We start from the raw sequence: 72,089 nt of genomic DNA, 5'->3' as shown, positions 1-72,089 counted from the left end.
TGACGAGGCCGCCCCTAGGCTTAATTGCTGTGTATCTCCATCACTTTGATTATGGGCTTCGATTTCCTTTGGATCCGTTCGTCTCCCGAGTGTTGGAGGAGTATAACATTTCTTTGGCGCAGTTGACGCCGAAGTCGATGCGTCATATCATTTCTTACCGCTGGACATGCGACTTTCTGGGTTATCCCCCGTCTCTCGAGGTTTTCAAGGAGATACATGAGCTCGGGAGGAATCAGAATGCCCAACATGGTTGGTGGACCATTACCAACAAGCGGCTTCGGAAGAGCGACTTGCAGTATCTGACTGCGTTCCCTTACGTGTCTTCGGTTCATACTGGAAGAAGCAATGGCTTCTAGTGCGGGTGCCCGTGGATCCGAAGCATCCCCATTATTATGCACCACCGAAATGGTTTGTCAGGGTGGATCCGGAGATGTCTAGGGTTGGCCCGGTCGATCTGGGAAATCCGGATCATGTTGCTCTGCTGGAGTGGTTCCGAGCGAAAACGACTAGGGAGCCTTTGCATTGGCTTCCTAACTTCCATTATATCACTCAGGAGGCTCTCCTCGCTGCTGCCGGTCTCAGTCGGATCTATGATAGGGGTGAGATTTCTTGTGCTGAGATCGTGCTTCAGCTGAGGTATTTGCCTCTCCTTGGCTTTGCCTGTATCTGACCCTCTCTCTTGTTTTGTTGTAGCGTACGGCGAGGCTGCTATTGACCCTCAGAAATTGGGGTACTCCTTGGAAGGCGAGGTTCTTGAGAGTTGCCCTCCTTACGATTTCAAGGCATCTAACCCTCGGCAGCCGAGGCTAGATAGCTACAAGTTCTCGGATCACGCCTTGGCCCATCTTGAAGACGTCCGAGCCGACCCTTGGTCTGCCGACCGCCCTGGAGAAGCCGTTCCAAGACAGACTATTCTGCCTGAGCTGGTAACTACTTCTGATCCGGTAACATTCTTGTTTTATCTTTTTGGGTATGAGGTGTTTACTGCAGGGGTAGAGATTCATCTCCTTCCTTTGGTTGCAGGGTCCCGAGGTGACAGTTACTGCTCCAGTTGTTTCGTCTTCCTCATCTCCTCCCTCTTTTACCCTTCCCGAGGTAAGCGTTGCTCTCTCTCCCTCTTCCTTCTTCTATTTCTTGTCTGCTTTCTCACTCCTATCTTTTCTAGGAGTCGTGGAGGTTAAAAAAGCGAAAATCTTCGGAGGAAGAAACTTCTCAGAAAGGGAAATCTGCTTTGGGGGAGAGGTCCCCAAAGAAGAAGAAGAAGAAGAAGTCTTCCAAGGTAACTCCCTGCCCCGAGGTTCTTGAGTTTTTGAGCCAACGGCCTTTTTTGACTAGGGAAAAGGTTCACCAGGTTGTTGCCTCGGACCCAAGCCTAGCTGAAGCAGGAGAGCGGTACCTTGCTCGGCAAGAGAAGGAGATGGTTCTCCCCGAGAATCTGCGTCTCTTCATTCCCCTCCCTGGACAAAGGTTGAAGAGCGTCGCTGTGCTGGTGACTAATGATCCTGTGGATCAGCCTTTGGCCAAGGAGACTGATGTTCCTTTGCCGCTGAAGCCCTTGACTCCAACGGAAGTGTTCGTTGAGGACATTACCCACGAGTTGGAGCAAGCCGAGGTGGACATCCATATGGTTCCCACTGAGGGTACTGCTTCTGAGGAAGCTGCTGCTGCTGAGATGGGAGAGGATCCTCAGACTCCACCTAGGGTAGTGGTGGAGATTTCTGATTCTGAGGCTGCGGAGAACCCAACTTCTGCCGCCGAAGGTGCCGAGCAGCCTTCGCCTCTCCAGCTTGCTGAAGGTGGACCCTCCAAAGGTCGTGGGGTTAAGCGGCCTCGTGAGACTTTGGGTTCGACTTCCACTTCTGTGTTGGAAGGGTTGGTCCATGACGACCCATGCGCGGACGTTCCTTTGAAGAGGATTCCGTCGGAAGTTCGGGAAACCATGGCTCGCTATGCTCGCCCTGCTGTGTTGGGTGAGGATCCTTTGGCTCATGTGGGCTCTTTTGTCGGTCACGAAGCTTCCCATGAGAACTTGCTCCGCGGGATCCCGTAGTTCCGCATTCCGGGGGAGGTGGCGAACCATCCGACAAAGATGGCTCAGTATCATCTGAATGAGGTAATGTGTGCGTGTTTTACTCTTCGTTTTTTATCTCTTTCTTTTCCTCGTTTCTCCTAACTTTGCCTTCTCCCAGTCTGCATATTGGAGCTCCTTTGCTGCCGCAGTGGTGTCACCTTCCGAGGCGATCCTCCGCGAAGGCTGATAGGGATGACGCTGCTAAGGAGCAACAAGCTCGGAGGATCGCCTCGGAAGGTGACACCACTGCGGCTGCTTCTCCGAATGTATCTCCTCAGGGACCTGTTGGTGAAGTCCTTTAGGAATTCGGGCAGTCGTCTTCTTCGGAGTCGGTTGGTTCCAGTTGAGGGCCTCCGAACTTATGCTGACTTTCCCCCCTTTTGCTTCGGTGCTGCGTCGTACTTTTCATAATTTTTTCTTTCTGTGTACTTCGGTGGGCCGATTTTAATCTGTTGATGGCTGTCGATTTAACTGTTCATTTTTATTTTCAATTTTTGAGGGTCCTCGGGTATGTGCCGAGTTGACTGATGTGCTTGTATTTTCCCCCCAAATATTGAATAAAAAATGATTGTTTGATAATTGACTGCTTCTCTATCTCTTCTGCTACTTCCGAAGTATCTAGTTCTTTTGTCCTTGAATCCGCATATTTATTAAGGCGCTTCTTTGTTTGTGAGTCAAATCCATAGATTTGTTAAGGGACTCGGTCTGCTCCTGAATCTACTTCGAGCTCTTTTGTAGCGTTGAAGATGTTTAGAGTCTGCTTTTGAGCTCTTCAGATCCGTGGATCTGTTGAGAGTCTGCTTTTGAGCTCTTTTAACGTTTGTAGACATGTTTTAGAGTCTGCTTCTGAGGTCTTCAGATCCGTGGATCTGTTGAGTCTGCTTTTGAGTTCTTTTAACGTTTGTAGACATGTTTAGAGTCTGCTTCTGAGCTCTTCAGATCCGTGGATCTGTTGAGTCTGCTTTTGAGCTCTTTTGATGTCTACTTCTGTTCTTCCGAATTCTTGTGGTTCGGAAACCTGGGCAAGAAACCGCAAGTCTGATTCAGTTATGAGTTTCGGGGATCCGTGGATCTGAGCCGAACTCTTTATAACTGTTCGAGACTTTTTTGCGAACGGAATGTCCCTCGGTACCGCGAATCCGAGGATTCTGGACGGTACCTTGCGAGTTGTTTCGAATTAGCTATTTCTTGGGCCTTTTGACCCCAGGAAATGGCTACTTCGGGTTGATTTTAGCTTCGGATTGATCAGATCCGAAGTTGCATGTATTCGTATAAAAACATAGTGATAGAAAAATAAAAAAGACATAGGGATATGTTTAATGAAACACATGGTGCCAGTGGCTTTCCTCTTCTCATTAAACGACTTACTTGGAATACAAAAGGAGGGATGAGATCATACAAAATATTTCTTGAGAACATCGGCATTCCAATGGTTCTTCAAGATGGTTTATCTAACTGTTTAAGCATAAAGGTGCCAGTCCTCTTTTCAGAGTGGATGATGTATGGTCCTTCCCATGTTGCCGAGAGTTTCCCGTGGATCTTTCCCTTCTGAACTGCAGCAGCATTTCTGAGCACTAGATCACCGACCTTTAGAGGTCTAGCATTGACTCTTCGGTTGTAGTGCTTGCTGACTCTTTGCTGATAGGCTGCGTTGAGAGTTCTGGCTTCGTCCCGAGCCTCATCTAGTAGATCCAAGGATTCGGACAGGAGTTGATTGTTGCTTTGCCCATGGATTCCATCATACTTGTTGTATGCTTGGACCCTTAGGCTTTCTGTTCCGATCTCTACAGGGATGACAGCTTCGGAACCGTAAAACAAGTGGAAGGGTGTTTGTCCTGTGGCTTCTTTCTCGGTGGTCCGAAGGGACCAGAGTGTCCCAGGGAGCTCCTCTAGCCATTTGCTTTTTTCGTTCTCAACTCTCTTCTTGAGTGCGTTGAGGATGAGTTTGTTTGTGGCTTCGGCTTGGCCATTGCTCTGAGGATGGCACACTGCTGAGTAGGCGAGGCGGATACCGAACTGTTCACACCATCTTGGCAGTGGTGTGTTGTCGAATTTCTTCCCATGGTCAAAGACCATTAGCCTCGGTATCCCGAACCTTGTGATGATATTTTGCCAAATGAACTTGCGGACCTGTTGCTCCGTGATGGATGAGACCGCCTCGGCCACAATCCACTTACTGAAGTAGTCGACCCCTACAATCAGCCACTTTTTCTGATTCACAGCCGAAGGGAATGGACCGATGATATCCAAACCCCATTGTGCAAATGGTAAGGGGTAGAGTGTTGCTTGCAGGGTTTGGGCTGGCTGGTGGATTGCAGGTGCGAACTTTTGGCATTTCTCACATTTCCTTGTCAGCGCCTTTGCTTCGGAGACCATGGTGGGCCACCAGAATCCGGCCCTTAGTGCCTTGTGTGCCAGTGCCCTGCCTCCGATGTGATTTCCACATATGCCGAGGTGGATTTCCCTTAGGATATAATCGGCATCGGTTGGGCCTACACATTTCAGCAGTGGGGCTGAGAATTACTTCCTCATGAGCTCTCCGTTGGCGTCAATGATGAACCACTGGTTGAACCTTTTCATCTTCCTTGCTTGCAGCTTGTCTTCGGGAAGTTCTCCCCTCTCTTTGTACGCAATGACTGCGTCCATCCAACTCGGTTCTGGACGCACATTGCACACTGTGGGGGGTGGCATGTCAATGCTTCTTTCTTGGTGTACTTCCACATGGACTGACCTGTTTAGGTTGGTGAGCGTTGAGCTTGCAAGTTTGGATAGTGCATCTGCTTGTGCGTTCTGACCTCGGGGGATGAGTATGACTTCGAAGGATCTTAACTTTGACGTTAAGGATTTGATTTTTGCTAGGTAAGCTGTCATGCTTGGCCATTTGGTCTCATACTCCCCTCGGATCTGGTTGGCTACGAGCTGAGAATCAGTCTTGAGACAAACATGTTCGGCTTCCAGAGATAAGCACAGCTCTATTCCTGCGATTGTGGCTGTTAGGTTATGATACATATGACAATTCATAAATCATGCGGAAAAACCATTAAGCCAGGAATACATATTATTTACACATAATCATTTAGCATAGTTTAGATGCATACTCTTTGTTGCGTGCCTTCCCTAGCTGCGCCCGAACCGAACAAGAACAAGTCTTTAGGACTCCAAGTGTCGTCCCTCCGTAGATAGTCCACAGCACGTCCGGATCCGCCTTAAGATTGACCAACTAGAATCGCCCTTAAGGTACTATTATTTTCGGCACTTTATAGGCAATTGTGTAATTGAATTTTGCACTCAAAAACTCAATTTGAATACTTGAATACTCGATGTAAATCTGTGACCCTAGGCACTTATTTATAGAGTTTATGGAAAGGAATTATAATCCTATTAGAATACAAATCTATTTAATTATAATCCTACTAGGACTCTAATTAAACAAACTTTATCTATTAGGATTAGATTTAATCATATTACGAATCCCGGTAGCCTTAGGATTCGAGTAGCACACACGAGTGGCGCACAAGCACCGCACACCCGCACGCAGGCCTTGCGGCCCACGCCGAGCGCACAGCGCAATGCCCACTGTCGCAGCCTTGTCCGCGTGCGCGCCCAAGCTTCGGCTGGGCCTGGCTTCTGCGCTGGGCCTGGTCGTATGCTTGGCGTGTGGTTGTTGCGCTTGGCTTGCTGGGCGATGGCCCGGCTTCGTGCTGGGCCTTCGTCTGGCAGGCCTCGTCCGATGCTAATTCGTACGATACGCTTCCGATTAAATTCTCGATTCCGGAATTCATTTCCGATACGAACAATATTTTATATTTCCGATTCCGGATTTAATTTTCGTTTCGAACAAATATTTAATATTTCCGTTTGCGAAATTATTTTCCGATTTCGATAATATTTCCGATTCTGACAATATTTCCGTTTCCGGCAATATTTCCGATTCCGGCAATATTTCCATTTCCAATAATATTTTCCGATACGTACCATGTTTCCGTTTCCGGCAACATCTACGACTTGGATAATATTTATATTTCCGATACGATCCATATTTCCGTTTCCGGCAATATCATCGTTTCCGGAGTATTCATTTCTTGCCTGTGACGATCTCAGCTCCCACTGAAACCAAGATCCGTCGATTCCGAATATCCATAGATGGAGTATTTAATACCATTAAATACTTGATCCGTTTACGTACTATTTGTGTGACCCTACGGGTTCAGTCAAGAGTAAGCTGTGGATTTAATATCAATAATTCCACTTGAACTGAAGCGGCCTCTAGCTAGGCATTCAGCTCACTTGATCTCACTGAATTATTAACTTGTTAATTAATACTGAACCGCATTTATTAGACTTAACATTGAATGCATACTTGGACCAAGGGCATTATTTCCTTCAGTCTCCCACTTGTCCTTAGGGACAAGTGTGCATTTCCTAATTCCTTTGTCGCTCGATGCTTGCTCTTGAACATAAGGTAAGAGTTGTCATCCTTATTATGTCCAGAGGTGTTCCTCGTTTCAGAGTTCAACTGATCAAATAAACAGATAATCATAGCCTATGATTCATCCGAGCACGGCCATGCATTTCACAGTTTCTAGCTCTCCGAGTGGCCTTGTACAACTTTTAAGCATCTCATCCCGATTTATGGGAGGACAATCCCAATCTTGCGATCTTGAGATTAGACTTCGTTTGATAGGTGATTACCTGAGCGTTGCCTTTATTGCCTCCTTTTACGGTGCGACGGTTGGTCAACGTCAAAGCAACCAGTTCTCAAACAAGTAATCTCAAATCACTCAGGTATTGAGGATTTAGTGTCTAATAATTTTAATGAAATTTACTTATGACAGATTTTCATCTCTTACAGTAAAGTTTCATAGGTCTTGTCCGATACTAGTCTTCCCAAAGTAAGTATCTATGCAAATGATTATGACATTGCCATGTCCACATAGTTCAAGAAACAGAACTACTAGTCATCTTGCATTCTAGTCGTCTAACGTTTTCTATGCGTCCAATTTTATAGAAAACTCCGACTAGGGACCATTTTCAACCTTTGACATTCAAGTTCACTTGATAGACATTTCTTAGTCACAGGACTGGTCTTGACAGTCTATCTTGAATATTTCGTCAAATTTGAAGGGACTCATCATTTAATACTAAACCAAGATTAAATGGAATATGAAAATACATTTCATATATGATAAATGTTCATCCCCAATGTTTTACAACCATGGGCCTCTAACCCATCTTTAAAACATTTCATGGAATTCAAAGCTATGCCTGATTTCCAGTGCTACAACGTGAGTGTTGCTTCTCACTTGTTGCATAGGTTTAGTTATCATGCTTTGCCTAATCTTAATATCCTTTTCATCGAATGTTCTTCGAGATATGATGATAAGATCTTTTCGAGTTTGTTTATTATGTAATCCAGTCTTTCTTACTTCGATGGTGGTTTTACTCATTTTGCAATGAAGAACCATCAAGTTAGCAGACGTTTTTCTTGCTTCAAGAGTGGTTCTACGCATTTTTCAATGAAGAACCATCAAGCCAGCAGATAGGTGATCTACCCAAGTTCAGTGAAGAACTTTAAACAACCCTGTTTTATTGCTTCTTAGGCAATAATTACTTTTACTTCAACTGTATAGGTTGCTAGTGATGCTTTGTTTGGATTTACCTATCCAAGCAGTTCATAGATATGTGGAAGACTCTCCAACTATATCTTAGAACATAGAAATTATTATTTTAATTTCCCACGCAACAACTCATGGTCTCCAACCCATGTTGCCATTTTTAAAAAACGATGCTCTATAGCTCGTCCTTATCAATGGTTAACTCCAAAGGGTCTTGCTTGATCCTTTGCCAGTGTTTATGCGTGTAGCATCAATATTTAGCATATCTTTATTTCCTTGAATCAAGAACTATTCCTATGTACCTTTTCAAGTACCATAAGTATTCTTGATCTCAATCTAGTTGATCTTTACTTAGATCAATAGAGATTGGTATATGTTCGTCATGGCTAAAGTCATACGATAGGTTTTTGGCGATCCTCATATCATATCATACATGATAAATTCTTTTGCAGAATAATTCCCAATTGAATTCTATTCATGTAACTTTAGCTTATCTAGTTTCAGTAGATACTAAATCCAGCTAAATTCTTTGACATATAATATAGGTTAAGAATCTTATTTAGATCCTTTGATGTTTAACTTAGTAAATGCTTATACATAGTTCAAACATCCTTTACTTTGATTTACTCACATGGGTCGAATATCTCCAATGGAGACTTTCGTGTTTGATTTAGTAAATGCCATTTACTTAATCCAAAACAATATCATAAGATCTTTGTAAATAGATCTTAATACCCAGTATGTACTAAGTTTCGCCATGGTCCATCATTGATGAATAATCTCAAATCTAAGTCATTAGCATTTGAATGTTATTTTACAATAGAGAGATATGTGTGTGATACACATAGGACCAATTAAGTTTTATGTACTCCCACTAAACTTCTTATATATCTATAAGAATCATGTACATTTTATGAAACTAAAATATTTATTAGCTTCACTAAAATATAATTCTAATTCCAAATTGCTTGCTTAAATCTGTACTTAGATTTCATAAGCTAGCATTCCTTTTCAAGCATTTATTTGGATCCACAAATTCTATGATATACCATGTACATAGTTTCTTCCAACATTTGATTGAGGAATACGTTTTGTCATCCAATTGCCATATGTACCAATATGCAGTCATTGCTTGATTTATAGACTTGAGCATTACGATTATGCATGAGGTTTCAACACAATCCACGCCGTGAATTTGCTTGTAACCTTTAGCAACTAATCTAGCTTTGTGTGTGAACACAATTCCATGTTTGATGGTTTTTATCCTTAAAACAAACTTGCAACCAATAGGTGTGAACTTATTCTTGCAAATCAACAAAATTTTAATTTTGTCATCAAAACATTGAGTATGTTTTATGGCCTCTAACCATTTAAAACATTTGGGTCTATATATGGCCTCTAACCATTTTAGGGAATCTGGGTTTTGTCATAGCTTTCCTACAGGTCACAAACTCATTAATCTACATGATAATAGTTTGACTGCAAGTTGTAGGTTTCTTCACTATCTAATAGAAGAATTGCATAGTTTCAGGGACCTGAACTCCATGTTTCTTCACTATAGAAGAATCTCATAGTTTCAGTGATTTGAACTCTATGCCTACTTGGGTATAGAACATCAAACAGTAGAATATCAATAGCCACTTGAAAGTCCTTTGAATATTCTGTTCTCCTTGAAGCACTTGTAAAGTCTTCTAAGAGAAGTCTATTCTTTAAAGCCACTTGTAAAGTCCTTACAGAATAAGTTCGGATTTTCTGAAGCACTTTGAAAAGCCTCCGAAATGTCCGTTTATGTTTGTTGTTCGCCTCGAAGACTTTCGAGGTCTATTTTCTCCCACTTGTCATTTTGGAAACGAATCTCCAAAAGGACATTATTTCGAGCAAACAAACATTATGTTCTCAAAAACTCGTGGTAGAAACAATACCCTTGTGTCTCATTTGAATAAATCATAATGAAACATATATCTAGACTTGGGCCTTAGTTTGTTTAATAACAAACACTAAGCTCCCACTGAGTTTAGCAACTCTTTAGATATATATAATTGAAAAGATATCCTGAAATTACTTTTCAATAGCTTTGACGAATTTGGTTTAGTTTGGTGGTAGTTGAGCATTTTGTTTTAGAAATTATAGGAAAAGTCTTTATGATTCATCATTGATCGAATCAAGTACTAATTGACTTCGATTATTCCAACTAAGATATGCCATATCTTATGGACCTAGATTGTGAAATTACAATACACAATCATTGATGATCATATTTGGTCTCAAGTAATCATCAACATGATCTAACCTAGATCTTTATGATTTCTTGCTAAGTGGATTTTATACTTCTGAATCTTTGAACTAGCCAAACAGATTCAACTTATATCACATTTGAGTAAATAAACCTATATTCACTCAAATCCATGTGAAATAATAAAGTCATAAAATATTTCTTTAGCTTTGAACTCTATTGTCTAGGCGTTCTAACAATAGTTCATATCTTTTGTTACTTTCAACAAGTAAGACTAGTTGTCTTAAAATGATCTAGAAATCAATCAACTTTCAAAAGTCCATCAAAATAGAGCTTTTGAATGTTAACTTGTTGATATGGTCTAAGCAACAATGCCAAAGATTAGTGGAACTCAAATTAAGGGGTTGATTTGAACCTAGTAAAGTTCTTTAAAGAGTTGTTTGTTTTAATCAAGCATATTGACTCAACCTGTAATTGACCATTTCATTCAAATAAACAAACAAACATTGTTTTTATTTTTCTTGAATGTGAGTCTTTCTGTGTTTGAAAACAGAAATTTAGGTATGTTGATTATGGAACAAAATAGCCATTTAGTTCCAGCCTTTGAAAGGACTTAAAACAAACTAGATGACCCTACAACTAATGTAGCATTGCCATGCTTCATTTCCCACTTGTAGGTCATTAGTGTATCCCAGCTTCCATTGTTTGAGTTATTACCGAAGTAAGAACCTCAAGCGGTATATGATACCAAGGAAGTTTGATTGCTAGGTCACTTCTCTTTAAACATAAACTTATAGGTAGAAACGGAATCGTAAATTCCTTTCATTTGTTCCTCGTTTTCCTATTTCTTGTACCCTTTCTTATAGTCTTAAGAATTGAATTCTTTAGTGTTGACTTTTATACTTTGTTAGACATGTTCAATGTCACCCCAACAAGTTTATTTCCATTTAATTTATGTTGAATATTCAGTTTCAACTAGATGATCTTACCAGAAGCTTCTAAAGTTCTCTAAGCATCGATCTATTCGAATGTCTAGGGACTAGACTCATTCGAGAATTAAATGGACAAAGATATTAGGTTGTTAACCATTGGTAAAGCTGAGCGTTTAAGCTCAATGCTTTATGATCTCAAAACTACAGTGTATTTTGAATTCACAAGCACCAATTGGTTTGCCATTCGATTTTGATATTCGAAAACAACCATAAAAGTCGCTAAAAGAAACGTACATTTTAAAATTGCTCACATCTCTCATTTCCGTGAATCGTTCTTGGATTCACTACCAATCGAGGAAATTTACTGTTACCTTTCTAAAAGGATTTACTGCAGTGCAAGATATTTAATTATAAACAATAATTAAAACATACATTGAAGCATGCAAAGTCTAAACATTTATCATGAGTAATAACTTGAAAATTAAAGCAATCATGCAATTTCAACAAGTTATTAGCATTTTATTCGAATTTATTGTTCCGGCAGGTGTGAATAAAATGATTCCAAGACCCTAAAACCATTGAAGAATTAAGCACAGTTTGTCGACTCAATTCTAAAACATTTTAGGTAAGCAAAAGCCTTTTGCTAATAGTCTAGAAACTACTCTTGGTTGATAGGTACGTCTAAGAACTTATTAGGTAAACCTATCGATTTTGCCACGACATAAAAGGACTCCTTACTTATATCGTTGAGTTTCACCAAAACTAACATGTACTCACAATTATTTGTGTACCTTGCCCCTTTAGGACCAATAAGTAACACCTCGCTGAGCGAAAACTATTACTAGATTGATGTAAAGGATATCCAAGCAAGTGTATATTTTGGCATGGCACCTTTTAACTCAATTTTTAAGTTTGGAACTTAAGGCTCTTACTATGTTGGTTAGATTTTAAGTGAACTAAAATCCTTAATCATGCAACATAATCAAGCTTTTGATCTCATGCATTTTAAGACATATTTAAAAGCAATAAATAACTTAAAACATGCATAAGATAAATGTGATCTAGTATGGCCCGACTTCATCTTGAAGCTTTAACTTCAAAGTCCGTCTTGAAAATCTCCGTGGGAGGCACCATTTTCTTCAAATAGGATAAGCTATAATTAAAACTAATTACAACTATTTGATGGCACGCAGACCATATTTGAATTAAAAAACAACTTTGGTACTTTAGACCAATTACATTCAAATTAATGGTACGCAGACCATATTTTCTATCCTATTTGGGCCATACTAGTCACTTCATAACCTGCAAAACAGTACATATACAATATATATACCATTCACCCATTCATTATCATGAATGGCCCACATAGCTGGTTAGTAAAACACATTATGCATCACGTAAACATTTGCAGCAATTAATCAAGGGCACCAATAATCTACCAATTATTCAGTCCTTATTAATTCTAATCAAGTTGTTTTAACCTTAAGGATTTGTAGACCTAATCAAGAGTTTATGACTAAAAGGGCTCCCACTTAAACCAATAAATTCATACGCTTTACTAATTTTAAACATAAAAATCTATTTCTAGTCTAACCGGAAACATACAAATTTAATTAAAATTTAAAGCTCATATAAATTTATAATTGAATCCAAAAAAGTTTAATTTAATTTCAGTCGTATTTAAATTAATGCATGATTTTAATTTTAGTAAAATAATTAGAATAAATAAAATTTATTATAATTACAATATTCAAAATTAAAATCCAAGAAAATAATTTAAATTATTAATTTTAAAATTAATTAAAATTACGTAAACTGAAAATTTCAAATTAAAATTTCAAAACGATCTAATCGTAACGCAACAACCCCACGCAACGTACGCCCATGGGTCACACGCACACAGCCATCGCTGGCCATGTGCGCGCAGCCCATGCGCTGCGTCGCATCGCTGCTGTTGCTCTCCTTCGCAAGACATCACGCGAGCTGGTGCTCGCTGCGCGCGCGCCAGCGCTCGATGCACGCGAGCCATCGCTCGCTGCGTTCGCTCGCCAGCGCTCGCTTCATGCGAGCCAGCGCTCGCTCGCCAGCGCTCGCTTTATGCGAGCCAGCGCTCGCTACGCGCGCTTGCCGGCGCTCGATCCTGCGAGCCATCGCTCGCTGCGCGAGGCATCGACGCTGGGCGTAGCACTCGTGGTACGCGAGCTTGCGCTCGCTGCGCGCGAGGCAGTGCGCGCTGTGGCGCAGCTCGCTTGCTGCCCACACGCGACTGCTATGCCTTGCTTTCGCCCTCGCCCATTCGTCCATTGCTCACAGCCCACGACACAAGGCAGGGCTGCTGCCTTGTGCTCGTGCACCATGGCCTTGCTCATTGCATTCGTGCCGCATGGGCGACGAGCTCCCTTGCTCGTCGTCACATGCCCGCACTATACAACACCCCTTAAGGGTAACACGTAGCGTCCATTGCTTTGTGCGTGCAAGTTATATGAGCGTATCGCATAAACTTTAAAAAATTTATATTTAAAATTAATGACAAATTAATAATTAATATTAATTTCATAATTTTAGGGCGAAAAATCAAAAATTTATTATCAATTGATTTCCGACTAACATGGATTCAAGTCTAGGTCATAAAAATTTTAAAATTTAACATAAATTTACAATTTTTATGGTGGTTTTTAATCATAGGTATCTAATTAAATTATAACTAATTATGAAAATCAAATTAATTCTAAATTATTCCAATTTTCAACAAATTAATCATAATTACAAATTAGATTGCATAATTAACAAGGCTAGGCATTCAAACTTGTTAAACATATACAGTAGGTCAATCAAAAATTCAAGATTTATCAACAAGAATCGCAAATATTTAATTTAACATCTTAAATTTACGAAATTTTGCATTCGAAAAACTAAAACCTCCGAAAAGTCATAGTTAGGCTTCGAATTTGAGAATTCTGGGTTCGGCAGAAAAATACTGTTTTTGTCAAAATTTAGAATGCCTTTTACATGCGGAATTGACACAAAAATCACTCGATTTGGATGAGTAACGAAGAAACTGCCGAAAAACTGCGTACGTATAATTAAATAAACGCAATTTGCAATTAATTAACAATTACGAAAATTAATCACCCCTTTTAATTCTTGCAAATTTGTAATATTTAACCATGTTCATGCAATTTAGATTATGAAAATAATAAGAGGCTCGTGATACCACTGTTAGGTTATGATACATATGACAATTCATAAATCATGCGGAAAAACCATTAAGCCAGGAATACATATTATTTACACATAATCATTTAGCATAGTTTAGATGCATACTCTTTGTTGCGTGCCTTCCCTAGCTGCGCCCGAACCGAACAAGAACAAGTCTTTAGGACTCCAAGTGTCGTCCCTCCGTAGATAGTCCACAGCACGTCCGGATCCGCCTTAAGATTGACCAACTAGAATCGCCCTTAAGGTACTATTATTTTCGGCACTTTATAGGCAATTGTGTAATTGAATTTTGCTCTCAAAAACTCACTTTGAATACTCGATGTAAATCTGTGACCCTAGGCACTTATTTATAGAGTTTATGGAAAGGAATTATAATCCTATTAGAATACAAATCTATTTAATTATAATCCTACTAGGACTCTAATTAAACGAACTTTATCTATTAGGATTAGATTTAATCATATTACGAATCCCGGTAGCCTTAGGATTCGAGTAGCACACACGAGTGGCGCACAAGCACCGCACACCCGCACGCAGGCCTTGCGGCCCACGCCGAGCGCACAGCGCAATGCCCACTGTCGCAGCCTTGTCCGCGTGCGCGCCCAAGCTTCGACTGGGCCTGACTTTTGCGCTGGGCCTGTTCGTATGCTTGGCGTGTGGTTGTTGCGCTTGGCTTGCTGGGCGATGGCCCGGCTTCGTGCTGGGCCTTCGTCTGGCAGGCCTCGTCCGATGCTAATTCGTACGATACGCTTCCGATTAAATTCTCGATTCCGGAATTCATTTCCGATACGAACAATATTTTATATTTCCGATTCCGGATTTAATTTTCGTTTCGAACAAATATTTAATATTTCCGTTTGCGGAATTATTTTCCGATTTCGATAATATTTCCGATTCTGACAATATTTCCGTTTCCGGCAATATTTCCGATTCCGGCAATATTTCCATTTCCAATAATATTTTCCGATACGTACCATGTTTCCGTTTCCGGCAACATCTACGACTTGGATAATATTTATATTTCCGATACGATCCATATTTCCGTTTCCGGCAATATCATCGTTTCCGGAGTATTCATTTCTTGCCTGTGACGATCTCAGCTCCCACTGAAACCAAGATCCGTCGATTCCGAATATCCATAGATGGAGTATTTAATGCCATTAAATACTTGATCCGTTTACGTACTATTTGTGTGACCCTACGGGTTCAGTCAAGAGTAAGATGTGGATTTAATATCATTAATTCTACTTGAACTGAAGCGGCCTCTAGCTAGGCATTCAGCTCACTTGATCTCACGGAATTATTAACTTGTTAATTAATACTGAACCGCATTTATTAGACTTAACATTGAATGCATACTTGGACCAAGGGCATTATTTCCTTCAGTGGCCTCGTATTCGGCCTCCTTGTTGGTTGCTTTGAAACCGAACTTTAGGGCGTACTCTATGCTCTTTCCCACTGGGGGTATCAGTACTACTCCGGCTCCCGAGCCGTTCACAGTGGAAGATCCGTCAGTGTAGACCTCCCATGTCCTTTTGGTGTCATCTAGCATTTCCTAATATGAGCATTCGGCCAAGAAGTCTGCGAGCGCTTGCGCTTTGATGGCTGTCCTTGGCTGATACTTGATCCCGAACTCAGATAGCTCGAAAGCCCATGCAGCCAATCTTCCCGATCTCTCTATTTTGTCTAGCACTTTCTCCAGTGGTTGGTCAGTTAGCACCACTATTTGATGGGAATCGAAATAGGGTCTCAGTTTCCGAGCTGCTACCACCACCGCGTATGCTACTTTCTCAATGAGCGGGTACCGAGTTTCGACGTCTGTCAAGGTTCGGCTCGTAAAATAGATTGGTTGTTGCTTCTTTTCCTCCTCCCGAGGAGCACTGCGCTTACGGTTCCGGGGCTGACTGCGACGTACAAGTACATAGTTTCCCCTTCTTTTGGCCTGGCTAGCGTCGGCAGTTGAGCTAAGTGAGCCCTGAGTTGCTGGAATGCGTCTCTTTGCTCTTGTTCCCATGTCAACTCGGGGTCCACTTTCCTCGGGACGCCTTTCTTTTTGATGGGTTCTGCTTCTCCTCCTGGGAGGGTCTTAGGTTTGAGAGCTTTGAAGAAGGATGCCCCTTTATCCGAAGCTTTCGATATGAATCTTGACAGTGCGGCTAACCTGCCTGTTAGCCTTTGCACGTCTCTTTTTGTCCTCGTCTCGGGCAAATCTAGCGCGGCCTGGACCTTGTCCAGGTTCGCGTCTATTCCCCTTTCGCTCACCATGAATCCGAGGAACTTCCCTGACTTTACCCCGAAGACACATTTCTTCGGGCTCCATTTCATGTTGTATTTCCTCAGGTTGGCGAAGGTCTCAGCCAAGTCTTTGATGTGATCTTCTTCTTTCACGCTTTTTACTATGGAATCGTCCACATAAACCTCGACGTTCCTTCCCTTTTGATCGGCGAAGACGTGATAAACTAGTCTTTGGTAGGTGGCTCCGGCATTTTTCAATCCGAAGGGCATCATTCTGTAGTTGAGCACTCCCGCGCTTGTGATGAAGGCGGTCTTCGCTCTATCGTCAGGGTGCATGAACACTTTGTGGTAACCTGAAAAGGCGTCCATGAAGCTCAGCAATGCATGACCACTGGTTGAGTCCACTAGCTGATCTATCCTCGGGAGGGGATAGCAATCTTTTGGGCAGGCTCGGTTCAGATCAGTGAAATCGACGCACATGCGCCATGAGCCATTCGCTTTCTTGACCATGACCACATTGGCCAACCACTTGGGGTATATGCATGGCTCGATGAAGCCTGCCTCTTGCAGTTTCTTTACTTCTTCGGCGATAGCTTTGTTTTTCTCCGAGGAGTAGTTTCTTTTCTTTTGTTTGATTGGACGAGCTTCGGGACTGACATCCAGCTTGTGACAGATCATCTTCGGATCTATCCCTGGCATGTCTTTGTGATCCCTCAGCAATTGGATCAACTCTATTCGAAGTCCCGAGCCTAGGCCTCTGCCTATTCGGATACTTCTGTCTGAATCATCCTCTAGGGGAATATCTTCCATTTCTTGGTCTAGTTCGGGGGACAGGGTCTCTGGTCGAGCATCAACCTCTGCGGGCTTTACCAGACTGCTCGGCTTTGCCTTTCTCCTCTTGGCCTCTTTTTCTCCACCTGGGGGAGGGATCTTCTCATCTTCGTCCTCAGGACTGTCTCCTAGCTTCGGCTTTCGGATGGCCGTGTGACAGGTTGATCTTGCCACCTCTTGGTCGCCTTTTATCCGCTCGGCGAAGCCTGCATCCGAGACGTACATCATCATCTGATGGTATGTGGATGGGACTGCTTGTATCTTGTGGATCATGGTTCGTCCCATGATGACGTTATACACTGAGTCGCAATCCATCACCAGGAATTCTTCTCGGACGTTTCTCGCCTTCAGGCCTTGGCCGATTGTGACGGGTAGGGTGATCTTTCCTCGGGGAATAGCTGTGGATCCATTGAATCCAATCAATGGGTAGCTGACCTTGGTCAGTGACTCTTCTCCCTCTTCGAGGATGAGCTGCTCGAAACAGTTCCTGAAGATGATATTGACGGCGCTTTCTCCATCGACTAGTACTCTGTGGACATTGTGGTTGTTGAGATCCATTTCGATCACCAACGGGTCGTCATGTTTGTACTGGGTCCCGAGGCAGTCGTCAGCAGTGAAGGTCATGTTCGTGGGGGTAGGCTGGTTCTCCCCAACATTGCTGAAGTTGACTCGGTGGGAGAGAGCTCTTAAGTGTTTCTTGCTGGCGTGGCCGGACCTCTGTCCTCCGAACACCACGAGAATTGGTTTCTTCTTTTGCCCCTCGGTCTCATGGACTCTTCTCTGGGCCTGCTCTTGTAGCTTTCCAGATGTTTCTTTCTCTTTTTCTTCCCTCTTCGTTCTACGGTCGAGCAAGTATTGCTTTAGGTAGCCTCGGCGAATGAGGTCCTCGATGTTGTCCTTCAGCGAGTTGCATTCCTCAGTGGTATGGCCGAAGTCATCGTGGAACTCACACCACTTGTTCTTGTTCCTACGGAGGGGGTTGGATCTGAGCTTGTCTGGTAGCTTCCACTTTTCATCATCTTTGTGGAGATTGAAAATTTATCTTCGGGGTATGGCGAGTGGAGTGTAGTTGGTGTATTTGGGTTGAAATTCACCCTTTTTCCCATCCTTCTTTGGGCTCGCCTCTCTCGCACCCACCTTCTCTTTCCCCTTTCTCGAGTTGCCCTCGGGCTTACTCTGATTTGCCTTGTTATCTTTCGGATCAGAGGATCCTCTTAGCCTTGCTGCGGCCTTGTTGAACTCTTCTGTTCTGATGAACGCATCTGCCATTTGGAGCACGTCCGCTATCTTGGAGGGGTTTTTCATTGTCAGTTTGTCTCAAAATTTTCCCTCCCGTAGCGCGTGCTTCAAGGCGAAGATTGCCACGCCTGGCTGCAGGTTCGGGATGTTGGTGGATTCTTTCATGAATCTGGCCATGAAGTCTCGCATGCTTTCGTCCCTTTCTTGCTGTATAGAAGTTAGCTCGGCAGTGGTTCGTTCTGGGCGATTGTTACTCACGAACTGCACACAGAACCTCTTCTTCAGCTTCTTCCAACTTTTGATCAATCCCTTCGGCAACGATCTGCACCATTCTCCCACAACTCCTGTCAGCGTGGTTGGGAAGTATTTGCACCAACAGGCTTCGGAGTAGGGACTTAGAAATATCTGTTGTTCATAGGAGATGACGTGATCCCTCGGATCCGTAATCCCGCTGTATGTCAAGTGTGCTGGCAGCCTCACTTTGGGGATCGTCTCCATGACAATGTCATCCGAGAATGGGGACGATGCTGGAGTCATGATCCTCTTTCCTAGCCTCGCCCTGATACCTTCTCTCTTCGAGTTCCCTCTAAGGGATTGCTCGGGGGCGTGTAGGGGGCTAGGAGTTCGTTCACTTCTCCTTCTCCTTCTCGACTGGCCACTGCCTTCGGGTTGTCTACTGGACCCACAGGGGCTACCCAGCCTATCATGAAATGAAGGTCGCAGTCTGCTATGGACCGAGCTTCGGATCCGAGTGCGATCACTTGCCCCGCTTTGGAGAGCTTGCGGTGTTGGAGACGGCGTTGCGAACCACTCTGGCTGCTGTGCAGCTCTCTGCTGCGTGTCCCACGTGCTCTCTCTCCACATTGTCATCAGGTGTGTTCCTGACATTGTGGAGAGATCTTGCTCGGGCCTCACATTGTCCTCGTCATTCGAGGGCATGTTCAGCAAGACCTGTCGCCTAGCTCTCCTCGCCTCTCGCCGTGCTGCTGCCTAGGCTTGTTCTTTCTCGCTTAAGAGGAAGTTCTGCATGATGGTCATGGCCGCAGCGAGCTCTTCTCGAGAAGGGAGTGGTCTGCTGGTTGTGGCGGTGGCCCTAGTTGGCTGCGATCTCGCCACTGAGTGCAGCTGTTCCCCTCCATCGGATTCCGAATCCGTTTGGACAAGGACATCTCCCACCCGGTTGTCATTGTTGGGAATTTCCATTTTTTACGTGAAAAGTGAAGTGTTTTTCGGAGCTTTCAAGTGTTCGTCCCCACAGACGACGCCAAATTGTTCCGGTGTTGAAGTGGATGAAACAATGGGCTTCGACGAAGGCCCTTTTTGTGTGTGTTGAAGATCTTGCTAGCTCGAATGTGTCGTGTCCAAGTCAACCTGCACAATAAACAAGTTACTAGCCTCGGGGGTGTTTCCGAGGAAAGCCCCTCCGATGCCTAAGTAAGAACAACGCTCGGATTCTAGAGAGAGAAGTTCTCTAGAAGAGTAGTCTTAAGGCGTGAAATGGACGTACCTTGGTATGTGAGCCATGACGGCTTATTTATAGTGTTTGTACAATAAATCCCCTTAGGTCATTTATTGCAAGTGGGCCTTGGGCCTTGATTGGTGGCTGAATAGCCTTTTGGAATGTAGTGCTTGTGGGTCTGACGCTGCTATATTGAGCCATTGGGCTTTGGACTTAGTGGCCCAATTGATAGTCAATTGGGAGCCCAAACAATGGCTAGTCAAAAGGGATGTGTTGTAGCTAGGGCTATGTTTCTAAGTTGGCTTCTATTGCTACTAGTTATACTGCCTTCGGTCTTTGTTGATGCAGCAAGGGCTCCGTCCGGCCCCAATCCTCAAACCCAACACAAGGAAATGGTCTTTTATCCTCAAGGTGCGTGATTTTTTTATTTTTTAAAAAGAATTTATAACCTAAGATTTTAAATATAAGGTTGAAAGAGATTTATCAAGTTAATATGGATATTGTTAAAATGTTAATCTAGAAAAATCTAAATCTAGAATGTATCATATAAAAATCGAGTAGTAAAATGTGAAGAAAAATATAGACAAAATAATGTCTAGAATTTACTTGAAAAATATCTAATTAAGTGTCTAGAAAAATCTAGTTAGTGAAGGAGATAGAAAATTCTAGAGAATGAACAACTATAAATAGGTTGTATTTGCATAAGTTTAGGGGTGAACCAATCAAGAGAGCTCCCACAAAAACATGAGTGAGGGTAGAAACAAGTGTTCTACCAAATTAATGATAAAATACAATTTTGTTACATAATTCGGGTCCATCAAAACTTCCGCGTGCGTCCTCAAATTTCAAATACGGTGTCTGACAATACCTATTATCAAATGAGAGATTCTACCTTAAAAAATCGTAGGAAATTGCACCTTAAAATGATATGGTATTATAGTCCTTAGCCTTATTAATTGATTAACTTTATTACTATGGCACAACATACATGTATTGTTTGAGAAGGTTATACTTTAACAGTTTGTGTGTCCATTCGATCTTGATTGAAATTAAAAAAAAGATGAGACAAACATTTTAGAATAGTACAGTTTTAAAGGTGGATATATCGTGATAGAGTTTAAAAAGTATTTCCTACATGTTATTATATTGCAAACATACTTTATTAATGATATGAATATTACATTTTGAAGCTGCAATGATTTAAATGTTTGTTTGAAGTTTAGCTAAACTGATCCAATAATAAATAGTTCACCGATTATTATGATGACCAAAATTATTAAGACTATGTTTAATATTAAAACAAGTATTAATTGGATCCGGGCGATACCACGGATGATTATGTGAATAATAAATTATTATTATTATACTCCCTCTGAATCTAAATGCTTTTCCTATTTCACTTTGGCACATTTGCCAATGCGTATTTTACATCGTTAATATCTTTATTAAGTGTTACTAAAAATTATAAAATTTTCATATTGTTAAAGTACTCATTGAGACGAATCAAATACGACCCGCGTGACTATGTTTTTTCTTATATATCGAACGTAATTAATAAAATTCTCTTCAATTGTGAATAGTGTCAAAAAGTGAAATAGGAAAAACATTTAAATTCGGAGGGAGTATTATTTAATGAAAGTATGTCTGAATTACTTTTACAATTTTTTTTTCTGTATTATATTAAAATTAATTTTGCAAAGATAACCTGTAACAGATTATAGATCAATTGAATAATCTCTATTACATAAGGGAAGAGGGGAGGGTTAATATCGTAATCACGCTTTTCGTGTCCCCAGCGTAAATGACTAAAATACCCTACGCAGTTTTACAGCTTTTTACACTTATAAACCTGCGCAAATTTTTGGCTATACCCGGGTACAGCCAAAGCTGGCTGTACCCCCATCCAAAACGATGTCGTTTTGTGTTGTTTAAAATGAACATTAATATACTGGTACAAAAATGAACATTTAATATTTCGAAAATGAACATTTATTTATTTATTTGGAATGAATATTTACTATTTTGGAAATGAACATTTATTTATTTATTTGGAAATAAACTACAAAAATGAACATTTACTATTTCGGAAATGAACATTTATTTATTTATTTGGAATGAACATTTACTATTTTGGAAATGAACATTTATTTATTTATTTATTTATTTATTGGGAAATAAACAATATAGACGCTTGTAAAAACATAAAAGACCAATGAAGTGAACAATTTCATTATGAACATTAACCATATATTTATTATGAACAAACAAATAAACAAGAAAGGACAAATAATTCAACAAAAAAGAACAAACAATATAAAAAAGAACATAAAATTCCAGAAAAAAGAACAGCCAATACTAAAATTATGAACAATTTTATGATGAATTTTAAAGTCAACATGAAAGAACAAACAATACAACAAGAAAGAAAAAATACTGGTACAAAAATGAACATTTACTATTTCGGAAATGAACATTTATTTATTTATTTGGAATGAACATTTACTATTTTGGAAATGAACATTTATTTATTTATTTGGAAATAAACTACAAAAATGAACATTTACTATTTAGGAAATGAACATTTACTATTTCGGAATTGAACATTTATTTATTTATTTGGAATGAACATTTACTATTTTGAAAATGAACATTTATTTATTTATTTGGAAATAAACAATATAGGCGCTTGTAAAAACATAAAAGACCAATGAAGTGAAAAATTTCATTATGAACATTAACCATATATTTATTGTGAACAAACAAATAAACAAGAAAAAATAAATAATTCAACAAAAAAGAACAAACAATATAAAAAAGAACATAAAATTCCAGAAAAAAGAACAAACAATACAACAATTATGAACAATTTTATGATGAATTTTAAAGCCAACATGAAAGAACAAACAATACAACAATAAGTTTGATGAATGAATTTAAAAAACAACAAGAAAAAACAAACAGTACAACAAGAAAGAACAAACAATACAAGAAGAAAGAGTAAAAGATTAATGAAGAGTTTAATTATGAACATTAACGTACCATATGATTATTATAAACAAACAAATAAACAAGAAAGAACAAACAATATAAAAAAGAACATAAAATTCAAAGAACAAACAATACAAAAAGAAAGAATAAAAGATTAATGAAGAGTTTAATTATGTACATTAACCATATGATTATTATAAACAAACAAATAAACAAGAAAGAACAAACAATATAAAAAAGAACATAAAATTCCAGAAGAAAGAACAAAAAATACGACAATTATGAAAATTTGATGATGAATTTAAAAAACAACATGAAAGAACAAACAGTACAACAAGAAAGAACAAACAGTACAATAAGAATGAACAAACAGTACAATAAAAAAGAACAAACAGTCGACAAGAATGAACAAACAATATGAGCGTGTCGTTTTTGGGGGGTACAGCCAGAGCTGGCTGTACCCGGGTACAGCAGTTAGCGATTGATAAACCTGTTTGACTGCAATAAACTAACGCCCAAATTCTTCTTCATGGGCCCATAAAATTTGCTTTGACATCAACCTAAAATCTTCTTTAAATCAGGAAAGAATATCTACTCATAAGGGAAGAAAATATCCTCCAAAATTTAGCAATTTAATTTTAATTACAAAATACCTAAAACTAAAGAGCAGTAAAGCAATAAACGTCTAAACCTCCGTAATTGACGGTTAGAAATTTAAGGCAGTTTCAAAATTTCAGTTTAGAAGTTGAAATCAACCCATCCCACATCGTAAAAGTGAGAGAAGAGGCCAACCCAGGTTGTATAAAAGACAAATGAATCATCAGTCTTTCTCACGCAGCCACGTAGTGAGCACAAAATTGATTGGCGTTGCCGCTGCTGTTGGCGGTGCTGGTGCTGTTGGTGCTGCTGTTTGCGGTGCTGGTGCTGCTACTGCGTTAGAGATTTGGCCTCCGGAAGTAAAGAAGAAATGGGGAAAGCACCGGCCGCTGCGAGGGAGGTCGCGGTGCCTCCGTGGGGAAAGTGGAGCAGCGAGGAGAGAGAGAGGGGGGGAGGAAAGGGTGAAAATTGAAACCTATAATTTTTAAAAACATTAGCATTTCTGAAATTTACTTGCATGTGTTAAGAATTTTGTCATATAAAAATTAACTTGTCGTACTCTTCTTACAAGATGTACGATCAAGTTCATTCATACATTTTTCTTCGTGAATCCTATAGATAGGGGAAAATATATTCTCTATCTTTCTAATAACGACATCATGCATACAAATAAGGGTGCATCTGATTTATATCTAGGGAGTAGTATGTAAGAAAATGTACCGTAAAAATATAAACAAGCGTATTGAGGCCCTGTTCTTCTGAACTTTGTTTGGATGAACTGAACTGAACTGAATGGAGCTGAACTGAACAGAATTGAATAGAACTGAATGAATAGTAAATAATAAATAATATATAATAAAGGATTTTTTGGTATTTACTACCTTAAAAATATACCACTTTTGTATTTACTACCTTATGAAAATTTTATTTTAAATTACTACCTTAAAGTTCCATTTTATTTGTAGTCACTACCATTTTACAGTTTTCTTATTTTAAAATTGAGATATCTCTTTCGTTTCTTAATCATTTTAAGTGATTCAAAGCTCATTCTTCTCATTTATATGTAAGGATTCCATAGGGATCTTACCTTTTAACATTTCGTAAAAGTTTAAACAAATTAAATATTATTTTTAAAATTTTAAAATGTTACGAATTATCAAACGATTTTTTTTGAAATGACGTTCTCAATGAAATCCCTATAGAAAAAGGAAAATAATGAACTTCGAATCACTTTAAACGATTAAGAAACGAAGGAGATATCTTAATTTTAAAATGAGAAAACTGTAAAGTGGTAGTAAACAAAAAGAATCTGGAAGTTTAAGGTAGTAATTTAAAATAAAAATTTCATAAGGTAGTAAATACAAAAGTGGTGTATTTTAAAGGTAGTAAATACCAAAATTTCCTATAATAAATGACAAATGATAAATGTTACTCCCTCCATTCCTAAATGATCTTCCTATTTGGTGTTTGGGGTGGAAAATAAGAAAATGGAATCTTTTAATGATTGGATGTAAGAGTAATGATTGGGTGTAAGAGAAAATAATAAATAAATGAAGAAAAGTAATAAAGCTAGAAATGAAGGAGAGAGAAGATATTTTTATTAAAGTAATAAAAATCATAAAAGTGGGGTTGGGTGGGTGAATAGAGAAATGTGAATGAATTAAATAAGGGAAGGTGGGGAAATTTATGGTAAAAAATCATGTCCAAAAATAGAAACAGGAAGATCAAATAGGAATGACATTTATAGAAACAGGAAGATCAAAAAGGAATGGAGGGAGTATATGATAAATGATAAATGATAAAAGAAATAAGAAATAAGAAATAATAAATAAGAAATAATAAATAACAAATAATAAATAACAAATAATAAAACAATGAATAATAAATAATGAATAATAAATAATAAATAATAAATAATAAATAATAAATAATAAATAATAATAATAAATAATAAATAATAAATAATAAATAATAAATAATAAATAATAAATAATAACTAATAAATAATAAGTAATAAGTAATAAGTAATAAATAATAAGTAATAAATAATAAGTAATAAATAATCAGTAATACGTAATAAGTAATAATAATAAATAATAAATAATAAATAATAAATAATAAATAATAAATAATAAATAATAAATAATAAATAATAAATAATAATAATAAATAATAATAATAAATAATAAATATAAATAATAAATAATAAATAATAAATAATAATAATAAATAATAATAATAAATAATAATAATAAATAATAAATAATAAATAATAAATAATAAATAATAAATAATAAATAATAAATAATAAATAATAAATAATAAATAATAAATAATAAATAATAAATAATATAATAATAAATAATAAATAATAAATAATAAATAATAATAATAAATAATAAATAATAAATAATAAATAATAAATAATAAATAATAAATAATAAATAATAAATAATAAATAATAAATAATAATAATAAATAATAAATAATAAATAATAAATAATAAATAATAAATAATAAATAATAAATAATAAATAATAAATAATAAATAATAAATAATAAATAATAAATAATAAATAATAAATAATAAATAATAAATAATAAATAATAAATAATAAATAATAAATAATAAATAATAAATAATAAATAATAATAATAAATAATAAATAATAAATAATAAATAATAAATAATAAATAATAAATAATAAATAATAAATAATAAATAATAAATAATAAATAATAAATAATAAATAATAAATAATAAATAATAAATAATAAATAATAAATAATAAATAATAAATAATAAATAATAAATAATAAATAATAAATAATAAATAATAAATAATAAATAATAAATAATAAATAATAAATAATAAATTTGTGTTGTACTTATGATGTTTATATATAAATATTTACATCGTTATTTTGCAATTTTTCTCGCGCATATGCCAATATTGTAGTAGTGATAATTTAGCAATATCAATAAGAATTATAATATTAATAGTAAAAATAATAATGTTAACATTTATAACCATACTCATAATAATAAATAATAACTACAATAATCATAATTATTTATTAATAACAATAATTACATATAATATTAATATAATAATAGTAATATTTAAGTAATAATAATGATAATAATAATTTATAATAATAGATATATATAACTACAAAGAAAGATGTATCCGTTCTTTTGAAGTAATAATTGTCAATTTTACTTATTGCAATATCAAGAATAAAAATAACTCCAAAGAAAGATGAATCCGTTCTTTTGAACTGACCTGAATTGAATTGAATGAAGCTTAACTGAACTGAACTGAATGGAACTGCAATAAAGTCCAAAAGAACAGGGCCTGAATCAAAGGGAATACCACATGCGGAAAGTGCTTATTCATAGATTTCTATGCGTATTTTGAAATTTGAAGTCCTTATTTATACATGGAGTCCATAATTTTTTTTTTGCCTAGGGCCCACTGAATGTCAGAACTGACACTACCAAATATTTATATTTTAATTAAATAGTTAAACATTATGTTTTGTTTAGTTCTACCTAAGTATTTTGAACCTGAATTGCTCATGAAATATTTAGTACGATGTATAATTGAATTCAAAGTTGTAATTTTGTGTTGAAGTTGAAAGACTAGCCTTTTACCCATAATGCTTGTGGAAAAACAATTAGCATAGCTTATGGATAGGGAGGTGCATGAGTTGATGACCCGACCTAGACCCAGTGGTGGAGCCACTAAGTAAAGCGAGGGGTCAATTGACCCCATTTGAATTTGCAAAATTGAAATTTTTATTGCAAATACTTAAATTTTTTTGAGTTTTTCCATAAAATTAACCATTTGAAACCCCCCGAAAATTTCAATTAATAATTTGAATTCACTAAATAATATTTCTACATTCTCCACTGCCTAGACCCTGTGAAGTATGAAGTATGAACCCATCCCAACTTTAGGGTAATTTTATTTGTTCATAAAACACTTTAGCTTGAAGAGAAGGAGATAGTCTCATGTTGTGATATAAAACATTGTGTTGGGAATTATGAGCCTATTGTTGAGGCCCAAGCCCAGGAAGAGTAACCTTCCCCTTTCTTAGCAGGCTCACACGCCCACTTACTCATCTTGTCAGGCCGCCCAATTTATTGAACAATTTAATCATATTTTTTGTTTAAACTATGATGTAAATTTTTTTTTAAAAATATCTTGATATAAAATTTTTGGAATGTCTTGATATTTTAATCATTTTTTTTGTTTAAACTATGCACAAGCGGGACACGTAAAATTGTTGCTAAATGGTTTTATTGAACAGTTTCTTTCTGGCGCAAAATAATGAGAAGGTTAAAAAAGATAATAGTAAGAAAACTTCTAAATTGGAACTACTTTAGAATAAAAACTAATTTGGCATAAATCAAAAGTGCTAAAACATCATAAACAAAACGTGATTATATATTATTTTGACACATCACATGAAATTAAAATTTATGTCTAAATAATTGATGGTAGTTTGGAATTACTTTCTAAAAATGGCTCTAATTTTTCTTAACATAACAACATTCACAAAATTGTCCACCATATACACAAAAAGAGAAGTCGAGAATGGGGCCTAATTTTCTTTGGCATGGAGCACTACAATCATTGGATTTATAAGTGCATGGAATGTTTAAAGAAATACAGCCCCCCGTCTCTTTTCCCGTCGCTTGTGTCGACACTTGTCCCATAACCGGAATTCCTGTATCGCATTAAAAAACATTTAAGAACAAATCAAAACAAAAGACCTATACGAGTATGTAGTATACGAAGTACATCATAAGGGGCAACGTACGAACGTGAACGGGGTGTGAAAAATTATATCATACGACATAGTTGTTTTTTTTTTAAAAGGATAGGTACACAGAAGTTAGGATAGTGATAGTCTTCTCGCAAGACTATAATATAGTACGACATAGTTAATTCAAAGACATACTAGTATAATATTTATTGTCGATTTTTAGACTTTCTTAGATTAGTGATGGATCATCCCAAATCCAAACCGACGTAAAAACATGCAATATACTCCATTTTCTTTTAATCATGAAGAGCACTCTAATCTCTCTTTTATGAAAAATCATTTCCATTTTCTTTTAATATGCATATATATACTTCGTATATGATAAATATTTTTCATTGAACACAAGTACTTGGTAAATTTTCGATAGAGAGAACGACGATACATACCAGCTGCATGGGTAAAGAGGATGAGAGACATGGCAAACAAAAGTGTGAAAGAAATCTTTGACGTGCGGATATTCTTAAATGTCATTTTTACTTTTTTTTTTCTTCTGCTTTTATCTTAAAATTTTGTTGATGTGATATATATTAAAATTAAAAGGTTTAATATTTATAATGTTTAGCTTACGGATATGCTAGGAAGAATATGGGATGTTAACATTTACTCTCTTCTAAACTTAGGCGGTTTTATGAAATTATTTCAATGGCTATACAAAATTTATAGCCATTATAATAGTTGTAAATCTTAGCCATTTAATATTTAGGAAAATCTGCTTGTTTGTCCATTTGTTTGACCATAATTAAAGTTGAATGGCAAAAACTTATTTTTGATAAACCTATTTTTTTTAATGTTGTGAAGTATATGTAGTATGTTTTAATACAAACTACATAATGGTGGGTTCTCTTTATTTGAAATTTTAGATTTTTTTAAAAATAAAGGAAAGGTACACGTATCTTTAGTATCCCTATTTTAGGGAAAGATCAATAGATATAGAGAAATACAAAATAAAATAAACTAAAAAAAAACAAACTACAGGAAATAAACTAAAGAAACCAAGCTTCTCGAGGAACCACCAACTGGGTCAAAGATCTAGTTTTCACGATAGACCACCAAGTCAAGAGAGATCGGTCAAACACCATTGAAATTGTATATGGCGAACGATTAATTATACGTAGTAATAGGGTTGAGTGGGGCATAAAGCGGTTATGGAGAGGACGGGGTTTGACTCGAGGTGGGTTGATCAGGTGATTCATTGTGTGTTGTCTATCTCTTTTTCGGGTTTGGTAGTACCGTTTATCTAAAAAGTTTACTTACATAGTAAAGAAACTTGAACTCGGCGATGCGGCAGGATGTGAGGTGTTTCCTCACACATAACAGGGCAACGGCGGTACCATTCAGTTAAAAAAAGTACAATTTCTTTAAAACGAGAGTACCCTTTCGTTTAAAAAAGTACAATTTATTTTTAAAAAAAGAGTATATTTCGTTAAAAAAAAGTACCATTTTTTAAAATACGTACTATTGTTCCATAGAATGGTGTTGTTATGTTTTTACAAAAACATCACAGCATGCCGTTTTTACTTCCTCATATAAACTTATGATGTTTTTGATGCATGTTTTTTTTGGAAATATTTTTTCTTTACTTACCCCAAAAAAAAAAGAATGGACAGTATATATACTGCGATTTGTACTAATGAGTTGTGCGACATAAGATATTACATATTCTTGTTTTTTTTAATGGACATAAGCTTAATTTACTTAAATAAAATTACATATTTGTGAACACCTCAAAATAAAACGAAGAGATAAACTAACGATGTGATTTAACATCTCTTATTTAACATGAGTTTTAATCTCATGACCAAGAGACCGACTTGTAGTAATAATCGGATTAATCGATAGATTGTAAGATGACCTTCCCGTACTTACCCTATTAAGTAAACATACATGTTGGATATATACTGTGGATGACAACTAATTTAGTTAGAAAAAATTTCATAGGGTGGTATCCAATATCTGAAATTAAATCTCATTTATACCATTTGTCACATTATTCCCCAATTTCTTTTAGTACTCCCTCCGTCCCTTTTTATTCTTTACATTTTCCGTTTTTAGTGTCTGACTTTAATCTTTACACTTTGAATATTTACTTTATATTATAACATAAAAGTTCCTAATATTGTGCCAAAAATCGTGCCAAATAATTATTTAAACCAATCAAATTCATTAGGCCTTTAAATCTCTAATACTTTCCCTTTGGAACATTAATTTTTTTACTCATTTACCCAAAATTTTGAATAAAAGTGAAAATATAAGTATTATAAAATATAATTTGTATTGTTTAAGTAAAAAATAAAACTTTGTTCACACTGTTTATCTGTTAAATCGCGCTCATGATACTAAACTTAAAAAATAAAAGGGAACGAAGTGAGTATTAGATACTCCCAGTAGTCACTAAAGGCGAAATGTTAGAGAGCGAAACAAGGCGAAATGTTGAGACCTCGCCGGAAGAGGCAGATCTCATACACCGATCGAACAAGAAGGTGAAACATTACTATGACATAGTGTCTGCAATGGAAACGGAAGAAGAGAGTGGAACACATGTTTCACCTACCCCGGAGGCACCCCAACAGAGGGATGGACATCGACGTTACGGCATGTCATACAGCAATGCCACAGGAGGTATTGGAATGAGTCCCCACGTAGGCTATGGCGGGAACGAATATATGGAAGACATCTCAGATGATGATCAGGGATTAGAAGGTGAAGACGAAGATCCCCTATGCCCAACAATTCAACTATCTAAAGAGGAGAAAGTGAGATTAAGGCAGCCATGGATGAATGCTTTAATTATCAAGTTGTTCGATAGGAGATTACAGTATGAAGACCTAATGAGGAGCTTGAAATATAAATGGTCTTTGAAGGGAGATATATCCTTAACAGATGTGGGATGCTCATACTATGTGGTACGGTTTACAAACATGGAGGATTACGCATTCGTCTTAACCCAAGGACCATGGGTGATCAGTGATAGCTACTTGACGATAAGAAAATGGGTGCCAAACTTTATTCCCGATGAAGAACCAATCAAGGTCGTAATTGCATGGGTTCGTATCCCGAACTTATCAGTCGAATACTTTGATCGTAATTTCTTAATGAAGATAGGGGAGAAGATAGGCAAGGTGATAAAGATAGATAAACATACGGAATCCATGAGTAGAGGACAGTACATTCGACTATGTGTCGAGGTCGATATTACTAAGCCTCTCCTTTCGAAGTTCAGATTAAATGGACGAGTTTGGATGATCCAGTATGAAGGACTACGTCAAATTTTCTTTAAGTGTGGAAAATTAGGACACAAGGAAGATAATTGTCCAAGGTTTGTTGCAACTCAGAACCAGGAGGAAGCAGTCAATGGCACGATTCGTGAACAGTCGAAAAGTTGTCAGGGGACTAAGAGTCCCGTTTCAAAATAACAGTATGGCTCATGGATGCTTGTTCAAATACCGCCACGGAAAAGTCCACAAAAATCCAAAACTAGTTCCAATAAGAAGACCAATGCCACCGTTGATCAACCACAACAGAACTCCAACGCCGGTAAGCCGGCAGACAGACATTGGAAGGAAAAAGTCCAGCCTAATAATCAGGGAACTAAAATCACGGGATCTCGATTTGAGGTACTAGGCCAATATATGGACAAAGACGCTAATATGGGTAACTTTGGAAAGGAGATCGTTCACATCGAAGATTTGGGGGCACAAAATTTGGTTACGATCAAGGAAAAGGAAGTTTTGAAAGATCCTAGCTTGGAGAGGAATATTACAGTCCAAGATATTGGTATGGAAATCCCTTTAATTAAGGAGGATAATACCAATCAAGTTATCCCCACAGTGGATTTAGGTGAGGACTCTTTTGTGTTGGATCACAACTTAACTAAGCAGGACTCGGTGAATACGGAAGACATAGACTTAACTAGTCATGAGACAGTTCGACTTGGCTCAAAGGATTCAGTTTCCTTCAAAGAAAGATGAGGGGTACGTAGTGGTGCTAGTAAGATTACAGCCACTCTAGGACAGGCTAAGAAGAGTTTTAGCCCTAGACCAAAACCTTTTAAGGAAAGCAACCAAACTCCCAAGAATAAAATCGTAGACGCTCGTTGTTTACCATCCCATAATTTAAACGCCCTAGGAAAGGAGAACTCTGCGCAGCGAACCCCTAATTTGATTTTGAACCCGACTTTTGGCTTCTCCCACCCACCCTCAAACCCAAAGTGAGGAAGTCGTCCACCATGAATTCTCTTCAACCACCTACCACGCTAGAGGTCCGAATCCCCCCGGAATGTACAACTTTTCTAGACTATCGAACGGAAGGACCGACAATGGGGTCAGTTCACCCGCTAATCCACAAGGTGGAACTCAACCTCACTTTTTTCCTTCCACCAGTTCATGTTCCGAAGGTTTTGATGTCAACAATTCAAGTACCTATGGAACTAGTTCACCCATTGAAGGCCTTGAGGGAGGCGTTTCAAAGCATTCTGCCTAATGTGCCCCTGCGCATTTATGATAAATACCCTAACTTTCCAATGTTTAATATTTCAATTACAATCATGTTATGGAATGTTCAAGGAGCAGCGAAGCCGGCAGTAGGAAATGGAAACAATACCTTGTTCTGGCTTCAACCATGGGCTACCAGTGTACCTCTCATTAAGAAGGTAACTCGCAGCCCACCTCCTGAGGTATTGAATATGAAGGTACAAGAGATGTGGGATGTGAATGTTGGCTGGAAGCTCGACTTATTTGCTGACCTATTACCTCATGAGTTACTGAAAGTAATTGAATCTTTTGAGTTGCAAGATGATCCAGAAGCAATTGGCAGGATTTATTGGGATGGAGAAGCGTCGGGAGGATTTACCATTAAATCTACACTACAATTAGTTCGAAATGATGACGAGGAAACAAACACAATCCCTTGGCAATATGTATGGAAACTTCAATTTCCCCAGAGAATTCGTTTCTTCCCATGGTTAATGCTCCAGAACAGGTTGATGTCTAACTCGAACAGGTTCATACGTGGTCTCACTGAAAACCCACGATGCAAAACTTGTGGAACCGTTGAAGAGAATATCGATCACATTTTTCGCCAATGTCCAGCTGCAATTAAAGTGTGAAAAAATTTCCTTGGTTCAATAACCACGAGATTTTTTCTAAACCTTTTCTTGAATGGGTAACCTACAACTTGAAAGAAAATAACCAAACTTGGGTGGAGGATTGGCATATTGTGTTTGCTACCACCTTATGGTGGGTGTGGAAATGGAGAAACCTGAGGTGCTTTAATGACAATGTTGATGTTCCCTTCGACCAATACGCGTTCCTCATGGCTAGAGTAGGAGAAATAAAGAGGGCTATGGTAAAGGAGGACTTATTACTGGGAAAAAGGAAGAGAGGAAGGGAGATGATCTTTGTGAGGTGGTTGACTCCAAGAATGGGCTGGGTAAAGCTTAATACAGACGGTGCTTCTAGAGGTAACCCAGGTAATGCTGGTTGTGGTGGACTGATTAGGGGCCCAGGGGGTGAATTACATGAAGTCTTTGCTGCTCGATGTGGGAGCTGCTCGTGCACAAGGGCTGAACTGCTGGGGGTTATGAGGGGACTTGCAGTAGCATGGAATGCTGGCCACAGGAGAGTCCAACTCTCTGTGGATTCAATGGTCGTTGTTCAATTGCGGATGGACACGACCATTCCGAATTCACCTTTCTTTCACATAATCAAGAAATGCAGAAGTATGATAAGAAGACATGGTTGGGAAGTGGCAATCCAACACTGTTATCGTGAAGCAAACAGGGCTGCAGATTGGCTCGCAAACTTTGGAGTTGATATGGAGCAGCGCTTTCACTACTTTGAGGCGATCCCCTCGGATCTTCGAAACGTTTTATTGGAGGATTTGAGTGGAATGACAATTGCAAGAATAGTCTCTGCTCTTGCAGCTTGAAGGCAGCAATCCTTAGTTTTTTGCTTTTATTTCCTTCTTGTACTGTTTTTATTTCCTGGTTTGTTTGTTGTTTAGGTGTGTTTTGTGCCCCTCTCTCTTCACCAAAAAAAAAGATACTCCCTCTATTTCTATTTGTTTACCACATTTACCATTTGTGTCCTTCCCCCAAAAAATTGTCCCTTTACAATAAATGTTCTTGAAACCACAACTTTAATTACTCTCACATAAAAATACCAAATACATTTGATCGTATCCACCACTTTTGTTTTTTCTCAATTCACTCACCCATTTTTAATAAAGCAAATTTATTTTATACTCCCTCCGTCCCAAAATATAGTGGCTGTTTTCCTAAAATGGTGTCCCTAAATGATGTGCCTATTTCTATTTTAAATCATTTATTTTTACCCATAATATCCTCATGCACTAATTGTAATTTCAATATTGTCCTAAAAAATCAGAATTTTTACTTTGAAAATTGCACTTTTTGACTTTTATTCAACCCATGTTCTTGATTTTTGTCTTTTTAAGGCCCATTTATTATGTGTACACATTTAATCTCTAATTTCTCTCTCTATAAAAGCCACCTTTTTTTATCATAAAAAAGGACTCTATAAAAGCCACCTAAATGTACTTTATCTTGGAAAGTACAAATAACTATTCTTTTATTACCAATGTTATCCTTTACCTTAATAACTGTGATTTTGGTCAAACGAGTACTATATTATGGGGCAGAAGGAGTAGGAAGTAGGACAAACAATAAAAGACAAAGGAGTATCTTTCATACATATCTTCCCAAATCAGCATAAGTTATACAACTACTGGTTGCCTTTTTTCTACTTCAACTATGAGTACCCACGTTGACATGCCATATACAAGTGATACAACTACTGGTTGCCTTTTTTCTTCTCTTTTTTATGATCGAAAATTTTCTAATTGGTCAATGGTCATTTAATTGTGTCTTCCGAGTGTGTCTTCCGAGGGTATATTATACGGAGTATAATATAATGGTATATTTGTCATATATGTGTAAGCGGTGGATCCAGGATGATATGATAGGGCGGGCCAACACTTTATTGATTTTTACAATAATATGATATCATTAAACTGCTATACTCTAAATTAAAGTAACTTTTTTATATAAAATCTTCACACAAAAATTACTCCGTAGATATCTTAGTTTTGCAGTTACTTAGTGACAAACATATATATTAGAAAACAATCACATAGAATAAATATGGCATGTATAAAAATTAAAAACTTGAATATTATTACTCATATAATAAAAAGGTTTTTTTTTTTTTAACCAAATACAAAGAATCACCGATCGATACTTTAAGGGAAAAAAATGGAAACAATTTGGTTATTTGAAGTAAGAATTTCAAAGGTAAAAACAAGGTCGTATTCAAAAGCAAAAAAATCGAGGAAATGGATCGCACCCCGCATATTGACAACTTATGAATATTTTCTTCATTGGCGTTGAACCATCGCAGCTACGCAGCATATAGTTATATTAATTCGGTAAAAAGGTATATAAAAGTTATAAACGTTTTCTGCTATGGGGCGGGCCAAGGCCCGGGTAGGCCCCCCCTTGGATCCGCATGGTGTTCTACACTTCTACCGGCATCAAAGCATACCGGTACAACTCCACTTAAGTTAAACTAACCTGCAGATATTTCGGTCATAAAAGGTAATTATTCCTTTTCGGTGCATTATGTGAGTCCTTAACGACATTATTATGGTGCCACGTGATCATCGATCGCCAAGAGGTCACTATCAGACAGATCACTATCCTATGAGGAGAAGTATACTCGACCGTATAATCTGGTTTGTCTATATAAAAAGGACCTCTTTTATTGCTATGAGGTACGAAACACTTAAACACTCAACTCAATTACTGCTTAGTTAACCCTAACTACATTCAATAATCTTATTTAAGCATCAGAGGGGGTATCATCGAATCACCCCCGAGGCTAGTTAGTCTATTCTATTGTGTAGATCCCAGTCGGCGATTACAATAGATTTCATAGTCCTACAGACAGCTGTTCCCACTCCACACCCGGAACAATTGGCGCTAGAAGGAGGGGATCTCATCCATCTTAACGGTTAAACAACTAACATGTATCTCTCAGCGAAAGACAACAGTAAAAAATCTAAAAAGAGTCAAGAAAAAGTAACAACTTCACAGTTAGTAGGAATTGCAAAACTCCAACCGGCATCTACCATTCCAACAATCCTCATACCAACGCAACCGATAATAAGTCTGATGATAAGGAACATCTTAGAAGTCGGCCCCAGAGGGGGTAACTGTGGAGGATGACTATGAAGAAGTTGAGAGGGAAATTCCTGTTAGGGAGCAACTCCACACACCTCTTGCGCAGACACTAACAGATCAGTTGTCACCCCTCTCGGCAATATTCACTGGCTAGCAGTTAAAAACACTATCAATTGTCATAGCGGCATTATTAGAGCTAACTCCTGCTCAAAACTCAGGCGAAGGGGTTAACGATGGCGAAACAAAACCTATAACACCCCATGCGCCGGTCAAAAATCATCTATCATCCCTCAATCAGGAAAATACAACACACAAAAAAAGCACCCCAACCCAATCGAAACAAAAGAGCTCGAAGCTGAGCAATAGTCATCCCCAATAGCCGAGCGTAGAGCTCCAATATTCCAAGTTTCCAGATGGCCAACAATCCAGGCAAAAGACTCTCCTTTGTGCAGGGAAATTCTGGAGGAAAGGATGGAAAAAATTAAAATGCCTACAGGCAAATATGAAGGCTCAACAGATCCAGAGGATCACTGCACCACCTTTGACCAACATATGATGCTTTACACAGATTCTGACGCCATGTGGTGTAAGGTGTTCCCATCTATTTTTCTCGGTGTGGCGGCTAGTTGGTACAAAGGGATAGAGGCCAATTCCATATACAGCTTCAGGCGGCTACAAGCGGCGTTCTTGGCACGCTTCGTGAGCAAGCAGAAACGAAAGAAGATGTCAGGGGAATTGTTGTCATTTGTCCAACGAGACAGAGAATTTCGGAGGGACTACCTCACCCATTTTAACAATGAATCGATTACCATCCTGAATTTACAACAAGAGGTGGCATTCTTGGCACTAATGAGAGGAATGCATGACTGCGAGTTCAAAAAATATCTCAGCAGAAAGTCATACACGAACCTGGGAGACGTTATGCATAAAGAGAACGAGTACATAAGGGGAGATGAGATGATGAGAATCTCAAACATCACCACCCCAGCCGGCAACAATTCAGGTTACATTTCAGGCTATAACAACAATCAGCAGCCGGCAAAAGGAAATAATCCGAGTAACAGTCAAGGAGGTAACAACAACTACAATCAAAATAATAACCAGGGAAGAGGTAATTTCAAGAAAGATACCGGAGGAAACAATAACCCCCAGGGAGGAAGAGCCCGAAAAGAAGAAGAGAGGTTCGCGGATTTTTTTGATAATTATACTCCGTTAAATACAGCGAGAACCACAATCTACAACATCAATGACAAAATGGATGGTTGGAAAAAGCCGCCACCAATGATGAGTAGGGAAAGAAATGTCAAAAAAAATTGTGACTTCCACAACGAACATGGTCATCACACAGAGGACTGCAGGGACCTCAAGGATAATATTGAGGACATGGTAAAAAAATGGTACTTCTTGCAATATAGAGCGAGGAAAGGAAACATCAATTATAATTCGGTTGGAAACAGCGGTGGAGGATCTTACCGACCACCTCAACAACAACATCAGCAACAATATCCTTAAATTAAACAAGTGCTAGAGAAGAACAGAAAGGCAATGGAAAAAAGCCAGTATTATTTGTCATCAGTGGTGGCCCTGTACATGGAGGGATAGTAAGCGGCGCCAGTAGATGTTTAGAGGAGCACCGGCACATGGTTAACTACCATAGCACACGAGTATGGCCAAAGCCGTCAAGCATGCCGACAATGACCTTTTTGGAGGCAGATTGCAGGGGCATCATCTTCCCACATGATAACCCATTGGCCTTGACTTTAGACATTGCAAACTCCGACGTAAATTGAGTGTTGATAGACGGAGGTAGCTCGGCAAATATTATATTATGGGAGGAATTCAAACAGTTGCACATACAAGAGGAGGAACTTACAAGAGTAAGTTATCCAGTGATCAGATTTTCAGAGTCCACAGTTTATCCAACGGGTAGCATTAGGCTACCGGTAAGAATTGGAGACAATTTTGAGGCACGTGATCTCATAGTAGATTTCTTGATCATCAAAGTACCGACATCATACAATGTGATCATCGGTCGTCCTTTCATACACGACGCGCAAGCAACAGTATCCACATACAACCTAATGATGATATACATGTCCAATCTAGAAAAACCGGCAAAGATAAGGGGGAGTCAGGAGGCAGCGAGATCATGCTATTTAACAGTGTTGAAAACACCAGGAAGAATGGTACCAAAAATAAACGTGACAAGGGAAACCAACGCAAAAAGAGGGAGAGCAGACTTCAACATGGAACACTTTGATGAAAGACCGATAATGAAGGAAATAATGCCCTTGGTCCAAGTATGCATTCTATGTTAAGTCTAATAAATGCGGTTCAGTATTAATTAACAAGTTAATAATTCAGTGAGATCAAGTGAGCTGAATGCCTAGCTAGAGGCCGCTTCAGTTCAAGTGGAATTAATGATATTAATCCACAGCTTACTCTTGACTGAACCCGTAGGGTCACACAAATAGTACGTAAACGGATTAAGTATTTAATGGCATTAAATACTCCATCTATGGATATTCGGAATCGACGGATCTTGGTTTCAGTGGGAGCTGAGATCGTCACAGGCAAGAAATGAATACTCCGGAAACGATGATATTGCCGGAAACGGAAATATGGATCGTATCGGAAATATAAATATTATCCAAGTCGTAGATGTTGCCGGAAACGGAAACATGGTACGTATCGGAAAATATTATCGGAAATGGAAATATTGCCGGAATCGGAAATATTGCCGGAAACGGAAATATTGTCGGAATCGGAAATATTATCGGAATCGGAAAATAATTCCGGAAACGGAAATATTAAATATTTTTTCGAAACGGAAAATTAATTCCGGAATCGGAAATATTAAATGTTGTTCGTATCGGAAATGAATTCCGGAATCGGGAATTTAATCGGAAGCGTATCGTACGAATTAGCATCGGACGAGGCCCGCTAGACGAAGGCCCAGCACGAAGCCAGGCCATCGCCTAGCGAGCCGCACGCAGCAAACGCACGCCTCGACCAGGTCCAGCGCAAGGCCAGGCCCAGCCAAGGGCGCGCGCGCACGCAGCACCGCACATGGGTTGTGCGGTTGTCGTGGGCCGCAAGGCCTGCGCGGGTGCACGGCTTGTACGATGCGTGTGCGGGAAATCCTAATTCTATTAGGATTCGTGCGAAGATTAAAATCCTAATCTTATTAGAATTGCTTTGTTATTTTGTAACGCCCCGACCTCTAAATCACTCATTAAAGCATAATTAGCAGCGGAATTAACCTAATTTGGTCGGGACATTACCTGCCTTAATTCTCTCTTGGAAATTACAAGGCAACATCATACATAAGCCATAAAAACCTCCAATCTAATATAATAATCCTTTATATTCCCAAAATATAAGTACATAAATTACTAAAAGTCTTTAATTAAACTATTAAAACATTAAGCATAAACTAGGTGAATAATATAATAGTGAAATCCTCGCCACTACTCGTTCCCATCGTTCCCAGCGGTACCTAAAACAGAAAACAAAATAACGGTGAGCCGAAGACTCAGTAACGAACTATTCTAGCAACGTAAATTCATTTCAATTCATTTTATTTAATAACACAGGGAGAATAGAATAATGTAAAACATTTTATAAAGTCCTTTATTTAATTCATTCATAACTTTTGGGTGCACATGCTAGTCGTGGCAAGTATGACATGGTGGAACGTCTTCCACGATGGACCGCTGTCCATAAACATGGGGCCTTGGCCCGAAAACATGAGAGCCTTGGCTCAATGGGCGGATGCCCCATGGGTACATGCATGACCGAGAATCGTAACCTGTGAACATATACTGCCAAACGGACTAGGAATTTCACTTTCATTTATCATGTTTCGTTTGATTTTACATTTTAGTCTTTTTACTTCAGTTGAAGTAACATAATTCCTTTGGATCATAAGATCAAACATCCTTTCTTTCATGGTTTCTTATAAACAGCATTTTATAAGAAATTCAATCAATCATCATAGCATTTTATAATCAATCATAAAATAAGGAATAATTCAAATTATATTATAATAAATTATTCAATAAAATCATACTTCATTTCCCGCAATTCATAAAACATGTCAAAACATTCATTTAATAAATCAATCATACATTGTAATTTCATAATCACATTTATAAGGGAATTGCGGGTACTAGCAATAGCCGTTACCTAACTCCGCGATTTCCTAGGGATTTTCCTTGGTTCGTTCGTCCTGAGCTCCGAGTTCAATTCTTTCAAAATATTAAATCATTGAATTAGTACTAAATCGATAAATAATTTAAAATCAATATTTTATAAATCATAACCTTTATAAATCAAGAATTTTATAAATAACGAATTTTAATATAAATATAATTTCATAACTTAATGAAAATATTATTAATTGAAATTTTAATCGAATATATATTTATTTCATAAATCGGTTTTCATGAAAATCTTATTTAAATTCTGTTTTTGTTAATTCAAGATAATAATTTATTTTAGTAAAATCCATATTTGATAATTAAACCTGAAAAATAATAACGATTTATTAGTAAATAATTATATCATAAAAAAAACAATATTAAAACATGAAAATTAATAGTTAGAGAATCTGAAATTTAATAGTTAGGAAATCTGAAATAGTAATTCAAAGTTTAACTCACCAAAGGCCCAAGCTAGAATAGCCCAACTCAAGTATGGATTTGATGTGAATAAAATTCAAGGTTTCAAGAAACCTGATTTTCGGTTCTTTTGGGAAAGGGAATAGAAACAGGGGAGGGGGCACGAAGAAGAGCAGGGGAGGAAAGAGAGGAGGAAGGAAGGGAAAGGTGGTCGGCTGGGCGGCTCGGTGTCGGATGCGACGGTGAGGTGGTGGTTGTGCGGTGGACGAACGACAAGAGAGAAGAGGTAGGGGTACGACAGAGCAGAGCACAGGGAAGAGGGGGGGGAAGAAGGTGGCCGACTGGGTGTCTGGCTGGGCGTCGCAGATGGGTTGCGACGGTGATGGCGGTGGTTTGGTGGCAGAGGAACGGCGAGGGAGACAGAAAATGGAGCACGAAGTGAGTGAAAACAGGGGAAATTCGGGTTTGTTTCTGGGTGGTTTTGGGCGGCGGCTTGCCGGAATTGAGGGCGGAGGTGGTTGACGAGATGGCGAGGGTGGCTGGAGGTGGTGGTGTGTGGTGTGGTGTTGGTGCGGGTGGTGCAGCGAAGAGAAAAGGGGAGAGGCAGGGGAGTGCGAAGCGGGGAAGCAGGGGACGGTGGTTGAGTACGGTGGTGTTTCTGGCTGGCCGAGTGGTGCTGGGGTGGTGGTCGAACAGTGGTGGGAATGGTGGTGGTCGGTGGCTGTTGTGGTGGTTAATGGTGGTTGCAGCACGGTGGTGCCGTGAAAGGAAGAAGGAGGGAAGCTTTGGTGGGTTGTTGGTTCGAAACAGAGAGGAGAATTAGAATTGAAAATTGGTTTTGATTTTGTGATGTTGAATTCCAATTGGTACTATGACTGATTTGTATAGTCAAGAAGATTGAATGGAAAGGAAAAGTCCTTGGTCTCCAAGGCAGGAATGTAGACAGAATTCAAGGAAAGGAGTGGAAACATACGTGGAGAGGGGGAAGAAGAAGAGAAATGGAATTTTTCTCTTTCAAGGGCATTTTTGTAATTTCACAAGATTAGGCTAAAATTCTGAAAAAAATTGGTTTCTATTTTTAGGAAATTAATTAGAATAGAGATGTTTAATTAAAACTAAGTTTCAAGATAATCTTTTATAAAAATATCGTTAACGAAAAATAAATTTAGTTTTTGAATAGAATAAGAACGTTTCGAAATTATTTAAAAATCCGAAATAATTAACGAAATAACTAAAATAAATAGCTTAAACTCGTAACTTTTTAAATTAAATCATGGAATCTGAAAAATAATAAATCGTGTAATAATATTAAAAATTCAAGTGAAGTAAACTTCGTTAATTAAAATAAAGTTCGAATTTAGGATTTAAAAACGGTTTTAAGCTAAATAAAAATAATTAAGCATAATTAATCGAGTTTTAAAAATTCGGGGTATTACATTTTTACCCCCTTAGAAAAAGTTTCGTCCTCGAAACTTGAAAATTAGATTTATAAAAATGATTGTTGAAAATTGAAAACGGTTGAATAAAGGTACGATGTTTTATTTTAAAACCAAGATCTCAAAATTTTATTTCAATCCCGACAATGTCTAGCCTCCATTCCGCCATCATCTCTTAGGATTCCGCTTCAACTCGAGACCTAGAATCAAAGAGTAAAGAATGCAAAAGGGGCAAAATTTATGTATTGATCCTTAATCGTCATTAAGGTCAATTACATTTCGCCATCGCCTTTCGTATCTCCACTTGATTTCATATAATAGGGTCGAGGAGCAAAGAACATAAAAGGGGCAAACTTGTTAGCATAGACTAGGTTCCCGTTTTACTTTGTGAGATCCTGTTTGAAAATATTTTCCACCAAAAATAGTAGTTTTTAATGCAAAATTGTAATTCTGTAAATGTGTGTATATATAATGAAAATAAATTTTTATCTATCAATTGCAATACTCAAATAGTTGTAAAAGTTATTTATTATAATAATAATCTCGTACTCTGAGCTCAGGAGAACTTCCATCGGAGACGACTTCCATGAATAACAATTAGATTACCAGTACAATCATGTTAGCCTAAACATAATCCATATCATAGAGACATAGTTCATAATTGAAAATTTCAAATTCAACATAAGCATAACATTATAACATTCATAACATTCATAATCATTTGATCTAACACACGAGCATGGTCGATTCGTAACACGTTTACATAAAACATCGCGACTTATATCATTCTTAGGCGACTATTGGGAGATATTGCGTTTTCGTTTGCTCTTGAGCTTCTTGCTGCAGGAATCTTGCCGTTGACTTTCTTTATTCGATTTGTTTTGATTCCGATCTCCGATCTTTCTTCTATGTTGAATAACTTCGTTAACTGCGTTCGTTGCAGGGGTTCGGGTCCAATCACGTGACTAGAATTATATCGTTAGACATACGACTTGGTTACTTATCCTTAGGTCGAAAAATCTCGTATTTTGCGGAGAATGCTAAGCCATCACACATGCCTTTATCATAAACAATCTAACTTCTAGAAAACTTAGTTCAGACTACTTGGTTTTACAGACATGTCATTTTGTCAATTTCTATTCTCAACTCCATTGCATTCCTTAATCATTCATAATTCTTTTCGAATTTCATTACATTCATTGATATCATCAACCTGATGGACAGAATCCTCGATAACTTATTTCAATGCTTTATATGCAAACTCAATTCCATGTCCTCACTATAAATCATACTTTTCCTCACAACATTTTGCAAAATCCTACATTCTCTAGTTCAACTTTTCTTTTATGGAGATAATCAAGCGTCCTTTCAGATAACTACAATCCCTATAAATGATGCGGAAAGGTAAACCAAGAATACCATCAACCTTATTGAAAGACTAGTTCTTGATAACTTCTTTTATAATTCTCATAACTTCATTTTGTAACCTCAATTTCATCTTTTCACCACAAATCATGTTTGGTTGCGCATAATATTCTTGCATAACTTTTAAAATTCTAGCTTAGCTTCCTTAACATATCCGAAAATACACTTAGGTACTTACAACCATAGAATAATCATTATAAAGGGTGCGGAATAGTAACTCAAAAATCAATTATACTCGCACGCTTTAAACCTTGAATAACCTTGATTTAATCGGTGACTCGCCACTTAAAATACAAACTTATGTACCCTATCGTTAAACCTTATCGACAGACTAATTCTTGATAGCTTATTTTGGTAAAATCCTCAAGATCTTATTCATGGATCAACTCAACTAGATCTCTTATCATAACTCATGTTGGGTTCATAACTTTTCTGTATAACTTCTTAGCTTCCTTACTCAATCATCTTCTAGATAATAGACTTTAGTACTTATAAACATCAAAATATTCATCGGAAAGGTAACCCAAGAATCACTTTTGTTCATAACTTTAACACTTTAAAATTCGAATAATCTTAACATAATTAGTGATCAACCACAACCTTATGCTTGTTTCGTACTCCTAACTTTTATACTATTCTTAAAGATTTCGCAACCATCAAAATTCCTCAAAACCATTCATATCAACAAAATCCTTGAGTTCGCACCGTGCTAAACTTAACTTCTTCAAAAATATAATGCTTAACTTTGACTAGTCTATCTAGGGTAGAAAACTCATAACATGACATGTGACGGTAAACATAAAATCAAGGGAAGTTCGATTCTAAAGCGAGAGAGAGAAAATCAAGATAATATCAGCGTTGGCGTCATCTTTGTCCTTTATCATGTAATCCCTTACGTATATTGACGGGCGTGATAGTTTTAGCATTGTTGTTGTTGTTTCGTTCATGATTGGTCGAGGTTGATGTTCCGGTATTCGTTGGAGGTGGTTTAGGACAATCTTTATCAAAATGATCTTTTCCTTGACATCGATAAGAAGTATTCGTTTTTCGCACGATATTCGCTTCCATTCGTTCGAGCATGTCGAAAGTCTCGAGTAGTTGATCCATATGATTGATCTAGTCTTTTAAATTCCATCGAATTGGCTTGCGATCATAGATTGGTGGATTCAAAGGTGAAAACTTCTTAAATAGTGACGCTTTTCCGTTCGCATTAGTGACTTTCTTTTTCCGAGAATCTTTGACCACTTTAGTTGACAACGTACTTGCAGTTCCTAACCGTTCCATCATCTCTTTGGGATCTTCCATAGATTAGTCGTCATAGAAATCATCATAGGAAACATCATTCTGGGAGACGTCATCGTGAATGTTGCGCTTTGATGTGAGCTTCGTTCGTGGTATCGTTGGTAAGTTCAATAATCGATATTTCGCATAACATATTTAATCAAGAAAACATCAATAACATAAGAAATGAATCCCTTTTATCCCGTGCGTTCCTACGCTCACACTCATTTCATTTTAACTTGACTTGATTTTAACATATTCTTTTTAACTTATTCCTTAAAACTCTTTGCTTAAAGCCTATTGAATTCTACTATGCGCAAAACCCGTAAGGTTTAGCACTTATGATCCAGAACCTTGGCTCTGAATACCAAACTGTAACGCCCCGACCTCTAAATCACTCATTAAAGCATAATTAGCAGCGGAATTAACCTAATTTGGTCGGGACATTACCTGCCTTAATTCTCTCTTGGAAATTACAAGGCAACATCATACATAAGCCATAAAAACCTCCAATCTAATATAATAATCCTTTATATTCCCAAAATATAAGTACATAAATTACTAAAAGTCTTTAATTAAACTATTAAAACATTAAGCATAAACTAGGTGAATAATATAATAGTGAAATCCTCGCCACTACTCGTTCCCATCGTTCCCAGCGGTACCTAAAACAGAAAACAAAATAGCGGTGAGCCGAAGACTCAGTAACGAACTATTCTAGCAACGTAAATTCATTTCAATTCATTTTATTTAATAACACAGGGAGAATAGAATAATGTAAAACATTTTATAAAGTCCTTTATTTAATTCATTCATAACTTTTGGGTGCACATGCTAGTCGTGGCAAGTATGACATGGTGGAACGTCTTCCACGATGGACCGCTGTCCATAAACATGAGAGCCTTGGCTCAATGGGCGGATGCCCCATGGGTACATGCATGACCGAGAATCGTAACCTGTGAACATATACTGCCAAACGGACTAGGAATTTCACTTTCATTTATCATGTTTCGTTTGATTTTACATTTTAGTCTTTTTACTTCAGTTGAAGTAACATAATTCCTTTGGATCATAAGATCAAACATCCTTTCTTTCATGGTTTCTTATAAACAGCATTTTATAAGAAATTCAATCAATCATCATAGCATTTTATAATCAATCATAAAATAAGGAATAATTCAAATTATATTATAATAAATTATTCAATAAAATCATACTTCATTTCCCGCAATTCATAAAACATGTCAAAACATTCATTTAATAAATCAATCATACATTGTAATTTCATAATCACATTTATAAGGGAATTGCGGGTACTAGCAATAGCCGTTACCTAACTCCGCGATTTCCTAGGGATTTTCCTTGGTTCGTTCGTCCTGAGCTCCGAGTTCAATTCTTTCAAAATATTAAATCATTGAATTAGTACTAAATCGATAAATAATTTAAAATCAATATTTTATAAATCATAACCTTTATAAATCAAGAATTTTATAAATAACGAATTTTAATATAAATATAATTTCATAACTTAATGAAAATATTATTAATTGAAATTTTAATCGAATATATATTTATTTCATAAATCGGTTTTCATGAAAATCTTATTTAAATTCTGTTTTTGTTAATTCAAGATAATAATTTATTTTAGTAAAATCCATATTTGATAATTAAACCTGAAAAATAATAACGATTTATTAGTAAATAATTATATCATAAAAAAAACAATATTAAAACATGAAAATTAATAGTTAGAGAATCTGAAATTTAATAGTTAGGAAATCTGAAATAGTAATTCAAAGTTTAACTCACCAAAGGCCCAAGTTAGAATAGCCCAACTCAAGTATGGATTTGATGTGAATAAAATTCAAGGTTTCAAGAAACCTGATTTTCGGTTCTTCTGGGAAAGGGAATAGAAACAGGGGAGGGGGCACGAAGAAGAGCAGGGGAGGAAAGAGAGGAGGAAGGAAGGGAAAGGTGGTCGGCTGGGCGGCTCGGTGTCGGATGCGACGGTGAGGGTGGTGGTTGTGCGGTGGACGAACGACAAGAGAGAAGAGGTAGGGGTACGACAGAGCAGAGCACAGGGAAGAGGGGGGGGGGGGAGAAGGTGGCCGACTAGGTGTCTGGCTGGGCGTCGCAGATGGGTTGCGACGGTGATGGCGGTGGTTTGGTGGCAGAGGAACGGCGAGGGAGACAGAAAATGGAGCACGAAGTGAGTGAAAACAGGGGAAATTCGGGTTTGTTTCTGGGTGGTTTTGGGCGGCGGCACGCCGGAATTGAGGGCGGAGGTGGTTGACGAGATGGCGAGGGTGGCTGGAGGTGGTGGTGTGTGGTGTGGTGTTGGTGCGGGTGGTGCAGCGAAGAGAAAAGGGGAGAGGCAGGGGAGTGCGAAGCGGGGAAGCAGGGGACGGTGGTTGAGTACGGTGGTGTTTCTGGCTGGCCGAGTGGTGCTGGGGTGGTGGTCGAACAGTGGTGGGAATGGTGGTGGTCGGTGGCTGTTGTGGTGGTTAATGGTGGTTGCAGCACGGTGGTGCCGTGAAAGGAAGAAGGAGGGAAGCTTTGGTGGGTTGTTGGTTCGAAACAGAGAGGAGAATTAGAATTGAAAATTGGTTTTGATTTTGTGATGTTGAATTCCAATTGGTACTATGACTGATTTGTATAGTCAAGAAGATTGAATGGAAAGGAAAAGTCCTTGGTCTCCAAGGCAGGAATGTAGACAGAATTCAAGGAAAGGAGTGGAAACATACGTGGAGAGGGGGAAGAAGAAGAGAAATGGAATTTTTCTCTTTCAAGGGCATTTTTGTAATTTCACAAGATTAGGCTAAAATTCTGAAAAAAATTGGTTTCTATTTTTAGGAAATTAATTAGAATAGAGATGTTTAATTAAAACTAAGTTTCAAGATAATCTTTTATAAAAATATCGTTAACGAAAAATAAATTTAGTTTTTGAATAGAATAAGAACGTTTCGAAATTATTTAAAAATCCGAAATAATTAACGAAATAACTAAAATAAATAGCTTAAACTCGTAACTTTTTAAATTAAATCATGGAATCTGAAAAATAATAAATCGTGTAATAATATTAAAAATTCAAGTGAAGTAAACTTCGTTAATTAAAATAAAGTTCGAATTTAGGATTTAAAAACGGTTTTAAGCTAAATAAAAATAATTAAGCATAATTAATCGAGTTTTAAAAATTCGGGGTATTACATATTTAGAGTCCTAATAAAGTTCTATTTAACAAATCCACATCCTAGTAGGATTACGATTCCTTTTCCATACCTCTATAAATAAGGGCTTAGGGTCATTATTTATACACAAGTTTTCAAGTATTCAAAGCTAGGATTTTTAAGCAGAAAAATCAGCCATAACTCTTGCCCATTTAGCCGAAAATAAGTAGTACCTTAAGGGCGATTCTAGTTGGTCAATCTTAAGGCGGATCCGGACGTGCTGTGGACTATCTACGGAGGGACGACACTTGGAGTCCTAAAGACTTGTTCTTGTTCGGTTCGGGCGCAGCTAGGGAAGGCACGCAACAAAGAGTATGCATCTAAACTATGCTAAATGATTATGTGTAAATAATATGCTTTCCTGGCTTTATGGTTTTTCCGCATGATTTATGAATTGTCATATGTATCATAACCTAACAGTGGTATCACGAGCCTCTTATTATTTTCATAATCTAAATTGCATAAACATGGTTAAATATTACAAATTTGCAAGAATTAAAAGGGGTGATTAATTTCCGTAATTGTTAATTAATTGCAAATTGCGTTTATTTAATTATACGTACGCAGTTTTTCGGCAGTTTCTTCGTTACTCATCCAAATCGAGTGATTTTTGTGTCAATTCCGCATGTAAAAGGCATTCTAAAATTTTGACAAAACAGTATTTTTCGGCCGAACCCAGAATTCTCAAATTCGAAGCCTAACTATGACTTTTCGGAGGTTTTAGTTTTTCGAATGCAAAATTTCGTAAATTTAAGATGTTAAATTAAATATTTGCGATTCTTGTTGATAAATCTTGAATTTTTGATTGACCTACTGTATATGTTTAACAAGTTTGAATGCCTAGCCTTGTTAATTATGCAATCTAATTTGTAATTATGATTAATTTGTTGAAAATTGAAATAATTTAGAATTAATTTGATTTTCATAATTAGTTATAATTTAATTAGATACCTATGATTAAAAACCACCATAAAAATTGTAAATTTATGTTAAATTTTAAATTTTTATGACCTAGACTTGAATCCATGTTAATCGAAAATCAATTGAATAATAAATTTTCGATTTTTCGCCCTAAAATTATAAAATTAATATTATTTATTAATTTGTCATTAATTTTGAATAAAAATTTTAAATTTTTATGCGATTCGCTCATATAACTTGCACGCACAAAGCAATGGACGCTACGTGTTACCCTTAAGGGGTGTTGTATAGTGCGGGCATGTGACGACGAGCAAGGGAGCTCGTCGCCCATGCGGTACGAAAGCAATGAGCAAGGCCATGGTGCACGAGCACAAGGCAGCAGCCCTGCCTTGCGCCGTGGGCTGTGTGCAATGGGCGAATGGGCGAGGGCGAGAGCAAGGCACGAGCAGTCGCGTGTGGGCAGCAAGCGAGCTGCGCCACAGTGCGCACTGCCTCGCGCAAGCAGCGGAGCCTCGCGCGCAGCGAGCGTAAGCTCGCGTGCCACGAGTGCTGCGCCAAGCATCGATCGCTCGCACGCAGCGAGCGCTATTGTGCGTGCGACGAGCGCTGCGCCCATCGATGGCGTGCGGGTGCTTGTTGTGCGTGCGACGAGCGCTGCGCCCAGCGATAGCGTGCGAGTGCTTGTTGTGCGTGCGACGAGCGCTGCGCCCAGCGATGGCGTGCGAGTGCTTGTTGCGACGTGCGACGAGCGCTGCGCCCAGCGATGGCAAGCAGTTTCTTGTTGCGACGTGCGAAGAGTGCTGCGCCCAGCGATGGGCTGCGGAAGCATGCTCGTGTGTCGAACGCTGGCGCGCGCAGCGAGCACCAGCTTGCGTGATGCCTTGCGATGGTGAGCAGCAGCAATGCGAGGCAGCGCATGGGCTGCGCGCACATGGCCAGCGATGGCTGTGTGCGTGTGGCCCATGGGCGTGCGTTGCGTGGGATTGTTCCGTTGCGATTAGATCGTTTTGAAATTTTAATTTGAAATTTTCAGTTTACGTAATTTTAATTAATTTTAAAATTGATAATTTAAATTATTTTCTTGAATTTTAATTTTGAATATTGTAATTATAATAAATTTTATTTATTCTAATTATTTTACTAAAATTAAAATCATGAATTAATTTAAATACGACTGAAATTAAATTAAACTTTTGGATTCAATTATAAATTTATATGAGCTTTAAATTTTAATTAAATTTGTATGTTTCCAGTTAGACGAGAAATACATTTTTATGTTTAAAATTAGTAAAGCATATGAATTTATTGTTTTAAGTGGGAGCCCCTTTTAGTCATAAACTCTTGATTAGGTCTACAAATCCTTAAGGTTAAAACAACTTGATTAGAATTAATAAGGACTGAATAATTTGTAGATTATTGGTGCCCTTGATTAATTGCTGCAAATGTTTATGTGATGCATAATGTGTTTTACTAACCAGCTATGTGGGCCATTCATGATAATGAATGGGTGAATGGTATATATTGTATATGTACTGTTTTGCAGGTTATGAAGTGACTAGTATGGCCCAAATAGGATAGAAAATATGGTCTGCGTACCATTAATTTGAATGTAATTGGTCTAAAGTACCAAAGTTGTTTTTCAATTCAAATATGGTCTGCGTACCATCAAATAGTTGTAATTAGTTTTAATTATAGCTTATCCTATTTGAAGAAAATGGTGCCTCCCACGGAGATTTTCAAGACGGACTTTGAAGTTAAAGCTTCAAGATGAAGTCGGGCCATACTAGATCACATTTATCTTATGCATGTTTTAAGTTATTTATTGCTTTTAAATATGTCTTAAAATACATGAGATCAAAAGCTTGATTATGTTGCATGATTAAGGATTTTAGTTCACTTAAAATCTAACCAACATAGTAAGAGCCTTAAGTTCCAAACTTAAAAATTGAGTTATAAGGTGCCATGCCAAAATATACACTTGCTTGGATATCCTTTACATCAATCTAGTAATAGTTTTCGCTCAGCGAGGTGTTACTTATTGGTCCTAAAGGGGCAAGGTACACAAATAATTGTGAGTACATGTTAGTTTTGGTGAAACTCAACGATATAAGTAAGGAGTCCTTTTATGTCGTGGCAAAATCGATAGGTTTACCTAATAAGTTCTTAGACGTACCTATCAACCAAGAATAGTTTCTAGACTATTAGCAAAAGGCTTTTGCTTACCTAAAATGTTTTAGAATTGAGTCGACAAACTGTGCTTAATTCTTCAATGGTTTTAGGGTCTTGGAATCATTTTATTCACACCTGCCGGAACACATAATTCGAATAAAATGCTAATGACTTGTTTAAATTGCATGATTGCTTTCATTTTCAAGTTATTATTCATGATAAATGTTTAGACTTTGCATGCTTCAATGAATGTTTTAATTATTGTTTATAATTAAATATCTTGCACTGCGGTAAATCCTTTTAGAAAGGTAACAGTAAATTTCCTCGATTGGTAGTGAATCCAAGAACGATTCACGGAAATGAGAGAAAATGAGCAATTTAAAATGTACGTTTCTTATATCGACTTTTATGGTTGTTTTCGAACATCAAAGTCGAATGGCAAACCAATTGGTGCTTGTGAATTCAAAATACACTGTAGTTTTGAGATCATAAAGCATTGAGTTTAATACGCTCAGCTTTACCAATGGTTAACAACCTAATATCTTTGTCCATTTAATTCTCGAATGAGTCTAGTCCCTAGACATTCGAATAGATCGATGCTTAGAGAACTTTAGAAGCTTCTGGTTAGATCATCTAGTTGAAACTTAATATTCAACATAAATTAAATGGTAAGAACCTTGTTGGGGTGACATTGGACATGTCTAAACAAAGTATAAAAGTCAACACTAAATAATTCTTAAGACTATAAGAAAGGGTACAAGAAATAGGAAAACGAGGAACAAATGAAAGGAATTTACGATTCCGTTTCTACCTATAAGTTTATGTTTAAAGAGAAGTGACCTAGCAATCAAACTTCCTTGGTATCATATACCGCTTGAGGTTCTTACTTCGGTAATAACTCAAACAATGGAAGCTAGGATACACTAATGACCTACAAGTGGGAAATGAAGCATGGCAATGCTACATTAATTGTAGGGTCATCTAGTTTGTTTTAAGTCCTTTCAAAGGCTGGAACTTAATGGCTATTTTGTTCCATAATCAACATACCTAAATTTCTGTTTTCAAACACAGAAAGACTCACATTCAAGAAAAACAAAAACAATGTTTGTTTGTTTATTTGAATGAAATGGTCAATTACAGGTCGAGTCAATATGCTTGATTAAAACAAACAACTCTTTAAAGAACTTTACTAGGTTCAAATCAACCCCTTGATTTGAGTTCCACTAATCTTTGGCATTGTTGCTTAGACCATATCAACAAGTTAACATTCATAAGCTCTATTTTGATGGACTTTTGAAAGTTGATTGATTTCTAGATCATTTTAAGACAACTAGTCTTACTTGTTGAAAGTAACAAAAGATATGAACTATTGTTAGAACGCCTAGACAATAGAGTTCAAAGCTAAAGAAATATTTTGTGACTTTATTATTTCACATGGATTTGAGTGAATATAGGTTTATTTACTCAAATGTGATATAAGTTGAATCTGTTTGGCTAGTTCAAAGATTCAGAAGTATAAAATCCACTTGGCAAGAAATCATAAAGATCTAGGTTAGATCATGTTGATGATTACTTGAGACCAAATATGATCATCAATGATTGTGTGTTGTAATTTCACAATCTAGGTCCATAAGATATGGCATATCTTAGTTGGAATAATCGAAGTCAATTAGTACTTGATTCGATCAATGATGGATCATAAAGACTTTTCCTATAATTTCTAAAACAAAATGCTCAACTACCACCAAACTAAACCAAATTCGTCAAAGCTATTGAAAAGTAATTTCAGAATAACTTTTCATAAAATATATCTAGAGAGTTGCAAAACTCAATGGGAGCTTAGTGTTTGTCATTCGACAAACTAAGGCTCAAGTATAGATATATGTTTCATTATGATTTATTCAAATGAAACACAAGGGTATTGTTTCTACCACGAATTTTTGAGAACATAATGTTTGTTTGCTCGAAATAATGTCCTTTTGGAGATTCGTTTCCAAAATGACAAGTGGGAGAAAATAGACCTCGAAAGTTTTCGAGGCGAACAACAAACATAAACGGACATTCCGGAGGCTTTTCGAAGTGCTTCAGAAAATCCGAACTTATTCTGTAAGGACTTTACAAGTGGCTTTAAAGAATAGACATCTCTTAGAAGACTTTACAAGTGCTTCAAGGAGAACAGAATATTCAAAGGACTTTCAAGTGGCTATTGATATTCTATTGTTTGATGTTCTATACCCAAGTAGGCATAGAGTTCAAGTCACTGAAACTATGAGATTCTTCTATTAGATAGTGAAGAAACATGGAGTTCAGGTCACTGAAGCTATGAAATTCTTATTATTAGATAGTAAAGAAACCTACAACTTGCGGTCAAACTATTAATGAGTTTGTGACCTGTAAGATAGCTATGACGAAACCCAGATTCCCTAAAATGGTTAGAGGCCATATATAGACTCAAATGTTTTAAATGGTTAGAGGCCATAAAACATACTCAATGTTTTGATGACAAAATTGAAATTTTGTTGATTTGCAAGAATAGTTTCACACCTATTGGTTGCAAGTTTGTTTTAAAGGATAAAAACCATCAAACATTGAATTATGTTCACACACAAAGCTAGATTAGTTGCTAAAAGTTACAAGCAAATTCACGGTGTGGATTGTGTTGAAACCTCATGCATAATCGTAATGCTCAAGTCTATATTCAAGCAATGATTGCATATTGGTACATATAGCAATTGGATGACAAAACGTATTCCTCAATCAAATGTTGGAATATAATATGTACATGGTATGTCATAGAATTTGTGGATCCAAATAAATGCTTGAAAAGGAAAGCTAGCTTATAAAATCTAAGTACAGATTTAAGCAAGCAATTGGGAATTGGAACTGTATTTTAAGTGAAGCTAATAAGTATTTTAGTTTCATAAAATATACATGATTCTTATAGATATATAAGAAGTTTAGTGGGAGTACATAAAAACTTAATTGGTCCTATGTGTATCATACACATATCTCTCTATTGTAAAATAACATTCAAATGCTAATGACTTAGATTTGAGATTATTCATCAATGATGGACCATGGCGAAACTTAGTACATACTGGGTATTAAGATCTATTTACAAAGATCTTATGATATTGTTTTGGATTAAGTAATGGCATTTACTAAATCAAACACGAAAGACTCCATTGGAGATATTCGACCCATGTGAATAAATCTAAGTAAAGGATGTTTGAACTATGTATAAGCATTTACTAAGTTAAACATCAAAGAGTCTAAATGAGATTCTTAACCTATATTATATGTCAAAGAATTTAGCTGAATTTAGTATCTACTGAAACTAGATAAGCTAAAGTTACATGAATATAATTCAATTGGGAATTATTCTGCAAAAGAATTTATCATGTATGATATAATATGAGGATCGCCAAAAACGTATCGTATGACTTTAGGCATGACGAACATATACCAATCTCTATTGATCTAAGTGAAGATCAATTAGATTGAGATCAAGAACACTTATGGTACTTGAAAAGGTACATAGGAATAGTTCTTGATTCAAGGAAATAAAGATATGCTAAATATTGATGCTACACGCATAAACACTGGCAAAGGATCAAGCAAGACCCTTTGGAGTTAACCATTGACAAGGACGAGCTAAAGAGCATCGTGTTTTGAAATGGCAACATGAATTGAAGACCATGAGTTGTTGCGTGGGAAATTAAAATAATAATTTCTATGTTCTAAGATATAGTTGGAGAGTCTTCCACATATCTGTGAACTGCTTGGATAAGTAGATCCAAACAAAGCATCACTAGCAACCTTTACAGTTGAAGTAAAAGTAATTATTGCCTAAGAAGCAATAAAATAGAGTTGTTTATATGAGTTCTTCATTGAACTTGGGAAGATCACATGTCTGTTCACTTAATGGTTCTTCATTGCAAAATGCGTAGAACCACTAATGTAGCAAGAAAGACTAGATCACAAAATAAACATACTCAAAAGTTCTTATCATCATATCTCGAAGAACATTCGATGAAAAGGATGTTAAGATTGGCAAAGCGTGATAACTAAACCTATGCAATAAGTGAGAAGCAACACTCACGTTGTAGCACTGGAAATCAAGCATAGCTTTGAGTTCCATGAACTGTTTTAAAGATGGGTTTGAGGCCCATGGTTGTAAAACATTAGGGGTTGAACATTTATCATATATGAAATGTATTTTCATATTCCATTTAATCTTGGTTTAGTATTAAATGATGAGTCCCTTCAATTTGACGATATATTCAAGATAGACTGTCAGGACCAGTCCTGTGACTAAGAAATGTCTATCAAGTGAACTTGAATGTCAAAGGTTGAAAATGGTCCCTAGTCGGAGTTTTCTATAAAATTGGACGCATAGAAAACGTTAGACGATTAGAATGCAAGATGACTAGTAGTTCTGTTTCTTGAACTATGTGGACATGGCAATGTCATAATCATTTGCATAGATACTTACTTTGGGAAGACTAGTATCGGACAAGACCTATGAAACTTTACTGTAAGAGATGAAAATCTGTCATAAGTAAATTTCATTAAAATTATTAGACACTAAATCCTCAATACCTGAGTGATTTGAGATTACTTGTTTGAGAACTGGTTGCTTTGACGTTGACCAACCGTCGCACCGTAAAAGGAGGCTATAAAGGCAACGCTCAGGTAATCACCTATCAAACGAAGTCTAATCTCAAGATCGCAAGATTGGGATTGTCCTCCCATAAATCGGGATGAGATGCTTAAAAGTTGTACAAGGCCACTCGGAGAGCTAGAAACTGTGAAATGCATGGCCGTGCTCGGATGAATCATAGGCTATGATTATCTGTTTATTTGATCAGTTGAACTCTGAAACCGAGGAACACCTCTGGACATAATAAGGATGACAACTCTTACCTTATGTTCAAGAGCAAGCATCAAGCGACAAAGGAATTAGGAAATGCACACTTGTCCCTAAGGACAAGTGGGAGACTGAAGGAAATAATGCCCTTGGTCCAAGTATACATTCTATGTTAAGTCTAATAAATGCGGTTCAATATTAATTAACAAGTTAATAATTCAGTGAGATCAAGTGAGCTGAATGCCTAGCTAGAGGCCGCTTCAATTCAAGTGGAATTAATGATATTAATCCACAGCTTACTCTTGACTGAACCCGTAGGGTCACACAAATAGTACGTAAACGGATCAAGTATTTAATGGCATTAAATACTCCATCTATGGATATTCGGAATCGACGGATCTTGGTTTCAGTGGGAGCTGAGATCGTCACAGGCAAGAAATGAATACTCCGGAAACGATGATATTGCCGGAAACGGAAATATGGATCGTATCGGAAATATAAATATTATCCAAGTCGTAGATGTTGCCGGAAACGGAAACATGGTACGTATCGGAAAATATTATCGGAAATGGAAATATTGCCGGAATCGGAAATATTGCCGGAAACGGAAATATTGTCAGAATCGGAAATATTATCGGAATCGGAAAATAATTCCGGAAACGGAAATATTAAATATTTGTTCGAAACGGAAAATTAATTCCGGAATCGGAAATATTAAATGTTGTTCGTATCGGAAATGAATTCCGGAATCGGGAATTTAATCGGAAGCGTATCGTACGAATTAGCATCGGACGAGGCCCGCTAGACGAACGCCCAGCACGAAGCCAGGCCATCACCCAGCGAGCCGCACGCAGAAAACGCACGCCTCGACCAGGCCCAGCGCAAGGCCAGGCCCAGCCAAGGGCGCGCGCGCACGCAGCACCGCACATGGGCTGTGCCCTTGTCGTGGGCCGCAAGGCCTGCGCGGGTGCACGGCTTGTACGATGCGTGTGCGGGAAATCCTAATTCTATTAGGATTCGTGCGAAGATTAAAATCCTAATCTTATTAGAATTGCTTTGTTATTTAGAGTCCTAATAAAGTTCTATTTAACAAATCCACATCCTAGTAGGATTACGATTCCTTTTCCATACCTCTATAAATAAGGGCCTAGGGTTATTATTTATACACAAGTTTTCAAGTATTCAAAGCTAGGATTTTTAAGCAGAAAAATCAGCCATAACTCTTGCCCATTTAGCCGAAAATAAGTAGTACCTTAAGGGCGATTCTAGTTGGTCAATCTTAAGGCGGATCCGGACGTGCTGTGGACTATCTACGGAGGGACGACACTTGGAGTCCTAAAGACTTGTTCTTGTTCGGTTCGGGCGCAGCTAGGGAAGGCACGCAACAAAGAGTATGCATCTAAACTATGCTAAATGATTATGTGTAAATAATATGCTTTCCTGGCTTTATGGTTTTTCCGCATGATTTATGAATTGTCATATGTATCATAATCTAACAGATAACAACACCAAGACCGTCACCAAACGATCTAACCGAGGAAATTGAGTAAGAATTGAGCCGACAAGAAAGAACAGTCGTCATAGGCACAGAAATGGAGGCAGATATGAAGATCAACCTCATAGGCTTGCTGATGTCTTTGCCTTCTAGGCGGATGAGATGCCGGGAATCGACCCTAACTTCATTGTTCATTGCTTGAACGCGGACAAAAATGTAAGGCATGTAAGGCAGAAAAAAAAGAAACTTATCGGCGGAGAAAATGGAGGCAATCAAGGAGGAGGTTGACAAGCTTCTGGCGGCAGGTTTTATCGAACCATGTGATTATCCAAAATGGCTAGCAAACGTAATCACGGTAAAAAAGCCAAATGGTTCATGGAGAATGCGTGTTGATTTCACAAACCTCTGGGCCCAAAAGATTTCTACCCTTTGCCACGAATCGACAGACTAGTTGACTCAACCAGTGGGCATGCACTGCTAAGCTTTTTAGACGCTTTCTCGGGATATCATCAGGTTAGTTTGCATAAGTCAGACAGGAAAAAAGTAGCTTTCATCACAGATGCAGGGGTGTTCTGCTACAAAAAGAAATGTCGTTTGGGCTAAAGAATGCAGGAGCGACATATCAGAGACTGGTCGACAAAGTGTTTGCTGACCAAAAAGGAAGGAATGTAGAGGTCTGTGTCAATGACTCAATTGTGAAAAGTCGTCAAGAAAAGGATCATGTCGATGATTTTAGAGAGACATTTAAGACATTGAGAAAATATAGAATGAAGTTGAACCCCAAGAAGTGTGTCTTCGGGGTAAGATCGGGAAAAGTTTTGGGTTTCTTAGTCATCGAAAGGGGCATAGACGCGGATCCGGAGAAAGTAGATGCAATCATTAGTCTGCCACAATCCAAAAACATAAAATATATTCAGCGACTGACTGGAAGAATGGCAGCCTTGAACAGGTTCATAAGCAAGTTGGCTGACAAGCAAATGCCATTCTTCACAACGTTGAGATAGAACAAAAAGTTTAACTAGGGGCCAACAAGAGGCTTTCGAACCACTAAAGGATCATCTAAAAAAGCTATCGAAAATTGCAAGGCCAGAGGAGGGTAAGAAGTTACAATTGTATATTTCAACATCACCAAAAACGGTAGCAGCAGTATTCGTAGCTGAAGTAGAAGGCAAGTCACAACATCCGGTGTATTTTTTCAGTCATGTGCTAAATGGACCAGAAATGAGATATCCGCTTATTGAGAAACTGACATATGCGGTCTTGGTCTCGGCTAGAAAATTGAGGCCATACTTTGACGCACATTCAACCGAAGTATTAACCAATTTCCCTCTAGAAAAAAAATCCATAAGTTGGATACATCAGGAAGGCTGCTAAGATTGGCAATAGCGCTGTCAGAATTCGATCTGGAATTTAGACCGAGAGCAGCCATAAAAGCGCAAGTGTTAGCGGACTTTATAGTTGAAGCCTCGTATAAAGAGGAGGAAGCACAAGCTAAAACATGGGAGGTATCAGTAGATGGGTCAGCAACACAGACTGGTAGTGGAGACGGAATAATCATAACATCCCCAGGGGAAACATCTTCGAATATGCTATAAAGTTCACATTTGCAGCATCTAACAACGAGGCAGAATACGAGGCGACAATTGCTGGCATCCAAATGTGTATAGTCGCCGACGCCAAAAGGGTAACACTGAAAACACATTCGTAGTTAGTGGCTAGTCTGTATAAAGGAGAATATGAAGCAAAAGAGCCATCAATGAGAAAATACTTGAATAAGCTGAAAGAGGTGGCAACACAGCCAGAAATGTTTTACATCAACCTGGTACCTAGAGCAGAAAATACGTTGGCAGACGCACTAGCCAAGTTGGCGAGTTCCAATATTGCCAACTTGAAGCGAACAATCATTATAGAAGTCATGAAGAAGTGGAGTACAGAGTGGAAGATACAGGAAGTCATGATCATAACAAGACAAGTAGAATAGTTTGACAATATTCATGCATACCACCAAACAGGGGCGTTACCTACTCATTTGGCAGAATCCAAAAAAATTAAAAGACACACAGTGTGGTACCTCATTTTGTGGGGGGGGGGGGGGGGGGGGAAGGCTATATAAAAAATCCTTCAGCCTGCCTTTCCTAAGATGCCTAACGGCATACATGTCTACAAGGATGATAGAAGAAATGCACGAGGGAACTTGTGGAAATCATGGCGGCGGAAAATCTCTAGCTCTGATCTGGCAGAGACAGGGCTATTACTGGCCAACAATGTTAGAAGACGCCCCAAAATATGTCAAGAAGTGTGAAAAATGCCAAAAAAATTTGCAGTTATCAACTTGCCGACAAATGACTTGATGCCAATCCTAAACCCGAACCTATTTGCGGGGATTGGATATTGTGGGCACTTTCCCAATGGCAACAGGGGCGCAAATTTTTGATCTTAGCATTCGACTACTTCACAAAATGGATTGAAGCAGTACCGGTAGCAAGGATAACGGCAAACCAGGTGAAAAAAATCATATGGCGGAGTATAATAACAAGGTTTGGCTTACCACAAGCAATAGTTTTTTTTATCATGGAGCGCAATTCGATTGCACATCAATATAATGTTTCCTCGGCCTATACAGAGTAAAGTTCGCATATTCTTCAGTTAGCCACCCTCAGAGCAATGGGCAGGCATAAGCAGCTAACAAACAAATCCTGGCTGCATTAGAGGACTGTAAAGGAAAATGGGCAAATCTGTGGTGCAATAGAACAACGGTAAAAGAGGCAACCGGTGAAATCCCATTCAAATTGAGTTTCGGCTCCGAAGTTGTTATACCGGCAGAAATGGCCCTTCCTACTCTACGTATCCACCATTACGATAAGGCATCGAATGATCAACTCTTGCGACGTAAAAATCTAATGTCAGAAATGCGGCTAAAGGCAGAAATCTGGTATGCGACATATAAGAGTAGAATAAGCAAAGCATACAACAAGAGGGTGAAGCATCGACCCTTGGCAATAGGTGATTTGGTGTTGCGCAGAACAACGACAACAGGAAAGGGGAATGCTCAAGGAAAGCTGACAGAAAATTGGGAGGGGCCATACCAGATATGGGAAGAAATGGTTCCTGGATCATACAGACTAATGAAGATGGATTGCACCACCCTAAAGAATTCCTAGAATGCTAGAAAACTCAGAAAGTATTACATATGATACAACAACATCTAGTGATATGTATTTAGGCCGATAGATACAAAGCTTTTTGTTTCGGAAACAAAGTACGCGCATGACTGCCAAAAACTAAAAAAAAAGTTGAAATGAAATGAAAAAAGCACCATGAGAAAAATATCAACTCCCATAAAAAAGGTAATGTATGGATGTGATCAGTAGCTTTGAAGAAAATAAATGTCGTTAAGTGATTGCGAAGCGTAGCAGTCCATAAGAAAGTTGATGTGATCAATAGCCTTGAAGAAAATAAATGTCGGTAAGGGCACTTCATTGTGAAGCGTAGCATTCAACGAAATGTATGGATGTGATAAGTAGTCGTGAAGAAAATAAATGCCGTCAAGGGAACTTCATGGAGAAGCGTAGCAGTCTATCAGAAACTTGATGTGATCAGTAGCCTTGAAGAAAATAAATGTCGTTAAGGGCACTTCGTTGTGAAGCTTAACATTCAACGAAATGTATGGATGCGATCAGTATCCGTGAAGAAAATAAATATCGTTAAGGGCACTTCATGGTGAAGCGTAGCAGTCCATAAGAAAGTTGATGAGATCAGTAGCCTTGAAGAAAATAAATGTCCTTAAGGGCACTTCATTGTGAAGCGTAGCATTCAACGAAATGTATGGATATGATCAGTACCCTTGAAGAAAATAAATGCCGTCAAGGGCACTTCATGGTGAAGCGTAGCAGTCCATAAGAAAGTTCATGTGATAAATAGATTTGAAGAAAATAAATATCGTTAAGGGCACTTCATTGTGAAGCGTAACATTAAACGAAATGTATGGATGCGATCAGTAGCCGTGAAAAAAACAAATGTCGTTGTAGGGGGTTTTTTCGTACTTTCTCGTAGTGCATTTCCACAACGAGGGCGGCTTTTAGATACCTTTGTATTTTGTATTTTGTAGGAGTCGCCACCAAATATTTTTTAGGGTCCCGTTTGGAAAGACCAAAAAGTGACTCGATTAGGATAAGGCATTGAATCTTAGAAACGGATGGATGAGAAACGGGCAAGGCAACGAGATGCTTATTCCGCGAGCTTTAGAAATAATTCAAATGCGTGGCACAACATTTTCGAAAATACCCTAGTTTAGACTATGTGGGTTTGAATTTAGAACAAATAGAATTTCTACTTTGTATCATGGTCACTTTGCTTTAAAGTTAATTTAAGGGAACCTAATATCGGTTTGTCCAAGGAATTATCTTCGTTAAGCGTGATGTAACCTTGTATTTTGTATTTAGCATGTGAGGTGATGAAAGAAATAAACAAGTAGAGCAACATCGCAATAGCAAACGGGTGCAAAGTTAGTAAAGTACAAGACCACCTAGAAATGGACTAGGTGGTGAAACCACATTGCCTAGAAGGACTAGGCAAGTAAAGTTGCGTAATTGAAAGTGCGGAATTGAAATTGCATAATTGAAAGTGCGGAATTGAAATTGCATAATTGAAAGTGCGTAATTGAAAGGCATTATTGAAATTGCAATATTGAAATGCGATATTGAACTTGAACATTAGCACATGAGATCCGAACGCCAAACGACTCCTTAAGAATAAGTGCGTGCGACACGGATTCAAAGCAAAAATCTCTACTTTAGGTCAAGTTGCTCGACCTAAAGTGTCTTGGATTTTAAATATAGAAATATTGAACTTGAAATATAGAACTTGAAGTGTTGAACTTGAAATGTTTAAACTTGAAATGTTGAACTTGTATATTGAAAAATGGAGTCTTGAATCCCAAAGATTGGACCTTTTAATATTGAAAAGGCTTCATCTTTAATTACTCCATATTTTAAAATGATCCTAGTTTAGGGAAGTGATTACAAACAATCCTAAACATCATTGAATCTTGAAATTTGTAAACTTGAACTTGTATATTGAAAAATGGAGTCTTGAATCTCAAAGCTTGGACCTTTAAACATTAGAAAGGCCTTACCTTCGATTACTCCATATTTTGAAGATGATTCTAGTTTAAGGAAGTGATTATAAACAACCTTAAACATCATTGAATCTTGAAATTTTGAAAATTGAATCACATAAAGTGAGGATTTTGCAAAAGTTTATGATTGTTGTAAGTGACACTTTTAATAATAAAAGTGTCAACTTTACTAATCATTTTTAAATAGAAATCATGAAAACATGTAATATGGAGTAACATTTTTTTTTTAAAAATGCATTTTGTCCTTCGCTACTTTAATTGTCTGTTCCTTGCTATTTACTATATAACCAATAATTGAGGTGTGTGAGTTACCATCGAATTTTATTTTCTTGGGCCCCTAAAAATCTAAGGACACGTGAGGGAGGTCATAATGGACCTCTTTATAGCCGACCCTGGTATAACCGATATATCACACGATCTAACCGATATAACCGCTTGCATCCTAATGTATTATCTATACTATATATTAAAATGAGTTTATAAGTAAGTGTACGTGACACGTGACACGCGCTGCTTATAAGTCGTTCGCTCCATGTAATCTTCATATACATAAATAAATGTCAAACATGGATTTCCTAAGGTTTGAACCCTTAACCTTGAGTTTAAAGAATAAAACTTTTACCATTAAGTTATTAGGTGTTTCATGTTATCATTGCAAAAAAAAAATTATATACAAATAAATATGAGTATTATTAATGTAGTAACCCGAGGTATTATCCAGACCCAAAAGCTAGTTAGTATTTAAAAGTTGTGCATTGAACATCGGTACCGGTTAATGAAATGGATGAAGTATGGAGTAATAGAGATGAAAGATGCTCATTAGCCAATTTATCCAAGAGTAATTTACTTACACATGGCAAGTAGGTCCTTCTATCTTCATCAATTATTATTTCTTCCCTACTTGTAAATAACTAAAGTATAATGAAAGAATCAAACACCTCCAACTTGCCAACAAGAATAATGAAAGAATCAAACAATCTCCTATATATTGGGTAAGATTCGATAGGAAAATAACTCATCAAATTCATTTGATAAAGAGTAAAAAGAAGAAAAGATCGAGTAACACTAAATAAAATATGGCTCATAAGGGATGTGTTGTAGCTAGGGCTATGCTTCTAATGCTACTACTTGTGCTATCTTCCATCTTTGTTGATGCAAGGCATCCTCCAACTTCGTCCACGCCCGTTGTCCGTTCACCATATCCACTAGCGGGTCACAAAGACATGGGCTACCATCCCCAAGGTGAAATTCTTAATTAGATATGTCATATTCGAGCATATTCATAAATACATAGTAATATGCGTACGTAGTTCAAATAACTATATTATCATATTGATATGATCTATATTATAAAAAAATTCAGATATAAGATAGATTGGTTTACAATTTAATAATTTATGACAAAAAGACGTAACTTAATAGTCTTTGTTTTTTAGAGGGGAGCTTAATAGTCTATTTACATGTTCATATTTACAATTTTTTTATGGCATGTTCATATTTACATTAATTTATGTAGTACATAAAAAGTTGTGTAAAAAACAATAAAAAAAGGTTAATAGTTCCTTCAATAACAGTCCATTTTCTTGCGGATTGCTTGGCAGAAAAGATAATCTTTTATTTTTCTATGTTGTTTTGGTTTTTGTCGTTTGACTCCTCCGTTTTTTTCCTCATTCACTAGGATTCTAGGATAAGTTAGGTTGACTATCCCCGAGGATCTAACCTGATTTCTTTCCATTTAATATTTTTTTTTTAATAATAGTTCATTTTCCACATGATATCGTTCCTATTAAAGCCCATGGCCCACAGTTACTAATAACTCTCGGCTCATATGATGCAGTAAAAACGGCTCCAAACGGCCCGCTATCCAGCCCACGAACTTAACTCAAGGAAATGGAGTAGCCGTGATCTGTTGCCCTCAAGGAGTCAAGGTGCGTGATTTACATATACTCCGTAGTTCCGAATATCGTAACTTATCCTCTTTATTTTGACAGCTATAACTTATCCAATACATTAAAAACTTTTATATAGGACGGTACATAAAAGGCTGTGTTGATATCATATAAGTTAAGCCATAAAACCAATTAGTTAAGTGTTGATACCAATTAATTAAGCATTAAAACTAATTAGTTAACCATTGTAATCAATTAGTTAAACAATTAAACCGATTAGTTAAGCAATTAAAGTGGTTTTTTCGATAAGACGGGTCTCACAGAAAAGTTGTAGCCCATACATAATGTCATACTACTTCCGATTCATAATGATCTATACAAATACTCCATCCGTCTCTTTTTGTTTTTTACGTTTTCCTTTTTTGGTATTTCAAAATGTTTTTTACATTTCCTTTTATGTTATCACATAAATGACTTAGTAGTCTATCAAAATTTGTGTCAAATTATTATTTTAGCCGATTAAATTCATTGGGTCATTTAATATCTCACACTTTTCCATTGGGACATTAATTTTTTTCATTTTTCAATATCAGAATTTTGATAAAAGTGAAAACATTATAAATAAACGTACTTTATCTTTGTTTAAATAAAAAAAATTGAGAAATCTCGATGCAAATTAATTAATCGTTAAAACGCGTGAAAAATATCAAACGTAAAAAACAAAAAAAGAAGGAGGGAGTACTATTTACATAAATATTAAGACAAAAAAGTAAATTGTGCAAAAAAGTTGATGGATATAATAAATTATGGATAAGTATGTGAGCGAGTGTCAAAAAGGATGGGTGTAGGAAAAAAGATGAATAAAGTAATAGAAAGTGAGTGAAAACTTATAAATATTGCGAGGTAAAAGGGGTAGATAGTAAAATTTTATGTCAAAAATTGTATAAATCACAATTTATAAAATATTATGACACATAATAAAACGGAAAAATAGAGGTAATAGAGTTATGTAACTCAATATTAATTTTACGAGGATTGTTGGTTATGCAGGCCCTTATCAGATCCGGAGGTGTGTGTTGTGGCGATGGATGCACCTGCTTCATAAACCTTCTAAGCTGCTGGAGTGCTGGAAGATTTGTAATAACATCCATCTTACGAATTAAATTCGCTGTAATTTTCCCTTAATTAATTAGAATAAAGAAAAGTAATTTACCTATGTCGGATCTATGGTTCCCGTAGGTTCATGAATGTTTTCTTAGCATTTGTATTTTCTTGTTACCTTTTAATCGAATTATGTTTTGTTCGTATTTTGAACTCAAATTGCTCGTGGATCAGAAAAACGGACTTATTTGATCCGAAGTTGGTAACATGTGTATTTAAAAACAGAACCTACGCAGAGCTGTCAAGTTGGTTACTCGTGTCGGATTCGAGTTTGATCATCTCAGGTCTCGGGTCATGATCTAGTCTGGTCGTTTCAGGTTGTTTTATCACCCGGGTTCAGGTGGGGTTCGATCATGTTGATTTTTTGTTGGGTTCATGTCGAGTTATTCTCTCATTTCAGGTATAGGTCGGGTTCACGTCTGGTCTTATTCCGACCGGGTACAATCTCGGGTTCGACTCTTAGTGAGTCGGGCGTGAGTCGGGCTTGTAGCAGTTAATTTTGGGTTCTGGTCAAGTTCGAATCGGATAATTATCGGGTTGGTTAAAATTCAGCTCGAGTTCACCCTCGGATACGGGTTAAGACCGGGTCCAATAATTATCAGGTCAAGTCAAGTTTTAACCTTATAATTAAATTTTTTTTATATTGTAAAAGTTAATGATTTATTTATTTCAATTTTGAGTTTTATTTAAACCAAGTTATCGTGTGTTTTTGTCAAATCAATACATATCTAAAGTTAATATGGGATTACGAGTAAATAATTGTGGTCATCTCAACATTTTATAGCATAAATTTATAAGTATGTTACGAAGTATTTATTAAACATAGGCGACACATATTTTGTAAGATTTTACATACTAGCAAATATGGTAAGTTTAGTCAAAATTATTGAAAAGGGGTTCGAGTTTATTTGAATATAGGACCTAAAAGTGCGTATAACTACCATTTGGTTTGAAATTGATAATGATGATCAAGCCACGTAGGAAATATTTATCATTAAGATTATTAAGATGTCAATTAGATTATATGCATAGTTCGACTATTGAGAGTTTAAGCCTACAATAGTATACCGCTATAACGATTAACGTGGGTTGATCAGGTCGGGTGTTGAACCCAAGGTTGTCAGGATCGGGATCCTACTTTGGATCGATGAATGGGGTAGGATCGGATCGATAGAATCGGATCGTAGAATCGTAAGATCCTACTAAATAGTAAAAATAATGGTTATATTATTAAAATGAAATGAACAATCATGTATTCGTGTAATCTTATTACTTAAATGTTATTTTTTGCTCACATAAGATTAATACTTGTGTAGATACAAGAGCAATTAATAAGATACGCGCAAGGTTGCCGAAGTTATATGAATTTCTGTACTTTTAAGTGAATAAGATACTTTTTTATAACTAATTTATTGATAGAAAAGTATGATATTTGTACTGATACGTGATTATGAAATATTTAGTAATAAAAAAAGTTATTATCTTGAAATATTGTATGTTGGATCGGATCGTAGAATCGTAGGATCGTATTAAGATCCCACCACTCAAAATTTTTATCGAGATAGGATCGTAAGATCCTACACACATTAAGATCCTACCTAAGATCCGGACCAGTGGCGTGTTTTTGGATCGTAGAATCGTAGGATCGTAAGATCCGAATCGGGAGTTTAACAATCATGGTTGAACCGGGTTCGGGTCATTGTCCGGTCGGGTCAGTTAAGCTATCGTTTATATTCCAGTCTGGTGTTGGCTTCGGGCCATACATTAACCGGTCGAAATCGGTCGTCGATTTTAAGGGTTCGAAACGGTCGGGTTATGGGTTTCCTGTTTCAACAACATTTCGGGTCTTGGGCCGGGTCCGAGTACTTACGATTACAAGCCGGTTCATGTTAGTTTTTTGGGCCGGGTGACTTTTTGACAACTTTAAGGCTAAACATTTTAACATATACAAAGTATTAAACAAGTACAATGGATGTCAACTAGCTATTTTATTTGTTAAAGTCTTAAAGGAGTGTATTCAAGACCTAAGACCGAATACCGTGTACACCTTGTTCACCCTTTGTCCTTTGTAGTTCTCTCTAAAAGAATAAAAAAGTACGTTACACAAAGTTGCATATACTCCTTACTACTTCTCCCATTTCAAAAAAATTGCAACACTTTGACTTGTGCATTTGTCAAGATACAACTTTGACCATAGTTATCCCTGTGAGCATGGGTTGTGCGTGCGTGTGTGGTGTGTGGCCGGTCAAGGCCTTTGGTCTTGGCCGGTTACACTTAATATAACATTAGGTTATAATTTTCCCACAACAACACAATTTAGTTTTTCTAGTAACCTAAACCTAATTCCAAAATTACGTAGTTCAATTTTTGCTCTCAACTAAAAACTGTTCATCCCGAAAAGCAAACTATCTTGTATGTTGTCAAAGCTACAATAATCAAGACGAATTTGAACGTGTCGGTGAACCAAATAGATGAACGAAAATTGGAGTTCTTTGTTCGTGTTCGTTGATACTATACTCGGGAAAACACGCTTCAAATGTAAGTATGCTTAACATGTGCTTTATACATGTTTCCTGGCTTTGGGGATGTTCCGCACATGTTATGTATGTTTAACTGTTTTCCCCTACTGTGGTATCATGAGCCTTATGTATTCAAAGCATTTTTTAGCATGATTTATTTTTTTTGCATGTTGTCGATTTTTTTGGATTTTTTTATTGAATTTTACGAATTATTATGGATTTTTGGATGAATCATGTAATAAGTTCTGAATTCAAAAAGTTTCGTATTTTCGACTTTTCTGACCCTAATCTGATTGAAAACGATTTTCTAAGATCAACTCATGAGAACGGAATTGCAAAAACAGGCTTTGAAGTATGTGTTTTTGTGCGTTTTTGTTAATTAACGAATTAAAATTAACAAATTCGGAAAGTTTTTCAATTAATTGGTCGACCTAAACTACTCGGAATTGATTTAAATTTGGACACAATGCTGTTGGGTATAATTTAAAATCATGGTAAAAATTTCGGCCATAAATCTTAAGTATAAACCCTAATTTTGCTTTCACTAATTTCGTAAATTTTAGATCGCTAAATGATTTTTTAAAATAATTTAGATCTGGAAATTTGGTTAATTGGGAAAGCAAATATAATTTCATGTAAACTGGAAGATTTTAAAAATTATTGGATTAAAATTTTGATTAGATTCGTTAATTTTAATCAACACTTAAACCAAATTGGTAAAAATCTGAAATTTAAATGTTTAGAACGATTTAAAGTTTTAGATTCAATTATCAAAATTTCAAATTTTGTTGCTGACATTGTTCGTTTTTAAAATATGAATAAAGTTAGCCTAGATTTAATAAATTTAACAAAATCAGATTGTTGTTAAAAATTAATTAAATCGTAAAGTCGTTATTTTTCGAAAATAAAAATTGTTAATTTTGTGAAAATTAACTAAATGCAAATATGTTCGTGAAATTGATTTTTTTAATTAGTTGGTTAGTTTGCACGAACCAAAGGCACGAACACAAGGGGTGTGTGGACGGGTTGCTTGTCGTAGCCACGCGGCCTGCCTCCCCATTGCCGAGCCACAACAATGCGGGCAACAACAAGGGTGTTGCGTGCCGCCGCCCTGCGGCGGAGTGAGCGAGCAAGGCAGCAAGCCTTGGCTTGCGATCTGCGAGCAAGCAAGGGCAAGCTGCCTTGCCTTGTTGCGCGCAGCGTCGAGCACAACAGCGAGCAGAAGTGCCACACAGCAGCGCAAGGCTGCGGTATGTCTGTGCGATTGCTGCGGGGGCATGGGCGAAGTGCTCGTGTGCCTCGTAGGCCACACAGCACGAGGAAGTGTTGGGCTGGGCGCAAGCTAGCCTAGCCCGCATTGCATTTTTTGGGCATTTTTCGTTTTGTTGGGCTTTAAAAATTTGTATTTGCATTAAAATGGCTAACGGGATAATTAATAATTATTTTATTTAACTTGGACCGGGCCGTGAGTTTAATTTAATAATTAAATATTTAATTATCCGGAATAATTATTTGTTTGAGTGGGAGCCGCTTAATGAAATTAAAATGAAATAATTATTTTAATTATTTTCGTAGGTCGCTTTATTTTAATTAGAATAAATTCTAAGGATTAATAATTTGGAAATTGATTAATCTTTTAAGACGCGTTTATGTGAACGTGAATTTTAAATAATTCACGTAAATACTTGCATATTTAAATGGGCCATTCGTTTTAGGATACGAATGGGTGAATGCATAGAATGTATATTTTATTTAATGTAGGTACTCCAAGTGACTAGTATGGCCAATATAGGATAGTTAAATACGGTCTGCGAACCGTTTTATCTTTGAATGTAAAGTTTTAAAATATGGTCTGCGAACCATTGAAATTTTGATGTAATTTTTATTATTTCAAGTATTTCTAGTTTAGAACTTTAAGTTAGCATTGAATGAAGATTCAAGACGATGCCAAGCTAACAAGATGGTGAAGAAGATTGGATGCTTCAAGACAAGAGGTTTGGGCCATACTAGTTCACCAATTTTATTTATGCTTTTATATATTGAATGAATGCATGAATGCGTTATTTGTATGCTCGATTAGATTTAGTTCACTAAATAATCGAACCAACATAGAAACAACTAGGTCCAAAGTAATATTGAGTTCAAAAGTTGCCTTCCAAATCAAGCACTTACAAAAATCTAAGGATCTAACGTAGTAGGTTTACGCCAAAGCGAGGTGCTATATTAGTTGACTTAGATGGTAAGGCGTCCCAAAGGAGCACGTTGATTGTGGTTTCAACTCAAACAACAATGGCATTATGTTGTGGCAATGAGATAAATTATGGTATTAATTTATTAACCAAGAGTAATTTGGAGATTACTAGCAATAGGTTTTGCTTACCTAGAATCTTAAAATACTTAAGACATGCCAAAGCTGCTTAAGGATTTAGGACTTTTAGGATCTTGGAATCGTTTCATTCATTTTGGACCATGTTTTTCTTATGCATGAATGAAATGTTTAATAGCTTTAATGATTGCATGCTAGCATTTATTTTAAATTTATTAAGTTATGAATGGTTATTTATTGCAAATTCTTTTCAAATGTAGTAATCAAATGGCCGCAAACATAACAACAATCAAATCATCGGAAATTCTGGATGTCGAGTTAAACTTGACTAACTCTCTTGAATGCGAAAGGAAACTTATCGAAGTTTTAAAAGTTAACGACATGCACTATGTCATTGAACAATATTTTCCTAGCTATAATGCACAGGGTATGACTCCAGAAAGGTACAGAAATTGGGCACTTCACAAGTACCTTGTCACGGAGTTTATCCTAAAATCTATTCCCGAAAATTGGAGAGGGAGGTTCATTACTTTTGAGCCTCATGCTCTCCTAAGTCGACTTGGGGATAGATGTCGTGTGGGGTTTCAACCCAAGGGCCAAACTGGTGGCAACAGGGTTGATGAATTGGCTAATTCAATGAGCAATCTCAAACTCATTACCCCACATAGGCCGTGTCTAGAGAATGAGGTTCTAGAGGCACAAAAGCGCATTTACTCAACTAAGATGAACAGAAACACACCAATTCGGTCTCATGTGAATATGATGTCTGGATTATTTTTCACAAGTGAAAGACTTGGTGGTTCCGTCAAAGAGTCAATAGCTATTGCACTAGTGCTGAATTCTCTTCATAGGGATTATGAGGGGTTTAAGATGCACTATCTCTTTAATCAGAAAGAGAGCACATTCTGTGAACTTATGGAGTTGCTCGAGAAATTCAAGAGAATCCTTAAGTTCAAGCAAGACCCTTTGAATGTGAAGTGCACCAAATTCAAGAAAGTGTGCAAGGGGAAGAAAAGCAAGGCTGCATCTTTATCTACTCCCGGAGGGCAACTGGCGCCTTCCAAGAGCAAGATGAGGAAAAATGCTTCTCCTTCAACATCGCAATGCTTCAATTGTAATGAAATTGGTCATTACAAACGAAATTTCCCTAAACTAA

General features: G+C 37.2%; 1 protein-coding gene and 4 long non-coding RNA genes across 5 annotated transcripts; 2 read left to right on the top strand and 3 right to left on the bottom strand.

Moving 5' to 3' along the window:
* Window positions 1–27,855: 27,855 nt before the first annotated feature.
* LOC130463923 (uncharacterized) lies at window positions 27,856–28,988 on the bottom strand. Its single transcript, XR_008924138.1, has 2 exons — window positions 28,645–28,988; window positions 27,856–28,159 (listed from the first exon to the last, which is right to left on the bottom strand). It is a non-coding gene; the product is annotated as an uncharacterized lncRNA (long non-coding RNA).
* Window positions 28,989–36,941: 7,953 nt separating this feature from the next.
* LOC110803745 (uncharacterized) lies at window positions 36,942–37,967 on the top strand. The gene has a single exon (XM_022009277.2). The coding sequence runs from the start codon at window positions 36,942–36,944 to the stop codon at window positions 37,965–37,967; it is 1,026 nt and encodes a 341-aa protein (XP_021864969.2).
* A 1,815-nt stretch (window positions 37,968–39,782) lies between these two features.
* Window positions 39,783–41,056, bottom strand: LOC130462854 (uncharacterized). The gene is made up of 2 exons (XR_008923685.1): window positions 40,644–41,056; window positions 39,783–39,954 (listed from the first exon to the last, which is right to left on the bottom strand). It is a non-coding gene; the product is annotated as an uncharacterized lncRNA (long non-coding RNA).
* A 4,656-nt stretch (window positions 41,057–45,712) lies between these two features.
* Window positions 45,713–47,874, bottom strand: LOC130462793 (uncharacterized). The gene is made up of 3 exons (XR_008923588.1): window positions 47,029–47,874; window positions 46,553–46,614; window positions 45,713–45,884 (listed from the first exon to the last, which is right to left on the bottom strand). It is a non-coding gene; the product is annotated as an uncharacterized lncRNA (long non-coding RNA).
* A 16,169-nt stretch (window positions 47,875–64,043) lies between these two features.
* On the top strand, window positions 64,044–66,241 carry LOC110803748 (uncharacterized). Its single transcript, XR_002537548.2, has 3 exons — window positions 64,044–64,280; window positions 64,876–64,966; window positions 65,978–66,241. It is a non-coding gene; the product is annotated as an uncharacterized lncRNA (long non-coding RNA).
* Window positions 66,242–72,089: the final 5,848 nt, after the last annotated feature.

The sequence above is a fragment of the Spinacia oleracea genome, chromosome 6 (genome assembly GCF_020520425.1).
Source record: "Spinacia oleracea cultivar Varoflay chromosome 6, BTI_SOV_V1, whole genome shotgun sequence".
Classification (NCBI taxonomy): domain Eukaryota; kingdom Viridiplantae; phylum Streptophyta; class Magnoliopsida; order Caryophyllales; family Amaranthaceae; genus Spinacia; species Spinacia oleracea.
This window is presented reverse-complemented; position numbering and strand designations above follow the sequence as displayed.

What these genes read in the sequence shown, in the direction of transcription:
- LOC110803745 (XM_022009277.2), top strand. Translation starts at nt 36,942, where the DNA reads ATGCCTACAGGCAAATATGAAGGCTCAACAGATCCAGAGGATCACTGC.